Source organism: Aythya ferina (genome assembly GCF_964211825.1).
Source record: "Aythya ferina genome assembly, chromosome: 3".
Classification (NCBI taxonomy): domain Eukaryota; kingdom Metazoa; phylum Chordata; class Aves; order Anseriformes; family Anatidae; genus Aythya; species Aythya ferina.
Genome location: NC_140298.1, coordinates 61,496,775 through 61,568,117, shown reverse-complemented (window position 1 = coordinate 61,568,117; position 71,343 = coordinate 61,496,775). Strand labels below are relative to the sequence as shown.

The 71,343-nt window shown below is 43.6% G+C and overlaps 2 protein-coding genes and 1 long non-coding RNA gene across 5 annotated transcripts; 1 reads left to right on the top strand and 2 right to left on the bottom strand.

Moving 5' to 3' along the window:
- Positions 1–537: 537 nt before the first annotated feature.
- On the bottom strand, positions 538–12,409 carry LOC311435296. Its single transcript, XR_014692041.1, has 3 exons — positions 12,311–12,409; positions 3,788–3,943; positions 538–1,526 (listed from the first exon to the last, which is right to left on the bottom strand). It is a non-coding gene; the product is annotated as an uncharacterized lncRNA (long non-coding RNA).
- Positions 11,229–29,526, top strand: CNR1 (cannabinoid receptor 1). Of its 2 annotated transcripts, none has more exons than XM_084516112.1 (2): positions 11,229–11,769; positions 24,062–29,526. In XM_084516112.1, exons 1-2 carry the CDS (start codon positions 11,342–11,344, stop codon positions 25,542–25,544), a joined length of 1,911 nt encoding a protein of 636 aa, XP_084372238.1. In that variant the 5' UTR covers positions 11,229–11,341; the 3' UTR covers positions 25,545–29,526. The 2 variants fall into 2 exon arrangements, with proteins under 2 accessions (XP_084372238.1, XP_084372239.1); XM_084516113.1 differs by lacking the exon at positions 11,229–11,769 and adding an exon at positions 12,196–12,302.
- A 21,757-nt stretch (positions 29,527–51,283) lies between these two features.
- On the bottom strand, positions 51,284–67,374 carry SPACA1 (sperm acrosome associated 1). Of its 2 annotated transcripts, none has more exons than XM_084513948.1 (7): positions 67,184–67,374; positions 64,020–64,076; positions 60,559–60,660; positions 60,073–60,179; positions 59,456–59,591; positions 52,932–53,076; positions 51,284–52,658 (listed from the first exon to the last, which is right to left on the bottom strand). In XM_084513948.1, the coding sequence occupies exons 1-7, from the start codon at positions 67,314–67,316 to the stop codon at positions 52,568–52,570; spliced, it is 771 nt and encodes a 256-aa protein (XP_084370074.1). In that variant the 5' UTR covers positions 67,317–67,374; the 3' UTR covers positions 51,284–52,567. The 2 variants fall into 2 exon arrangements, with proteins under 2 accessions (XP_084370074.1, XP_084370075.1); XM_084513949.1 differs by lacking the exon at positions 67,184–67,374 and adding an exon at positions 64,970–67,077.
- Between the last annotated feature and the right edge of the window lie 3,969 nt (positions 67,375–71,343).

Here is a 71,343-nt window from a genome sequence, read left to right as displayed (position 1 = left end):
AAGCGGGTAGGGGTGAAAAAGGACGTGAGTAACCAAAAAACACTGATGTAGCAGCTCCGATTAGACATGTCTTTGTCAGTGGGGGTCGGGGGGGAGGGTCAGTTGTTGGTGGCTCATTCTTTCTTTCCTCTCCTAAGTGCGAGATGTCGGTGGCGAGGCAGCTGGTGCTCCGTGACAGCTGCTTGTCACGCTGTTCATAATTGCCCCATTGATACCTTGCACTGCCTCTGGCTGTTTGTTGCACCCACCTGTTGTCTTTGGGCTGAGCTCCTCATCTCAGCATTACTGGGGCTGCTGCTTTCCTGCGTGCCTCCTCCAACCCCACCACGGGCCCCTGTGTGCTACCACAAGGTAAGTGATAGAGCACAAAGCACCCGATTATCCTACTAGCTGTGCTGCAGCAGTTGGTGAAAAGGTTCAAGCTAAGCAAAGCCTGGTGGAAAGATGGGGCGATTTGCTGTCACGGGAGGCAGCACTGATAAATGTGCAAGGGAAAGGAAGGAAGATAAATGCGCAAGGAGAGGAAGGAAGAAAGGATTTTGGCGTGTGCTATCACTGGACATGTTTTATTATGGCCACGTGGCTCATTACTAACATACAATTTCACCATTTCTCACTGCCCTAATGTTCATGGAAGGAAAAATAGAGTAAGAAAAAAATATGTTTATGATGTATGTATGTGTACATATTATCCTTGTGTGTCACTGTATTCCCAACACGGGGCTCTGGAACATTTGGAGGCTTCAGATCTGTAGAGACTTTCATCTACTTCTAAACACTGCCAGCTCAATGGACAGATTGATTGCACTTGGGACAGGCAATCACATTATAAAATGTTGTGCTTCATGAAAATAATACATCTTTCTTTTTTTTTTTTTTTTCCTTGCACTTCAGCCAAGTTTTCCAGAGCATACAACCCGAAATTATGCAGGGAAAGTCAAGATTTTACAAGGTATCTGTTACCTGCAAGAGACACCGACTCTGGGGGGTCTTGTTGCCTACATGGCGTTATCTAGTTTATCAGAGATGGAGGTGGGAAAAGCTGGAGGAATTTGTTATATAGCATGAAATTTCACAGTGACTTTACACACAGCTAACACGAACTGATGATGAAACTAATATTCAGAAAATACTGAAGGCTCAACAGGAGGGCTCTAGTATGTCTCAGTAAAAGTCTGAACTTGCACATGGATGGCTGGTTCACTCCAATGGGCACACATTTTTGGAACAACGTTCTCCTGAAGAATTTGACCTTGACTGTGATTCTTCCTGGGTAACCAAGTCCTGCACAAAATAAATCTAAAGTAGCAAATAACACTGAATCACAGAAACTCCAGATCAGAAGGGATCTCTGGAGGTCATCTGGTACCGTCCTCACTCAAAGCAGAATCACCTTTGAAGTCAGATCCAGCTCTGAAGTCACAGCAGGTAGCTCAGGGCTTTTCCCAGCCAATGTTTGAACATCTCCAAGGCCAGAGACTCCACGCTCTCCCTGGGCAGCCTGCTCCAGAGCTTCATCACCTTCACTGCGCAAAAAATATGAATATTTAACATCAATTTCCCTTGCTGTAACTTTCCTTTTTCAAATTGCTTTTTACAAAAGACTGAAAAGTCTTAATATTATCTCTTACAAAGTAGAGAAGTATTATCCACCTCCTAGCATGAAGAACCAGGGCACAGAAACATTATTACAAGGAAGAAGAAGCCACGCAAAATTTCAGGGTGATTTCCCAAGTAAAAGAGGCTCACAAGATTACACTTTCAATGTGTTTGTGCCTGTCTGTTCCCCTCTAATAATTCCCAAATCTGATAGCGTTTTTTTTTCAACCAGTTCTGATGGAAGTGTAGTGATCTGATGGTAGATTTCTACAAGTTTAATGAAAACTGGCATGTGGGTAGAAGAGGCAGACCCTGTCAGTTCCCTCGTTGACAAAAAGCTGCAATTGAACCCAATTATTGTTGGGTATTCAAGGACCCACATGTCAGGGAGGCACTCTGAATGCCCCAGCTCACAGAACAGATGTGATCAGACAGCCAGCGCTGTATTAGTCACCAGAGAATCCAACCACGGGCCCAAACCCATAGGGAACCAGGCTTCATTAGTTCTGCTGCTCATGAAATGCTCTGTTGTGTAATATTTTTTTTTTCCTACCTTTACTGTTACGCTTCAGCCAAGCGGTCATAAATTTCCAAGAGGGGAAAAAAAAAAAAAAAAAAAAAAAAAAAGCCTTCTTCATATAATCTCCCTTTATATATCATCCTTCTCTCACTGAGAAAGAGAATGGCTAAGAATAGCCAGTCAGATGATTTACTATTACAATTTTCTGCGGGTATATGGGATTTCTGGATGTCACTCAGCTGCCCTTAACAATAGCAAGGACACAATTGTTTCCATAGTAATACCCATTCCAAAGGGGTGAAGGTGTGTGTGTTGGGGGGAGAGTACAAAGCAAGGGGGAGGCACAGGTTGCACAGACTTGCATAAAGGACAAAAATCAGGCACAACAGAGTTGGGTTCTGCGATCCGAGCTATAGAAATTCCTCTTTTAAGGTCATTTCTGTTCCACTGAATCCAGCAGAAAACTTACTTGAGCAAGTATGCAGGCTAAGACTCTTTCACATTTTCGACAACACACATACATGGGTGGGCTTTATGTCTTTTATCACTCCTCTGCCTTGAACAACTAAAGCACTACCGCACCACTTTTAATGAGAGGAGACATCCCTACTTTGTGGCAACTGAACAGTACCCCTCGCCTTACCATTACATTTCTTACTTGGTACAATATAAAAGCATGGTCCAGCAGGCTGGCCTCCCGAATAACCTAAGGGTATAAAATAGATGGTCTTCCTGTGTCGTACTTAAATAGAGTTAACCAGTCAACAGTCTCCTGACAAGCAGGCTAAACGTGTCTTTTCACCCCAAAATACCCTCTGAATGGAGGAGTTCTGATGCTGCAGTATGTGTTATGGCTTTTCTGCTACGTTTTAGTATTCCTGGTCACCCCAAAGAAAACCAGAATTGCAGAAACAAAGGAAAGGCAACGCTGAAGTAAATAAAACCCTTCTGCTTCTTTCTTCTACGACTTAATAGCAAATGCTCCTCATATGGTCTCCTGGCTGCAGCAGGAGAAGTACCCAAGAAGATTTTAATAAAAGTAGCTTTTATAAATGGCTGATGGGGGAAAATTGAAGAATGTATCTGGGATTCCATTTGTCCAAGATGGTTCCTGGGTCTGGTGCTAAAAGCTCTGCTATTGACTCAGACGGTTATATGACCCTTTGAGCCCGAGCCAATATAGATGAAGAGAAGTTAAGCTCAGGCCACTGGAAAAGGAAAAGGGCATTGAAAAGTAGATAATAAAATAATCTACTCCATCTTCTAGTCCTTAAATGGTCCTGTTGTTTTTTAATATTCTGTAATATGAGATGTAAATCTAAATATTGTAGGGAAGTAGCTATGAAAAGACAACATTTTGTTACTGAATCTCCTGCCTTGGTTGGATCTCAGAAGTCAGCTTTCCCTAGCCTAACAGAAAGGTTGCTTCCAACGCAGTGCTCTCACAGGGAGAGGTCAAGTTGTTGATTTTACTGAAGATGAACCACATTTTCTGGCCATCATTTTTTTTAGTGTTTTCTTCATAAAGTGAATTGATTACAGAAGCCAAAAAGCCCTTCCCAACCACAAAATGATATGAGAAAATCTAACTATTCACAACAGGGCTTCGAGATGAGGTCATGCCAAAACAATCACAGCAAGGCTTCTGAAGAAGAACCCCTGTCCCACCTGCTCTCTTCCTTAGTTAATACTTTGTCCTGGAAGGTGAGCTGCATGGGCAGATCCCACGCTGAGCATCACTGCCTTTACGGTGGATTTATTTTCCAGTGGATCCAGTGACAGTGTGGGGCTGCAACGTGATAAGCTTGTGGCATCCATTTCCACCTAAAAAGAAAAGAAAAGGATGAGTGGGCTTGAGCTTTGCCACTTTGGTTTTGTTGTTTAAGCCCACAGTTTGCAAACCTCCCCTCGCCCCCCTCTTTGCAGAGCTGAAGATGCTAGGTGACCTCTCAGTCACACGGGTGCCCCAAGATTTAAATTGAATATTCTGGAATAATAAAACCTGGGCTGACAGTGCTTCCGTGACCAAAGGGTTTTATTAAATGAAAACAAGCACGCAAATGTACATTTTATGCTGAGGCTAGTGACACTATAATGAATAATTTGCAGGGGTGGAAGGGATGGATATCTGTGATAGCATTAGCAAGCGTTGATCATTTGAGCAAATGTAGCCACAATAATTGTAATAACAGTGGAAAAGGCATAGAAAAGCTGGCAGAGATAAAAAAATAAATAAATAAAACAAATAGGCCGTCTCTTGAAGGCTGGACTGTGATACAGCCTGGCACAAAAGAAGAGGGGGAAGTTTGTGTTTCTTACTCCTATAGACTCACTGTGTACTTCTCCTGAAACGCATGGGGAATTGGCTTCTCCAGGCTCCCTGCGCGTCCCTCTGCCAGGCAAACTGGTGGGAAGACCCAGCCTGGGGAGGGAGCACAGGCTGAGGAGAGCCTGAAGCATGCACACCCTGGGTTTCCCAGGAGAACAGCTCTAATGGAGTGCTACGACAGGGAAAAATCCCACTGCAGTCCCCTGCAACCTCCCCAGAGCTGCAGGGGAGGGCGAAGAAAAGGGACGATGAGCTGTCCATCCCTCTTCCTTCTGCAGCAGCGCAGAACAGTGCTCCTTTCCCTGGGACAGCACTTACTCACCGATGCCTTCAGGAGGCATTTCATCATAGCTGGGTTTTATAGATACAAGAGCTCTTTCCCTCACCCTCCAAAAACAGCCTCTTCTTATTAAGCACCGCACAAACGCGCGTATAGAAGCAGTGCCTCCTCCGCACGGCTACATCTCGTAAGGAACTTGAGCTAGAAAATGTGTAGCCCTCATCCAGACTCGTAATTGTTTCTCTTTTCTGGAACTGAGCATGAACGCTACAGACTGGTATATACCGTCCCTATTTAAAAGCTGACATGATGGGTTGTTTTCATATCTAGCAGGAACAAGGAAAATGTGAACAAAAGTCAAGAGTGAAAACAAATCTGTATATTTCCATGAAAGAACCAATCTATTTTAGAGTCATCTTAGGTTGTGTTTTTAGTTAGGTTTTGTTTGTTTATTTGTTGGTTTCTCTTGCCATACTGATGAATGATATTCATTTGCATTGCATAGAAGTTGCAGATACAATCCTACGCCTATTTACATTAAATGCAACATTCAGGCACCCAACATCACTTGGAGACTTTCCTGACTTTGATGCTCCTGTACACCACCAAAGGTAGAGCATCAGGGAAAAGCTTTGTCATCTTGTTTTTCTCAATTTCTTCCCTTCACTACACAGCTATTTTGTTTATTTGTTTATTTTTGGAACCCACTTTTTTTTCTTTTTGTACTTTGCGATGCAGATTTATAATGAAAAGATGATCTGTATCCTCATTACTGTTCTATTGCTCAATGATGAAAAAACATGTTAACAAAGGAAAATGCTTTTCCGTCAGCTCATAATGTTCCCTGCTGTTCATTTGGGACTGTAAAGAGTATGGTTTAATGAAAGAAGGTGAGAAGGTGAAAAAAAAAAACTAATGAGGGTGTTTCTCTGCATTGAAAGATCACTTAGGAGCAGCAGTGATTTCCTTTGTGTCAGAAAAAATATAAAAAATAAGGTTCAAAGGCAGCTTCCCCAAGGTCAAAGAGGCCCATCCTCCCTAATACAGTATACTCACTCTCCTCCCTGGCAACCTCCTTTTTCTACCTAGACCAGCATTTTGTAATTTTCAGATGGTGGAGAGAAAAGAAGTTCATGTGCCATAGCCAGCTGCTAGCTCCTACGGAACAGGCAAAAACACTGTACTAGGTGCTTGAAGCTGCATGCATCGGTAACAGAGCAGCTCATGAACCCTCTGAAGGGCAATCACCATGCCATGGTTTCGCACTGAATACAAAGGCTCCTTTCCAGCATGCTGGGTCTGAGGTTTGGGCATCGAAGAGGGAATGAGCAAGGAAGGAGAAGGGGACTGTGGACTGATGCCCAAACAACCATTTCTAAGAGTCCTTACCCAAGCGTCAGGCAACAGATGTCGGATAAGCAACAACCTGCCCTGGATCTGGGCAAGTCTTTGTTTTTAAACAGAGGATTCTCACTAGTCTTCTGGCTCTTCTCTTCCCTGTCATCTTCTTCAAGGAGCTGGTGGAAGAAATGTGACGGGGCACAGTATCACTGCCATCAGGGCAAAGGAAAGAACCTTATTAGTACCCTGCAGTACTACCCACAACACAGTGGGCAAAACACTACAAAAAATCAATACAGCAGAAGATTAAGCTCCAATGCACTCTGTTTGGTATGGGTATTAACACCTCCATCAGTAGTAGACTGAGATTTCTTAACAAAAGCATACGCGTCCTTAACTGTGTGACATGTCTCTCTCCTTTTCCTAACTCACCAAGTTCATAACCTAAATTACATAGAACAGTGGCTAAATTAGTTCATCATTGCTCAACTCCGATCTGAAAGGACAAAGCAAGAAGCAGAAGAGAATAATATTTGGGGAACTGGATAGCTTCAGGGGATAGTTAATGACAGGATAGAGAGACTTGAATGCCTGCATCACTGGTTTTAATTTGGTTCGGGGCAGTAGTGACACAAAGTCATTACCATATGATAGCTGTTTGTTTTCCTGCCTGAGAGGAGTTGGTGGTCTCAGTCTGTTCCTAGCTGGCAGATATCTGCATTACAAAAACCAGCAGCAAATTTCCCATTCTCACCAGCTGGCCGAGTTAAAAAGCAGGGTCAGATTTGGGAAAGGGGCAGGGCTGATGTGTCACCTGAGCAACAGGCTGAAGCCAGCTGCGGGAACAGCCCAAAATGAGGACATTGCCATGCCTCGCCTGTGACAGGAGCCTGCTGTCACCTCCACCTTGCACAAGGGACCAACATTTGGCTAAATATGGAGCTGGACACTTTGCAAAACCCCTGGGTAAACCATTCACTTTCATGGATTCTGGATTTTTTTTTTTTTCCCTTTATTTGCTTGGTGGCAGTAAAGTTACTCCTGGACAATAACATTTCTGATTGGGTTTTTATTGTTATTGTTTGCAATGTGGCAGTGCCCGCAGGTCATAGCCAGGATTGTGGCTCTGTTGTGATAGATGCTCACAAACTACTAGTAAGAGACAGTCCCTGCCTTGATGGAGTTAAAATTTAAATAGAAAAGTCTGACGGTGGTGAAAGAAGTGAGATGCTATTATCCTCATTTTACAAATTTGGGGGGAGGGGGGGGGGAAGGGGGGCTGAGCTCCTGGTGCTCTTGCTGTGAAAGTTGTGGATGTTTCAGTGCTACTGAAAAAAAGAACGGCAGAATCAGGACTTGAGCTTTTGGGCGCCAGCCTAACCCTGATGGATAGCTTGCAGAGCAAATGTAGAAAAGCTGGAAAATCATGTTCCCTTAAGACACTTCTTCCATCTGCTGCTGCAGTACCTGATCATTTGAGGTTCTCAGGCACGCTGCTCTGTGGGTTGAGAAGGCTGGGGCAAGAAATGCATATTGTTTAAGGTCTTGTTTCACAGCTTCTCCTCCTTGCAAAAAGGAATTTCCATCATGGCCTCTAGGATGAGCAGAATAATATTTATGGTGGAGACCCTCTTCTCTTTTCCAGAGATTTTATGACTGTGAAACTGTGGAAGAGCTTGTGTGCATCCTTGGTTTTCAGTGCTATCCTAGCAGCAAAGTCTCCAAAGCCAGCCAAATAAAGATAGAGCTTTAGGACAAGCAGACAGTCTTTTAAACTAGGAACAGGACCAAATCTTTTCTCTCATTTCAAAATGAGTCAAGAAACTGCCACATAAACCTTGAGAAAAGACGTTCGTCTGTGAGCAGGACACAGGATGTGGTTATTAGAAGACAATGTACCTCCAAGTGCCTCTTTGGAGATCATTTATATCTTCTTTGATTGTTCTATCTACCTACGGATGGTGAGAAAAAAATGAACAAAACATTCAAGCTTATAACACAAGGCAGCAACAGGAAACATGCTTGAGAAGAAGAGATGGGGAAGTCTCGAAAGCAGCCATGGAACTCTAGGGTCTACAAAACCAGGGTGCAAGTGATCTCAGTGAGACTACTGACCAACCTCACCTGATTGTTACATGGATTTTTGCCAAGTAAATCATCAAGCCCACTCATTAGGCACATCTGATCAATGCATACAGATAAATAAAATGCTTCATGGTTGGAATACAACATTCATAAAATGATGGGCAAAGTTTATTTATCATAAAAATATGATATACTAGTATTTGAAAAAAAAATCTGTCTGGTAGAGCAACAATTGGTGATTTGTGGCTTAGAAAGAGCACAGGATCAGCTGGATTATCTCCTGTGTTACCTTGTGTCCTTCTCTTTCTGAAATAGGGAGTGAAGGAAGTTACAGCTGCAGTAGTACTGGGAGTGGCCAGAAGATACCTGACCACTGCACTGCTTTGAAGCACATTAACTGGGAGCAACCAAAAGAAAAGTACGAATGTATGACTTAGGGTCTATATCCACCCCCATCTCTTCCTTCAGACCTCGTCATTGGTATTGGATGGCTTTATTTCCACTGGCAGCAAGGCTCAAAGTGTGAGGAAAGACAAGACTGCAAGTAGCCTGTCACTATTTTAAGTCTTTGACAATCATGTAGCTTAAAAAAGTGGCCATTGACGTATTCTGGAGTTCCATCACATGGTTGGAAGCCCCACAAAATTCTAGTTTTTCTAGATGTTTGGGATTTCAAATTTTGTTCCAAATCAGAATAACGGTGCTCTCTACCTCCAGAAAGTCATGGAGAAAATTAATTATAGCTCAATGGAAACATGATTCAGCTTTTCAAATTTTGTATTATTTTGTAATATATAATATATAATGAAATATTTTGAAACCAAAACTCATTTTGAAAGAAGAAATTGAAACATTTAGCTTGGAAATGTCAAAACGAGATGTTCCCACACTGTTGGAACATCCCTCCACCACTTACTCTTTTTTAAATGACATTTTCAGTGAAACCGACACAAGTTTGCAAAGCGATCTGATTTTGACAGGGTTGCATTTTCCAGTGGAAAGCTGTTCTTTCAGAGGTTTTCCAACCAGCTCCACCAGGAACAGGTGTCACAGGATCGCAACAACCTTCCCCTTGCCAAATCGCTAAATTAAAGGCGAGATCTGGATAAACGTTTGGGGAGCTCAAGGCACGAGGGGTCACAGGACACCCCACCATGAAGAAGGCTGAGAAGCTGGTGCTCGAGTCACCTCTGGCTATTGATACCGAACTGCTGTGCCTGTGGGATGAACTGGCAGTAGCAACTGTGGAGGATTTTTAGGGGGAAAAAAAAGCCACCTCGGTGTGTAGGCATGGCTACATTTGTCAACATCGCAATTTCCCTCTCTGCTCTCCGAGTTTAGAAGTGACAGAAAGAAGGATTACCCCGAGATTGGAGTAAATCCCAGTTCAGGATGGGGATCTTTTATCCAGCCATGAGCGTGGAGGTGGAACAAGCAGTAAGTAACACGTTGCCCTAAATTCACCCCGTGGGCTGACTTGTGTCCAGCGACGTCCTCTGGATGGGACTTGCCTTTGCCGAGGAGCTGCGTTCCTCCATGACTGCGGAAGAGAAGCTTAACCAAGTAGGTTCACATTAAAGGCAAAAGTACCAACCTTTCAGGGAAAAAGAATCAAATGAAAACTCTCAGTCCTCTGAGGAGAAGTCGGTACTTTCTGAAATGTAAAGCCAAAGAGAAATCTGCTCTGATTTTACTGCAGTGTTAAATAAAGTTCTTTTTACACACCAGCACTTTTGAATTACCAAACAGACTGACTAATATCAGAAGCTTGAGTTGGGCACAAATGAGTTAGCCTTTTTTCTTCTCCAATTTTCTCACAGGAATGCCACTTGAAAATGCTTCCTTTCTTGTTAATTTAACGATTATCATCAGGAAGAGCCAGCGGTGGGAAGGAAAAAAAAAATGTAGGCAGTAATTACGATTGAGCAGAATCGGTATGGGACTAAGCACAAGGGAAGACGAGACCGAGGCAGCGGGTCTGGGATCCTCAGCAGATGCACCAGCCCGCTTCCCCAGAGCCCTGAGATGCTGAGTGCCTCAAGCCCTGGGGGCCCAGACGGAGAAACCTTCGAGGGGAAGGCTCACCATCAGATGGCTCACACCTCTCGGGTTGGGCATCCCCGAAAATACTGCCACCCAAAGTCTTTAATCCTCGCTCGTGAAGAGCGTAGCTCCCTGTGGGTTTCTCCTCTGAGGGATGAGGGACCCGGGCTATTCCTCTGCCACGGGTGGATGTGGTAGATGGACCAGTTAATGTCTTTAGACACTATGACAAACGATAAATATTTATCATGTTTCTGTATTAATACATGTGAAGACAAATACATATTTATGACACTGCAGAGGGAGAAGCACACAGAGCAAAGCCAGCTGGATATCACATTCTTTAGGAACCGTCTTTTGAATAAACCCCAGCCTGCCAGTTGTCCTTGCGCCTTCGGAGCCACCTCAGCCCGGGGAGATGAGGGATTCCCCGCGACGTGCCCGCCACCACCACGGCTGTTGCACCAGCACAAGACCACCACAGCCACTCTCTGCCAGCCTCGGGGGTAACGTGGGGAACAAATGCTGGCAAAACTCCAGTGCCCCGCAGCCGGGCACCACCACGCAGAGATGCACCGTGCCTTGAGGCGCACCGCTGATGGGCGAAGCCCCTCGGGGTGCCTCCCCAAACCCACCCTCAAGCCCTCGGGAGCTTCTCCGGCCCCTCAGTGGAAGCCGGGCTCCCTCCTGGGGGCTGCCCCGAGGCCTCAGCCCCTCGTTCTCCGCCGCCACAGCCCGGTGGGGCGGAGAGGGCGGCGGGCGGGTCCCTGCCGGGTCTCTGCCTCCCTCCCTCCATCCTCCTCTCCCTCCCTCCCCTCCGGCGGGGAGGCGCCGGCCGCCCCCGCGGGCCGCAGGCGGCGCTGCCTCGCCCGTCGGCTGCCGGCAGGGCCCCGCGGCACGACGAGGCTAATTATAATTAATAATTTAGAGCCCCTCGGGGAGGGGTAGGGGAAGAGAAGGGAGCGGGAGGCGGCCGCCCGGCGGGGTACGGGGCACGGCCGGGGCAGGGGCAGGGCTGGGGTCCGCCGCCCGCCCGCTGCCCACCCCCGGGGCGAAGTTTGGCCGCCGCCGCCTGGCTTCCCCCGGCGCTGCCAGGGCCAGGACAAAAGGCACATTAACACGTGATGGCAGCCGGGCTTCATAAATGGGACCGGAGAGGGGCGGCAGGCTGCGGGGGGTGACGGGGGACGAGGCGGCGGTGGGTGCCGGAGCCCCAGCCCCATCCCCAGCCCACTGCCTGCCCGCCCCGCTCGCTGCCTGCGGGCGGAGGCGGCGGAGGAGGGCCGGGGGCGGCGGTGCTGGTGCTGGTGGAGGTGGAGGAGCAGCAGCAGCAGCAGCAGCAGCAGCAGCCGCCGCCCGTGGAGCGAGGGCGGCGGTGGTCGGAGAGGAGGCGCCAGGGGGGGAGAAGAAGAAGTCTCCCACCTCCTCCTTCCCCTCGCCGGCACCGCCTCCTCCTCGGCGCTCCCCAGTGCCGGGGTGCCCGGGCGGGGCGGCGCTCCCGCTCCCCGCTCCCTGCCGGGGGTCGGCGCGGCCGGAGCAGGAGGGGGACACGAGGCCGGGGCCGTGCCGAGGGTAAGGAGGGCGAGGGGCTGCGGGGAAGGAGGGAGGGAAGGAAGGAAAAAGGGTCCCGGCGGGGCTGAGCCCCTCGAAGTTTGTCGCCTAGGGGGTGGGGGGCGACGCCGCTTGCCCCGACGGCGGGGCGGCCGCAGCGCGCTGCCCCCTTCTCCATCAGCCCGAGCGGCTTTGGGGTCGGAGACGGGTCCCTCGGGACACCCGAGGGTTGCTGCCCTCGTCCCGGCCCCGTCTCGGTAGTCCCCGTGCGCATCCCGGTCGCCAAACTCCGCAGGGCTGCTCGGCTGGAAGAGGGGGCAGCCCCGCCGCAGGGTGTCCCCGCGGTGGTTTTGGGGCCGGCTGGGGTCTGCCTGAAATTGGGAGGGGTGTGTGTGGGGTGGGGGGAGCTCCGGAAACTTCAGGCGGTGGCTGTCGTGTGAAGCTTTCGGGCGGTCCGGCGCCGATCCGAGGGGCCGGGGGGGGTTTCTCCTAGCCGGGCAGCTTTTTGTTCCCGAGCCGGCTGCGGAGCTCCGCCGGGAGCACCCCTGGAGGAGGTACGTACCCGGCAGCAGGCGGCTCCTTCCCGTGCCTTCGGTTCGCTTGGGGAAAATGGTGTCAGATGATGAAGTCCGGAGTTGTTTGGGTGTTTTTTTTTTTTTTTTGGCTAAAATTATCGTGAGCGGTGCTTTCTGTACGCCGGTAAACGATCGCATGCACAGTTTTGGCGTATGGCTTCTCCCTTCAAGAAGGATAAGGGAGAGGTGCTCCACAGAGCCAGAGAGCAAAATACTCCTTCTGGAGTACCCGCAAGTTTTGCTTTTTTTAAAAAAAATAGCATCGTGTGGCTTTTTTGACCTGTTAAAGGTGTGTGGTGTTTCTTTTTCTCCTTGCATGTATCATCGTGTTTTCATTGTTCACCTTTCCTTAAAGGAATATGGCTTTCTCTGCTGGGGGTGGCATTGCTGCTCACATGTATCGAGATCGTGGGGAGGATCAGAGTGCTCTTTAGTACAGCATATAATAGCAAAATGTGCAACATAGCAAAAAAAAAAAATATCTTGGGAGTACTTAATTCTTCTCAGATTACACCTAGTATCAACTGCTAGCACAGGTTTTCTCCTCTAAAAAAGAAAAAAAAAAAGGTGTGACTCTGCCTGCATAATAAATATCCGTACTAGAGTTTATTAAATCAACTGTAAAAGAAATGAATATAATGTCTTTAAACAGTTTAGAAGATGAATGTGTAATTCCTGCTTTGCTTGAGGTTAAAATTAGTTTTGTAGCAGCCGGGATACATCTTTGCTTTATTATCCATTGGTCTTTGGAATGAGAGGCAAAGCCATTTGAATAAAAGCATTTTAAAACAAAACTGATAAAAGCAATAATTGTTTGACTGAGCCATCAGGCATCTATTGCTGAGGGGGGAAGAAAAAAAAGTTGGCAAGGTAAAGAAATTGATTATTTGCTTTGAATTTATCTCATCAACTGTTTGGTAACACCTGAAACCACAGTAATTAAATAAAAATACCTACAAAACTCTAGGGGAAAGTGGAAGCAGGTTTTAGCATTGCGAGGATGGGCGGGTGGGTGCTTTGATCCAGGCTGTTGTGCTTTGGTGAATTATGTTAGCTCAGTTGCATGAAGAGCACTGTTTAGAGCCTTCATGCTCTGCTGAAGGAATGGCACATCTCAGCCAAGGCATGTCCGTCTGTCTGTTTCTGTGTTCACAGGTTTCTGATTGGGCAACAAAAGTTTAGAAATGGAATAACTTCTTTCCCCCCCCCAGTCATTTCTGACTTCCATCCTTTAACGTGGCCATCCCCAAATGCTTGCAAACTGTGATTCCACTCAGATTTTGGTGCTGGCAGTGTTACGCACTGGGGAAGGAGAGCTCAGGTGGCTTTCCTCTCTGTTGGATAAAAGTAGGTGAGGAGATTAAATGGCAGGGGAGAACCCAAACCCGTGCACTTACTTAGTGTTGCCTGAGCGTTTTGCAAATACATCCCCGCTCCTGGTTCCTCAGGTCTGTCTCATACGCTGTCTTCCACTCCCCCGGTTTCTCTCCTCGTGCCCTTTTTAAGGGGAATTACCTTCACTTCTCACGTGCAAACTTTGCGACCTCTCCCTAGCTGTTCCGTCAGCTCTCGAGGCATCAGCAGCATTCATTTTGTCAACAGTGATTTCTCTTCATTTCTTTGCAGATGTCTATATTGGCTTTATCTCATTCTCCTCATGAAACAGTAAATGGTTTTAGATACATTTTTGCTGCAATTTCCCAGATAGGTTGGGCTATCTACGATGATGAATGTTCCACAGAACCACTCATCAAGCATTTAAGTGAGAATTTGGAGATTTTTCTCCTTGGTAGCAGCAAATTCGCACAGTCTGCTGCTGATTTAAAATATGTACTGCAGACGACCCTAACACTGGGATTTGGCCAAGTTCAAAGCAGCTGTGCAGATGGACATAGAAGACAGAAGGCAGAGGGAAATAGACCCTTTTAATCATAACAAGGCTGCTCTTGTTTTCCTATCTATAGTGGAGATGCATGCCAGCCCCTTGTACTTAAAAGCAAGCTTGCAAATGTGCCAGAATAGACAGCAACAGCATTTGTTATTAATGCAAAGTTAAAAATGTGACAACCTGTCTTCTCAGTATTGCTCTTTATGTCTCCATTTCTAGCCTGACGCTGCGCTGCTGCAAAAAAGCGCACGCCTAATTGCTGCTGGTGGGATAAGGATGCCCCCCAGAACTCAGCCTCGGTGCAAGTGCGTGGCTTTGTTAATGATCACTGCAACCAGCCATGGCCTGTCCTTTTGAAGTGGCCGTAATGACTTATAAATCAATTGCTCGTTAGAAAGAACTTTTTTTTTTTCTTTTTTGCTGAAGGTGCCATTGTTACCCGTGAAAAATGATTTGGCTTGCACCATAAGGGTGGCCCACGTTTTGTTACGACGTTGGTGCCTCATGCAGGGGCATTGTGGTTATGCACACAACGAGCTCAGTTCTGCCTCTCTTGAGTGGGAACATCCTTCTCGTTTCATCTAGCTGCCCACATCCAGATTACAGATAAAATAGATATTTCACTACTGCATTAGTTAATAAGATTTCATTCATTATACCTCAGCTGGGCTGTTGGTGAAGCTGGCTGCTTTGTGCCTTTCAGATGTTGTCTTGTTTGTGTAGATCAAGGCTGGATGGCATCGAATTTTACCTCAACCTGTGTTAACCTCTTTTTATGGCAGTTGTATATTCTCCTTAGCGAAGGCGTGCTCACATACTACAAAGTACTGAGCAGCAGCAGTTCATTAGGGAGTACTGTCAATTCCATTTCAGCCCTCGCTGGGATAATTTTCATATCTGCATTTTAGGAAAGCTTTTAAAGTTTGTACTTGGGGGTTTGGGGGCTCCCACCTTCCCTTTCTGGCGAACATGTGAAATGTGCTTGTTGCTCTGAGAAGTCATTATTTCTACCCGGTTCTGCCTCTGTGGAACACAATGCAGTGCTGGATTCCAGACTGTGCCTGGAAAAGTGTGTGGAATAGGTTTGGAGTCTGTGTCTGTAGATACCCATACGTATATAATCTAGCAAAATAATTTTCACAGGATCTCAGTGATAGATGTGCTAATTTTAGATGCTTGTTTTTCCCCAGGAAGGCTGGGTATGGGGGAATTCAAAATGATACTCAGCAGTTATCTCGCCTGTATGTTTTGTACCTACACTGCTAGCTTGTCTGTCTGTCCTCTGGCACCAGGAATTTGGGTTTACGCATGACAAACACTGCTGCAGCGTTTGTGAGACTTTGCACAGTTGTTCCTCTAGGCATGTGTATGTGTTTGTGTATGTCTATCTGTAAGTTTATACGTGTGTGTATATATATACACACAAATTCATAGCTCATCCCTCAGTATCTTTTAACCACTTCTCCAGATACCATGAAATATCGGTTGGAGTCTCTCTGCATTTTGTTGTTCTGGTTACTTTGATACCAGATTCTACTGTAATTCTTTCTCACTTCTCCTTTTCTCTCCCTCTCTCCTTTTTTTAAAAAAGAAAAGCATCTGCATATTTCAAAGACATGCACCATTGCCAAGCAATCTGGTGTAGTAGCTTAATATGCTGGCAAATAATTTCACAAGTTGTTTGTGTGTGTGAAGGCAGTATATTTGAATATCATTATATTCTGAATGTAGATATGAAGAGAGTTATCTGAGCTTATTTAAATTTTATGAAAGGCCAGACAGCTCCAGAAATGAAAAAAATGTTTTACATTTCTTAATTGGTGTGCATATTTCTGTCCTCTGCTGACGGTGTGGGGGACATCACGTTCACCAGAAGCCTTTCTGTCCCAGCATCTGAGCACTGCCCATGTGTGGTGACCTAATAACAATTTTTGGGAGAAGGAGGCTCCCGAGGGCTGAGCAGAAGGAACGTTGCTTTGCAATGTGCTGCTGACCTTCTCGGCCATTATCTGCGAGCCCCGCATTCCTTTTTCCTTCTTGCTGCGTTTACCCACCGTGTGGGTCATCCAGTGGCCACATTCGAGCATCCTGTCTCCCTTTTTGCTCTGAGGTATGTATCCCATGCTTCATTTTCCTACGGAGTCTGGTGGACTCAGCTGGTCTCCGCTGACTGTCCCCGGCTCAGCGCCATGTGTCGGTCTGTACAGCGCTGTCCTTCTCGGTGACCTTACACAAGACGGCTTCTCGGGGCCCTGTGCGTCTCCTCTCTCACCCTTTGAACACAGATCAAAAATGGGCTTTGAAAAGAGCAAGCTGTTGCCTGCAGAGCAGTGGGTCTATTCTTTCTTTCAGGTGAGATCTGAAAGTCCCACTAGCTACATCCTTCAGCCTGTGGAGGTGTCTCTGAAGTCCTCCTGGCTCAGAAGAGCAGGGAGGTTTTCTCTCATGAGTTTTCTCCTTCACCCAATCTGCTTTCTCCAAGCCAATCACAAAGGCAATTCCTTCCCTAAAATCTGCATCCCCTGCCTACCAGGGTCTCCTTCCACTTGTCTTCCTCTCCTACCTTCCCCTGGTTTGCACAAATCTCACTTGGAGACATCCTATTCCCCGTCTCGGTCATCAGTTATCTTCCCCTTCTCTTTGCACTCTCATTCACACCGCTTAACCCCCATTACTTTGCCTTTCATCATCTCTTTGCAATCTAGCAGGGACTTCAATTAAAACTTGTTTCAGACACGGTTTCTTGCGGGGGGAAGGAGGAGAGCAGTCATGCACTGTGTGGTTTATTAAGATTTCTCCCTGGAGCCCAATGTTTTTCCTGCCTTTCTGGTTCTAATCTGTACTCTTTTAATAAAGTTCACTAATATTTTCTGCTGCTACAAATTCTTGACCTTTTTTTCTTCTGCTCTGGCTGCTATGTGGAAGCTGTTTTCTTGGAGTGGTTAACTCTTTGCTCATAAGTGTGTTTCTCCCACAGCTTCATGCTCTAGATGTCAGATTCTTCTGGGGACCTCTAGCATTCAGCATCCAGTGGAGTCTGAGCCCTTTATGTCCTGCGCTGCTCTTTGCAGTTACTTCTCTCTCTTCAGACACATCTTGTGTGCCAAGCTGCTGTCTCTTCCAGGAAATCGAGTGTTCACTCCCCATCTCTTTTGCACCTTGCTAAGTTTCTCTTTCTCCATTTCACATTTATGTCGATTCTGCCCAGCAGTGGTAAGCATCTGCACCTCTTGGCATTAGAGAATAGTCAGAAAAGGTGCAGGGAAAAAATATTTATTCTTTGAGTATCGAAATCCAAGATAAGTCCTCTTCTAAAAAAAGTTTGAGTTCCACACTGACCAATTTAATGAGTCCTCATCTGTTTTTCTTACTGTAAATTAAGGAAAATGTATCAAACTACTCTTACTGTATCCTTTCTGTTGTATTGGGAAGTCAGTCCCGAAATGGGAGCTGTTTTTCAGCAAATACCAGGTTACTCCAGTGTTTCCATTTCATCTGAACTTGTCATACTTCAGCAAGCCTCTTCATTGCCTCCCAAAACTGTCTTTCAATGATATTAAGATGCAAAACGAACTGTGAAAGCTTGCCAAATCCCATGTTTGCACCATGTTTTTGTTATAAGAAAGCCACCTCTGTGTCCCCACCTTTCTCCCAGAGGACAGGCAGGCTGGGTGGCTGTGCTTTCCCTGTCAGGACTTTGTCTTGCCCAGAACTGGGTAGGAAATGTGGGGGTTTCACAAGCAACACAAGGGGGTTTTGAGCAACATCAGGAGCTTTGGAGAGTTTTCATGGCCAGGTGGGGCAGTTGTCCCTGCTCTTTCCCCTGCAGCTACGTGATCCAAGTGTTTCTCTGGATATGGGAGTTGTAATCCTTGGTTGGCTTGGTGAGAGAAAGAGCTTCAAACCAAGCTTCTCCTGCACAGCGTGCTGGAATATCCATCAGCATCTTTATTTCTGGCTGTTTAACTCATGATACGACGCAGAACAACTCCAATAGTGGATCAGAGGTTGCCATCACACTCACCTGGGATGCAGGAGAGCAAAGTTCAGGTCCTTCTCCTGCACCAGATGGAACAGGACTTCAGCATCACCTCTGCAGGACTCCGGCCTCTCCGATCTGAGGTACCTGGCCATGTGGGAGGGAGGCACGGCCTCTCCTTCCCTGTGCCTGCAGGCCCTGCCTGTGCTACAACGGGTGCACGCACACCTCACTGACAGAACTTGGGAGGGAGGGAGGAAATAATAGCATTTCTTTGAGAAACGTTGTCAGTCACCAGATAGCACCCCCTACACCCCCCAGTTGTTTGGCTTTTGTCATTCTGACTGTCAGCTGCTGGGGGCTGTCATTTAGGGACAGTTTGCCCCAAAATTAGAGCAAGCCAGCTCCCGTCCCGTTTGTGTGCAAATGGTGTATTAGCATAAATAACCAGGTAGCTGTGGCTTCTGGCTAATTCATATTCAACTTGAGACTGATACCAATCAGCATGTTGCATAAGAACCAAATTTGGTTCAGTGCTTGCACGCAGTAGCTTACCCCATAGCTGGCAGTGCCTTGCTGTAAGAAGATATCATCCCTAATTTGCTCCTGTCCTAGCTTCGGTGCTCTGTCCTCACAGATAAAATCCCCGCTGAAGTGAATGCAAGTTTTCCTGAATCAGGAGTGACAGTGTATTTGCCATTCATAGCCTAGGAGTTATGCAGTGTTGGAGTGGTAAAACAGTAAATAGGAAAGGGATAACATGGCTTTCATGCTCCCCTCAACATTTTTTTTTCTTTCTTGATGTAACCGAGTCTTTGAGTGCCATTTCTCAGGCTCTGTATTTATTTCTCTGAGGCGTAGAAACCTTGTTCTGTCCTCGAAGCAGTATTGTTCATCCTTATATGGGATAAGGTAATTATTAACCATATAAATTTTCATTTTATAGGACAGTTCTGATTCCTGGAGGCCAGCAGTTACTATAGTGGCTCCCATTTCTCTCACCATGTTTTCAGCCGACTCCATATGAGTATAAATTATTCTATTTCTCATGTGGCAGAATTTGTGGACCTCGTTTGGCTGGAGTCTGAGTGTACTGGGTGCTATGCAGACATATTAGCAGATAAAAGACCTTCTCTGAAGGACTCACAAGCTTTATAATACATGAGCAAGAAGAATGAATTTATGTATCTTTGTGCAATCAAAACTATGTTTCAATTATACCTACTTGTCCTTTAGCCTGTTCTTAATTAGCTGTAGATATCATAGAAGGAATGTATAAACATGAAGATCAAAATATTTTAAAATAGAAACTGGGAAGGTTTGATTGTGGATTTCCCTTGTTTTGATTTCTTTCCACATCAACATTTTTTGCAGTTATCAGTAGCATCATTGTATTGCTGATAATTACTTTCTGAGGAAGAGCGTCAAATGTTCAGTGTTTCTATCCAATTAAAATTGCTCTATCATTCATCCTGTTTGGAAAATTATAATAAATTCTGCCTTTTTTTTTTTAAGTAACTATAAGAACTTCGCAGCTCTCCCTCTCCCCCAGAACAGCAGGAGAAGCATTTTAAGGAGTCACCTTCTTGTTCCTCATGTGAACTGGTGCCGTGGACCATCTAGAAGTCCAGGGCAAGTGTAATTCTCCCTGTTGTCTGAGGTGGGTTCCCAGCCTTTTGCATATTATCTCACTTAGAATTTATCTAAGGGGTCTTGATACTCTGATAGCACCCCAGCTTCTTGTTAGGCTGTGTATAACCACACAGCAGAGGGCAGCAGAAAGATGTGCCCCTGCCTTCACCAATTCGTTCACTTTGAGGGTGAGAACTTGCCAATTGGGGGTGTCTTCAACACTCAGTTGATGTTTAACACCTCGCATGTTTGGACCCCGGTAAGACAGGCTGGAATAGGCTAGATGAAGTTAAATCCAGGTCTCTGAAGACGCTAACCAACGTGCTTGTAAGAGCCACTCCATCTAGTGGCAGTCCCTTTGCACAGCTAGTCCGGCAGTGCCAGCCGGCAGCAGCGGGCTAATGGGAGAAGTGGCACAGTCTAAGATGGTGTGCAGCTATGGGCCTGCTGTTTTTATCCTTCAGGATAAAAAAAGACACTCGAATTTTTTATTTTTTTTTTTTTTTAATCCTTATCCATCATCAAAATTCATTGCTTACTGTGAGTTGCTGCATGCACTCACATAAACACACTGAAAATGTTGAGTGCCGGCATCGGCGCAGGCTCTTACTCATCTCTAATCAATATTTCTGCTCTTTTTAAAGCCGTTTTTAAAATGAGAAAAGTTGTAGAGCTCATTTAAGGAAGGGACCAAGCTGAGAGCTCGGGAGTCTCAAACCCTGTGTCGAAGAGTGGCTCCTGGCTAGGCAGGAGGGCTCATCCTCTCCAGCTGCTGGTCTGGAGGGACACCTTGGATGTGAAGTTGAGCCCCCACCTGCAGCCTCCATCCAGAGAGGAGGAGGGATCAATGCAGAGGACCCTTGTCTGCCAGGGAGGCTGGAAGAAGCAGCAGAGGCTCCCAAGAGGGATGTTAGTGGGTCTCGGGCAGTGTTGGATTGTGCTGGATGGAAGCCACCTGGGAAGAGCAGTGCCGGCCGCAGGTGTCTGGCTGCACATGGGGACAGAAGAGCTCAGAGCCAAAACTCGTGTGACGCTGATGCTTCCACCTCCCCAAACAAAAAGATCAGCTTTTCAGTCAATCCAAATCGTGCAGCGCCTCAGACTGTGACCTGGACAGACAGTGCCAAAATCCTGGTCTTGTTTTCACTACGTGGCCATGAAAAACCTCCCTGACTGCTTGACTGCATTTCAGTATTGTAGTTTACAGTAGGACAAGCTATATCTGAATTAAAATAAACTAAATTCCAGTAAAGTACAATTCCAGATCACAGGAATGGCTGTTTTACTGCAACTTTAATAAAAATCAACTGCTACTTGAATAGGTGCACGCACACATACTGCTAGAAATTTCCAATTATGATTTTCCCAGCAGCAAACAAAAACAAAATTAATGTCAGCTGCATCCCCCAAAGCCTAAACTACACCACTAATGAACTCCCAAGTACTCTCAAAGAAAACTCTTTACAGAGACAATAAGGTGGAAATTACTGTAATAATCTCAAAGTAAAAATACAGAGGAAAAAAAGTCATTGAAATTCAGAGTAAGGCTTGCCTCTCCTGATCCCATTAACCACGTTGTTAGCATAGCATATGCATGCATAGCGATGTTGTCACATAACTCACTGACACCTTTAAAAGAGCACACAGGAATTCGTGTTCTTTCATTTGTATTTCAGACAAAGGTAGGGGTTGTAGCACGGCTGGCACCTTGTTATGAGGATGTATACACTTAACGTGACTCCAGCGGGGACTAGCTACCTCATAACAATTTGTTTGTCTGTCTGGCAGAAGTGCTCGGTCGCATACAATTTTTGAAGCTTTACTCAAACATAATCTTCTCAACATGGGGCTGTGGCTGTGGCTTTAATCATTAAAATGGTTGTCTTTCTTCTGACAGAAATAAACTGGAGTAACTGAGTACCACAGACATCTTCACGTGTTTATAAAACTAGTTTTTCAATAACAATTTCTTCACTTCTGGTTTTAAACTGGTGTTGTAACTCCGAGTTTAAAGTTGCCAGGTTTTACCAAAAGCAGACTTGTCAGCAAGGTCATTTTTGCAACACGTAAAATCTGCAAAAACTACTAAGAACAGCTGTAAGGCACCTTCTGGAAGAAAGGTACCTTGCCTGCAATTAGATTATTGCAGTTCTTTTTTAATGTGCCCTTCAGTGACATTTCCCTCCCTCACTAATCAAACCCTCAAAATTTAATTCCTTAACGTATTTTACGATCGTCTAATAATTCTTTTTTTACTTGCTGAGCAGCGGTGTCTGCAAAAGCTGACACAGCGAGTATCCGTGTTACGTATTTGACTGTCCTGTGCACCCTGGGTTTTCTGTAGTCCTCCTCATCTTCAGCACCAACGTGGCAGTGTCTTCTGGAGGTTGAGGGTCTTATGCTTCCTTTACTTGTCAATGTCCAGGCCTGCTGAATTAAATGGAAATCATTATATTAATGAGCTATGGATGAAGTCTCAGGTGTCTAGATACCCAGTGAAGGCACAGTATAAATATAAATCTCGCCAGAATCTCAGCTTCTTTTGGAGATGATCATGGCTTCTTCACTTTTTAATATTGGTATTGCTGTAAAGAGGAATCCTTTTCCTCTTTCTTTCAGCTTTAATGGAAATGTTGTGGTACTTAAGAGTGCGAGTCTCCTCTTTCAGAGTTGCAGTTCTCTGGATTTTGGCAGCTAACCTCTGGTGGCCTTTCAGGCCATTTATTGTCAGGTGTGTAAAGTTAAGAGATCAGGTCAGCACAAGCCTGTATATGGCATCGGGGATTTCTTGGGTGTCTCGGGCAATTTCCTCCATTCTAAAAGCATGAAAAAGATAGCTTTTGTTACTGATGCTGACGCAGTTGTCTAGATGTCCCATAGCAGATGCAGAATAGCTGTAACACACCAAACCAATGATTCCAACTCTTCTTTGCATTCAGGCCACTCACTGCCACTCTGGCAATAGAAGGGGACCCTAAAGCAGATGTTTAATGCATATTCAAGGAGTGTTACATGGGCAAAGTTAAATAAAGGAGCACAGCATAAAAAGAGCTGTAAGACCTGTCTTACATGTTGATGACTATGTGAGGCTCAGACACTGATGAGCGTGCTCTCCCAGGGGTACCCTGACCAGGAATTACATCCTGACAAATCACCACCCATGAGCACAGGCTGGGCATGACAGGACTCAGAGACCAATGGCTACCTGGGCACCTTCTGCTAGGTTCCCAGTTTCTGGGGGGACCAAATGTCCCCACAGAAACTGAATTAAGTGGAAAGTCTCCAGTGGGAAGAGCTACCTTTCAATGTTTCTCATGGGAGCAGTGGCTCCCGGTCCCTCTTGCCTGGAGTATTGGCAAGAGTGGCACCCTGACCCAAACTCTGCACTGTGTTTTTCTACACAAGTATCAACTCTCCTGATTGAGGCTTCTGACCCAAACTGAATGGGTCACTGCTACACTCACTGATTTAGCAGCCATCTTCATTTTTGCTGAAATCGTGGAGAGAACTGGGTAAACAACCCCCTCCCTCCTGTAGTCCGGGCATCCCAATTACCTTTGTTTGCTTAGCAAAAAGAAGGAACTGAGCACTGAAAATATATCCAGGTCCCCATATTTATAGATGAAACACCTTGCTAATATACTTGCACTAACAAATTCAGGATCTTAGAAGACCCCAGATTACTGGAACAGGTTAATATGAATATGCAGGGTGAAGCAGGAAACTTGGAGTGCATGGTTCCTTCCCTGTTCTCTCTGTGTTGTCAGGTTTTCAAAGCCCTTGGTGCCTTTTGAAAGAAAAGCAATGAAGGTGATGATTCAGTTTAATGCTGTTCCTGCAGTGGCACTTGGTATTATCTAAATGAAGCAAGCCCAAGGAATATTAGTCTGCAAGGTACTTTGCAATCAGAAGCTAAGTTCAGATCTAGAGAAAAATATCTTTATGGTGGAGCGGCTTGGAACGTTTTGATGAGAAATGAAAATTGCTTTTCTGTGGAATACTCAGTTCTCTGCACCTCCAATTTTCTTTTGCTCCACTGGTAAGGTAATTCAGTTTTAGTGAAATCCAGGTGATTTCTTTCTGAGTGCGCAACTCATCGTGACTTCAGCGGGTGGCAAAGGCTAGACCTGCAGTGAATACAAGAGAAAGGTTGATTTTGTTTGACACAGTTCAACTAAGTTGTTTGTGGAGTTTGTCTCCCTGTTTATCCTAATGAATTTTGATCTTTTCCCCTTCTAGGGCTTCCTCAGATGTGTTTTTCCCTCCTCCAAGTCTCTTTGAAACCAGCAAGACTGGGGTTATGAAGTCAATCCTAGATGGCCTCGCAGATACAACTTTCCGAACAATTACGACAGATCTCCTTTACGTGGGCTCCAACGATATCCAGTACGAAGACATGAAAGGCGACATGGCATCCAAGCTGGGATACTACCCCCAGAAGTTCCCCCTCTCCTCCTTCAGGGGTGATCCTTTCCAAGAAAAAATGACTGCGGGAGATGATCCCCTGCTGAGCATTATTCCCTCAGACCAGATCAATATCACAGAGTTTTACAACAAGTCCTTGTCTACGTTTAAGGATAATGAGGAGAACATACAGTGTGGGGAGAACTTCATGGATATGGAGTGCTTTATGATCCTGAACCCCAGCCAGCAGCTGGCCATCGCCGTTCTGTCGCTCACCCTGGGCACCTTCACGGTCCTCGAGAACCTCCTGGTCCTATGTGTCATCCTCCACTCCCGAAGCCTCCGGTGTAGGCCCTCCTACCACTTCATCGGCAGCCTGGCTGTGGCCGACCTCCTGGGCAGTGTGATTTTTGTCTACAGTTTTGTTGATTTCCATGTTTTCCACCGGAAGGACAGCCCGAACGTCTTCTTGTTCAAGCTGGGTGGAGTTACAGCCTCCTTCACCGCCTCCGTAGGTAGCCTTTTCCTCACGGCAATAGACCGGTACATCTCTATTCACAGGCCGCTCGCTTACAAAAGGATTGTTACCCGACCAAAGGCTGTCGTAGCGTTTTGTGTGATGTGGACCATCGCCATCGTAATAGCCGTTCTTCCCCTGCTCGGCTGGAACTGCAAAAAGCTCAACTCCGTGTGTTCAGACATATTCCCCCTCATCGACGAGACGTACCTGATGTTCTGGATTGGGGTCACCAGCGTCCTCTTGCTGTTCATTGTCTATGCCTACATGTACATACTGTGGAAGGCGCACAGCCACGCTGTTCGCATGATTCAGCGTGGCACGCAGAAAAGCATAATCATTCAGACTACGGAGGATGGTAAAGTACAGATCACTAGGCCTGATCAAACTCGTATGGACATCAGGTTAGCCAAAACCTTGGTCCTTATTCTAGTCGTTTTAATCATATGCTGGGGCCCTCTCCTTGCCATAATGGTGTACGATGTCTTTGGGAAAATGAACAAGCTCATCAAGACTGTCTTTGCCTTCTGTAGCATGCTCTGTCTGCTGAATTCGACAGTGAATCCCATCATCTACGCTCTGAGGAGCAAGGACTTACGACATGCCTTCCGCAGCATGTTCCCCACCTGCGAAGGGACTGCACAGCCTCTGGATAACAGCATGGAGTCTGACTGCCAGCACAAACACGCCAACAACACGGGGAACGTGCACAGGGCCGCCGAGAGCTGCATTAAGAGCACAGTTAAGATTGCCAAAGTGACCATGTCTGTCTCCACAGACACGACTGCTGAAGCATTGTAAGCCAGAGACTTCTCAGCATTGTGAGAAAAGGAGTTAGTTTAAAAAAAAAAATCAACAACAGAGAAAACCAAACCCATGGCTTAATGTGTTTGTACCCTCCTGTAATAATTTTATTTTTTGGTTTGTCATTGTAAGCTAAGCAATGGTTGTGTTAAGAGCATTACCATCAGCCAGTTCTTCGAGTTTTACAATTAGGGATTCGAGCTAAATTTTCAAAAGTTGTTTTTGTTTTTCTCAAAAAGGGTTTACTGAATAATAGTGAGTTTCCTGAAAGAGCACAGAGAAAAATATCAAGCTAGCAAAAGTTCCTTAAGGGTGTGTGAAGAAAAATTGTGAAACCTAATTGAAAACTAATGCATCCTAAAACAATACCATCAAATAAGAAAAAAGCCTTGTAATCATGCTGTTCATTTCAATGTGAAATGTATTTCATGTCTGTAAGTAATAGGAGTTTTTGATTTTTTCCAAAAGCGGCAGTGCTGAGTTTTAGAGGTTTTGTAAAAATGTGTTGTCCCGTGAATTGTATGCTGTTTTATTATGTGTTATTGATATTTGTCCGATTAAACAAAGTGATAAGGTAGATTTACGTGGAAATAATGTGAAACGTGATATGTAAACCCCATTGAAAACACTTACTGTATTTGAAGAATTCCTATGAGCTATTTTGGAAATTTTACACTTTTAGTGGTCTTCTGTGGACTTAGAGGAGAGGCTTTGTGTTCTTCTACTAAAATTATTTCCCCACTACCTTTTACTTTCACATGCATATGAGAATAACAGCAACAAAGGAATAGAGGAGGAATATAAGAGAGGAATGCACTGGTTCAGACTTTTAAATACCACTGCGTTTATACAGAAGGACGTTCACTGTTGTACAGACTATCGCCCTTCCCGTGGGCGTTGTGTGAATACGAACACTGAAAGCAAAGGTCCCGGATTTTGGCTCCTAGAGTCACATGCTGGTGCTGGACCACTGAAGACAGCATGTGTCTGACTCCATGTGTGATGTTATCACTGTGCCGTCGATGTATACTTGAAGTGTGTTGCATTCCTGTATCCCAGGTTTAAGCAGATCCAGAGCCTGAGATGCCAAACTCCAGCCTTCACTAAAAGAGGAGGAAATATTGTCAGGTTTAGGCATTTTCTTACTGTGTGAGCGTGTATATAAATAAATATCTATGTGTGTGTATGTGTGTGTATGTATGCGTGTGTGTAAGTATACTAAGTGTGAGTCATGGTAGCATAACTAAGATAGGACACTATGACCAAATGTAAGCTGTATTTCTTGTTGCACGCTTTGCACACAAATTCTGTTTCTAAAATAGAGTTCTTCCAACTGATTACCGATGAAAGTACCGTGTCGCAAACATATAGATCCACGCTGAGGGGGGTATCTGTGTGCTAGAGAAAGCAGCCTTCCAGTTGTGTTTGAGAATAAGGTGAAGCAGGAGGCAGAGCATGGCGTGAGCCAGCCCTGGCCACTGCAGTGGCTGTTGAGGGTGTTCCTGAAAACAGAGAACACCAGGAATAAGGAACCGTTCACATCCTTCAGTACTCAAATCCGATTGCTTGATGCAAGGTGAGCCTCACTGTGAAACCAGGATACAGATGTCAAGTTTTGACACCTTGATCTTCGAGGAAGAAGTTGCTGATGAAAGTGGCGACTGTGCTCTGTGGTGGGATTGTTCCTGCAACCTGGGACTTGCACAAGGTGTGCATTGCTAGATAGTCTTTGGGGCACAGACGTTGTGTAACATCAAGGGTACTGGGTCCTGTTCTCTACTGCCTTGCTTTTCTGGACCTTTTCCTCACCCTTCTTCAGCTGATTTCTGCCAGAATAGCTGCAAAGGAGGCTTAGCCAGCTAGCTGCCTGACACGTGCCTGAGGTTGGCTTCCTCAGGGACAGTGGGTCAGCAGAGCCAAATCCGTGCCATCCTGCAGTGGGATTACATAGGGAAGGAGAGCAGGGTGGTGGTCCTGGGGTTGCTGGCCCAGGGGTTGATGTCCCCATGGCGTTTTGGATATGGTAGCACAGGTCAGAGCAGCTGGTAGCACAAACATCCAAGCTGAGTTCAGCTGGTGGCTCTTCAGTGGCTTAAGAGGCTTTGAGTTCAGGGCATGAAGACCTTGCGTGGGGTGGCACCTTCTGAAGATCTCCCTGGGCAAGGTGCTGGGCAGCAGAAGATGCAAGGGTATTCTCCTCCTCTGCCTCCCTCCCTGAAGCTAACCTGGGTGGTGGGATGGGGCACCCCGCTCCCCAAGGGGCCAAGGCTAATCCTTCTCCTATCTAGACGTAGTCCATCCTAAAGCAATCCTCTTGGAGGGGAGGGGGGAAGCCCGTTTCAAATGTAAAGGTATTTTAAGAGCCATTTTTTAAACCGTCTTCTTGTGAATTAAATGCAAACTTTGTGGACTTTTCATCGTGCATTCAAGTTCTAAATTTTACGTGATAAATCATGGGACAATGGGGCTGTCTTGGCACTTAACTTGGTGCTTATTGATATAATAAGAAATAGCATCCTGTGAAACGTTACCGTCTATCATCAGTACCTTCATTTGCATAATGAGTTTTTCTAAAGCTCTGGGAACTGTGTCGGTTCACTTTGAACCATTTATTCAAGGGGTGGCAACCATTCCCCTACAAGTTGCAAACGGAGTAGGATGACTGCTTCATTAGGAAAATACGCTGCCGTCCCCAGATAAGCTGTGCTCCACCTTCAGCTCTAGGTATTCCCCGTTTGCAGCTGCCTACCTTCACCTGGTGGTAGCACAGCCACCCTGTGTTCCCCGGCCACCCACATCATCACCATCTGACCAGTGATAGTCGCCGTTCCGTGTCCCTGCCCACTCCACGTCTCGTGTAGCTAGACGAAGCCCATCCGTGTCACGTTGCGTGCAGAGTTAGATTTCTCAAACAGTCTTGATTGTATATTTGTATAATATAATTTCCTCGATGCTGTGCAATCACTATCCACGTTTTTCTTGCACTGGCCTTTGGATGAAAATTTTTGTGTGTCTATTGTGAGGTAGACAGCGCATTTTACCTGCTGTTACTGGGCTGAATGTATGTAAATAAGTGGGGGGAAAAAAAAAGAAAAAGTCATCTGTACAAGCAGTGGCCTAAAAAGTCTGTAATTGTAGACTAGGACAATTGTTGAAGTTGCTGTGACATCTCAAATACTACCTTTGAATAAACTGTTTACAGGGTCTCTTGGGATGCTGTTTGATAGTGAAAGGAGAAAAAAAAATCCTCGTGATACTATAAGGTAAAGAAATTGGGTTACCTGAGCTTTTTATTTCCAGTGTTTCAAAGTGGAGAACATAACTCTTTATTGTCTGTAAATCTAACATTATTACTTCCTCTTAGAAGAATATTGTATCATTAGATGTTTGTTTGAGCTGGTAACATCCTTGCAACTGCTGCAATATTTTTCATTAGCAACCTGTATAATAGTTTGTACACAAGTACTGTTCAGATTGTCATGAAAAGTAGCTTTGACCATTTACCTACCAGTAGCAGAATAGTATTTCTGTAAGATTTCCAGTGTATTACTACCATATCATATTTTATTTCTATAATGTAATTAAACTGTTATTTATTCAAGGAAAAAAGAAAAAGCATTCCTCTATTTTTTTTTTTGTTTTGTTTTCCAAATTTTGAGATAACTGAGGAAGCCACGTGATGATGCTGCCTCATCCCACAATCTGGTGCTCTACGTTTTGTTTATAAGTTTGTCTGTCAGATTCTGAAACAACTGCTTAAACAACTTGACAACAGGTTGTCAAGCCTTGTGGGGTTTAATTGTACGCTGATATCTTTGAAGGAGGAGGTAGATTGTGTATTTCATATTTGTGTATTCGGTACTGTGGAGACAAGAGAGAAATGACATAGTTAAAGCTGAATCTCCTGCTCCATTATGTAGGCAATTTCCCCTTTCCTCTGTATTAGCCAAAATGCAATAAATCTCTTTTGCCTTCCTCAGATGCATATGTTTGCACAGAGACGTCACGTTAGGAAAAACCCATACACTTTAGAAAAACAAAACACAAAAGAGCAGAAGGAAGGAATACAAATAAAACAGTGCTGCCAATACCAACGGCAACCTAAATTACTTATCGCTGTTTGCAAAAGTAGTAAAAGACAAGAGACAAAAGAAAGTTGGTCTGGCTTTGGCCAGTGACAGTGGGGACAGAGCTGTGGGGGTGAAATGAGCATGTCCCGTGCCCTTGGATCATGGTTTTGCCACAGGGTATGTGCTGGGGACGATGGAGTGGTCAGTGATGCACAAAAGCTGTGCAAGAAGAACAAGCTCAGCCATTGCACTGCCTACTGGGCACACGATCGGACTCCCACCACTGCCCATCCACAGCTGAAAAGAAGGGTTGAAAAAACACTTCTATGTGCTTTGCAGTCTCACACACCCAATCCAAAGCCCACTAAATGCCACAGGAAGATTGCTGCTCATCCAGAGGGTCAGTTCTCCATATGACTTAATCTTGGATTCATGTTACTTGGGCGTTTTTCCTTCTCAACATGCACAGTTTCAAACTAGTGGGTGTCCTTAGGGGACGGGGGTGACACGAGCATGTCCCGTGGCCTTCGATTGTGGTTTTGCCACAGTATTTGCATTTTTAAAAATCAGATGACTGATAAATTGAGATAGCCTTGACAAAACAAAAGCAACTAGAAATGAAAGATTAGGTCTTAATCTTTAACCGTGTAGTACATTTTAATGAAGAAGTGAGAATACTTCTGCTGAAAGCTCTCTTCCAAGACAGCCAGGACAATTCCCTCTGTATTCACATGTTCACTAGAAAATAAAGGCTGTACTGCTGCAAACTGACAGTTCCTCTTGACAGTGACACCTCACCGCATCTGTAAGTCTATTCTGCACAACACAAGAGGAAATGTTGACAACTTTGCAAGCAACTGTTTTCCCAGCCTAAACCATCTCTGGAAGTGTGCAGGCAAATACACTGTCATCATTTCAGCCTTTCACAGTGACATCCATTACTATTTCTGCTCTTCTGATAGTTTTAAGGAGTCACAGGATCGTCATGCACACACAAAACAATAGTTTTTGTCAGTAAAATATCTGTTTGTTTATTTGTTTGTCTTTTGAATATGATTTTCCCTTGGTGAAAGACTGGCTCTGGCTTGATTTAGAAATCTTAATATCTGGGAACAGATTAGAAAAGAAGAGAGAAAAAGCATTACTATAATTTCTGCCCGTGTTTAAGAGGACATCAGCGTGGGGAGTATTATTTGATAGTTTGGAGTAGACATCCTCCTCCCTACTGCCTTTATTCATTTGTCTTTTTAGGTAATGAATATAAAGAATATCACCATAGTTTTCCTTAAATAGCAGCAGAACATATGAAGAACATGATTGCCTTTAACAGGTCTCCTTAATGTGAATGGCCATCTATTATTAATCTTTAAAATTCAGTTAGCAGAAGGAGTGATAATAAGTCCAAGGTAATCTTAATGACTAGATATGACATGTCCTGGTATTGCTTTTCAATAAATCATCCTTGCTATTCAGAACAGCACTCAGTTTCACATTAAAGCATATTAAGGGATGGGATCCTGCCTCAGTGAAGTCACTAAGAATTGTACATTGACTTCAGCAAAAATGATAGCTTACCCCAGGTTTTCAAACTATGTCTGCATTTGGAAAGTGCAATGCTATATTCCATTGTACTTGCATCTTCACTGACATTAAAATAAAGCTGAGACAGAATAAGCAACAGCCTCTAAATTCCTTTTATTTTTTTCTTCTTTACTTCCAGGATAATCCATGTTGAATTCTGGTGGGTCAGCGCAGAATCATAAAGCCTTGTGGGAGTTCAGTGGACTTGCCATGGGAGTGTAGCAATTTATTTACCCATGTGTGTGCAGATGGGTAGAGTACATCATGAACAAAACATCTCTGACTGTGCTGCTGCTGACAGAATCACTCGTGACCATGCGCAGCGATGCTGTTTTGGCACTGTTTTCTCTCTCTCTCCCCATATATATGCTTATATGTGTAAGCATGGTGAAAACAGGATACACAAGCATTCAAAGTTTCCCCCTGAATCAAGGTCTTTCCACATGTATTGTAATAATAATAACAATAAAGTAATGCAAGTTCATGGGCACTGATTCCACAAAAGGAAAACCTCTTCTGCCATTTACAGCCATAATGGGGTGCATGGATCCCTGCCATTGCTCTATGAACCATTTTTTCTTCTTCCCCCTTGATCTTACTAAAAGTCCCTGCAAGGATCAGCACCACTGGGATGCCCAGCTCTCCTTCAAGCTGAAGAGAAGGAGAAACATCCCGCTTATCGGTGGTGGCCTGTTCCCAGACCCGCTGTGTGTTTAATGCTGTGAGTGTCTCTGGGACACCCCCATGGTGCCCTGTCCCCCAGGGCAGGGCTCGGTGGTTGCTGCAACCTGGCCCAGAGCAGAAACCTCATCAGGAGGGGTGAAGAGCAATATTTGCTGGGTGAGACTCCAAAAAGGAAGGATTTAAGGAGTGAATTAGCAGAATGCAGAGGTGGGAACTCCAGTAAGCATCATTTCTTAGTTAAGAAATAAGGATTAGGGGTATTATTTTAATAGAAGAACATGAGGAATTATACAGAGTATGGATCCATCCAACAAACACTCCTCCCAAACCTTCACAAGAGTAAAAATAAATCCAGTAAGGCCTTTCATCAGCAGCCTGGGAAAAAATATAATCATTGTCTCTGCAACGCTTAACTTGTAACCTAATTCAAAGTCATTTTTAAATTATACACCTACCTGCTACCAATGCAGCCTGAGTAGGCAAAATTAATAACGGGCATGCTCAGTAAATCCGAGGTTTAGAGCTTTAGCTCAAATGTGAATGTCTAAATGGAGTAATACCATCAGTCATGAGAATTACAGTTTTCTGCCTCCTTATCTTCTCCTATTTATTTCAGGGCTTTTATTTATTCCTATTATAGTGCTGGCAAAACCTGGCTGGCTGGCGGTGCTGGCAGGGGGACTGCTTCCCAGCATGTGTGGTCTGCATGGCCAGGGATGGGGAGGGATGGTGGGAGAGGAGAAGGGAGATGAGACACAAGCAGAGCTCTCCAGGACTTCTACTGCATCACCAATGGGTGTGGGTCATGCATAGTTTGCTTCTTTTTTTTTTCCATATTGTTAAGGAAAGCTTCCACTTTTGTATATACATAGATTATTACTATTTCCCCTTCATTTTCTGTCCTATTAGACTGTCTTTATCTCAAACCATGAGTTTCGCCTTTTTCCAATTCTCTCCCCCATCCCACTTGGCAAGGAGGGAGCGAATGGCTGTGTGGTGCTGAGCTGCCTGCTGGGTTAAACCACAGCACAGGAGGAGCAGCGTAACAGCAAAATGTCACAAAGGACTCAAAAAGGACCGCACTATCCACCTAGGAATTTGGCATTTAACCCAGTTTTCTTTGCACCTGATACCTGCAGGTAAATTGTTTAACCTCGTTAGCCCCGAAGGCCTGGCTGAGCTTCGCTAAAGGGCTGAGTTGTCTCCTGATGGCAATGCAGGCAGCAGGACTTCTCTAGTGACTGGCAGCTGACCTCCTAAACAGATGTACAAGCTGAGACCTTTTGGGTTCCTTCATTCAAGAAACTCAGCCCTGATCTGACGTGAAAGTGCCCATCATTTCATTTCCTTTTAACCCCATCCGAAATACCGCTGGGCCCTGCAGACGCTGTACTTCATTACCGCAGACACGACGAAGCTACCGGCTAGCATACGAAAGGACAGACGGAGCTTTCAAGCTCAGCGCTGCTCTATTCTTACGTTTTTGCTCTTTGCCCTTTCTTGCTGATTACACGGGGTTTTTAAATAGTTGTTTGTGATCTAATCTTAGCTGGTGTGTCAGCTGGCCCCTGCTGAGGCTTAAATCCTTCTGCCGACTGTGAAAGAGTAGACTGAAGTCTCAAAATGGAGCAGGGCACTCGCCTTCAAGAGAGCAGCGTGTGGAGGTGGGGATGAATGGAAAGTGTTTCTTGTAGGAAAGTGAACTATGGTGAAACATGAGAATATGGGCTGATGTACATTTTCCGTGGCCCCTTGCCCTCCAGCACTTTGCTTCATCTCCTCCCTCATGCCAACGCAAGTGCTTGCAGGGCTGTCCAGTAAGCTGTACTGATCCAGCTAAAAACTAACTTTTTTTTTTCTTTTTTGGACACGCTACGTCTGCCAGATTTTTTCCAGGCTTGTGACCATAGCCCAGGTTTCAGAGCTGGGGAATAGTGCTGGATTTGTCACATGGGTAACTCAACAGCTCCACCAAACCAGGTTCCTGCTGTGCCAAGCGTGTAATGGGACTTTGGGGTCTTGGAGTTCATTACCAGAGCAATCTAAAAGTGTTCTTCTCTTCCACACAGGCAGCTCTGAGGGAAACCTGAGTTTCAGAGCCCATTTAAGCACCAGAACTGCAGGGCTATTTTAGGGCTGCAATCTATGACCTTCAAAGACAAAGTCCTCACCAGAGCTAAGAAAACTCTTCCCATTCTCAGTGCCAGTGACTTCGCAGGTGTGAAAACGTAATTTTTTAACAACGGTGACTGTTGTCGTTTCTTTTTCTCGAAAGATACCTCTGCTTCTGGTGAGTCCTTGGAAGTTCCTGTGCTCAAGGGGATGGGCAGAACACGCGAGCCATCCAGGTGGCCAGCCTTGCGCTGGGCATGCCATGATCAATGCCTCTTTCTCATTGCTACACCAAATCCCAGAGCAGGCAAGGCGAGCTCAGTGCTGCAGCAGCCCTCATATGGCAATGGGAGCACCCCTGGGTGCAGATGCCCATCGCCACCTGCACAAACCCACAGTATTGCCTGCATCATGAAATCCCTCTCTCTGCTGCTGTGCCTACTTCTGCACTGTTGCTACTGGGAATAAAGGTGGTAAGCTACTGGGAATCAAAGCAGTCAGTTGGTCATTGCTGCAGAAAGGCACAGAGATGCTTTGCAGCAGGAGCTGCTGGCCTGTTGGTGGGTGCAACCTTCTCAGGTGCCTCCACAACAACTACAACCACTACGTCCTTTCTGGTACCGTGAGCCCTTGGTGCCTTCTTGCTCCTCTAATTTTATTTGAATCCCTACCAAGTACAACATGAGTGCATGGGAAATGCTCACTCTTAGAAAACAACAACAACAACAATAACAACAACCAAAAAAAAAAAAAAAAGAAAAAAAAAAAACACAGGTCAAACGTTGATTTTACAGGAAATGTTTGCAGACCTGGATTGTTAAAAAAAGAAACTATTTAGTTCTGTATCAAACAAAAAAATAAAAATAAATAAATAAATAAAATAAAAAAATCAATCTTCTCTAGAGGCCAGGTAGGGAAATAAATCAGGAGGAGAAGCTGCTGTGAATTAGAGGAGCTTTACCACATTCCCAAGGAGTGCAAGACGCCAGCCGTACATCAGTCAGTCACGCTGCTGAGCTGTGGATGTGTTTGCTGTACAGAAGTCATTGCAACCACATCCTTTCACAGGAGGGCAAAGCACCCCACTTGTGCCCTGGGGTGCAAAGATGCACATGGGGAGCTGTGTGGGTTGGCTTCATCCCTGGCTTCAACCTGAACTGGGGACCCAGAAAGACAGACATTAGCAGTAACATGTAGGTTCTTTGGCCAAAGAGGACTAGACTCATAATACTCTCCTTTGCAGTCGCTGAGTTAATGGCCTGCTTTTACATATATTGCTGTTATACCTGGCAATTCACAGTAATAGGGGCTTGGGGTAATAGCAATAGCACAAAAAAATAAACAGCCTTTATCAAGCCATTCCTGTGAGAAGAAAAAAACAGCACTGCATATGTCAAAGGCTGCATTATTAGAGTGGTATTTAGTCTGTAGCTAAAAGGCCACACAAGCCTTTACTTTTAACTGCTAACTCAGGTCTCCTCAAGAGACTTGACTAGGATTTAAAGGGTAAGTATTGTGGAATGGTCTGCAGAGGAGAGAGCAGTCCCCTTAATGCTGTCTTTTCAGGACATTATTCTTTCCATTTGTATAGAGACAATTGCTCCAGCTAACCTGCCTGTCCTGTACCCTAGGCAACCTGACAAATTAAAACCAACTGCCTAATCCATCAAACAAATGGTTTTCACAGGGTCCATCAAAAGTAAATAAATAGCTATCCCCCCTCCCTGGAAAATAAAATGTTTCAACAGCAAGGAAAGCTTCTTCCCTGCCTCATCTTTCCCTTCTGCAGGTGCCCAAGGGGAAGGCCTTGCACCATGGCCTTGAGGTTTGCAGAAGAACAAGATCCAGAGAGTACACCCATTAGCACAGATATTTTCTTTCCAGTGTGTCTGTGAGCTCAGTGATCCAGGGAGGACTTGTGTGAGACAGATAATCACACCTTAACCCCTCTTGCAGGGCTCTAAGACAAACACAAAACCCAAAGCTGAAGGCTGGTCAGGGCAGGCCTGGTGGAGCACCCAGCCTCTCCTCCTCCTTCCTTGCTGCCTTCAGCAGCCTACAGTCTCTCCCAGTGCCCCCACAGTATCCAAATCTGCTTTGCGAGGCTGAATTTATCCTCTGCCCTTGATTTCCTGGCTGGGAACGTATACTTAGAGCCTGCTAATGAAGCTCAAAGGGCTTCCACTGGGAAGGCTAGCATGCACAGAAGGAAGCTGCCTGGCACCAGTTGCCATCCTTACATGCATGCTAGAAGACAGCACTGTCTTTCTCAGGCATCTACCCATTGCCTGCGACCCCATCCACATCTAACCTCTTTCCTCCAGCAGTAGAGCCAGTTTTGGCGGCAGGCACAATGATGGGTATTGGTAGCTGGCCGGGATTTAATTGAACACAGATGGAGCTGAGGCAGCCCGAGCCTGATGCAAAGTGCTTCCAGTCCCCGCTTCCCTTGGGGTCCTCAAACCGCAAAAACAACAGTGTGTCCCAGTTCAGCCATAAAACTTCCTTAAAGCTATTTGTCTTCTTGTTGTTGTTGTTGTTGTTGTTTTTTGTTGTTGTTGTTGTTTTTGTTTTGTTTGTTTTGAAGTGGAGGTTTCATAATCTAGAAGAGACATTCAGAGACACACAGCTATTTATTGTTAATGAAAATAAGCATTAGCCCTGTACATGCTAGGAATATCAGTGCACTTGTTCAATAACTGCCTTTTCCTCACCCAAGTACTGGATGGGAATGGCCACACAAGAGCTTCTTCTCTGGCAGTACCAGAATTTGCAGAGAACTTGCCAATACCTGAGGGAGCAGAGGACAATACAACAAAACAGATTCTCCATGGTAGATCCCCAGCAGACCATGTCCAAGAAGCCTATCTACCACACCACCCTGCAGTTATGCACCACCCCTCATTGCACACTTTGCACCTCAACACACATCTTGCTATGGGAGGTTTGCTTCAGAGGGAGAGCAGTGAAGGCCAGGAGACCAGCCCTGGAGAGGCACACCACCAGCTGCTGAAGGTTTTCCAGCCAGCTTGGCCAAGGGAACTCACAGCCCCATGGGCCTTCTCGTCAATCTCACGACAAGTTGGGAAAGTCGGAGGAAGGAGGCACATCTGGATAATGACGTAGTTTTCAGGCTGTGTTGAGCTGCTTGAGAAAGCTCACCAGCTACTGGGACTGGACCCTGAGTTTTGCATTTATGAGTGACCATGTCTTAATAGTGTTTGGGTTGTATCTTAACTGGATGGAGAAGAAGGCAGCCAGGCTTCCTTCTGCACATCCTTCTGCACAAGGAGGTGACTTCAGATATATGGATGTCATTTCTCGTGAGGGAAAATTGAAGAGGGTGCCAAAAAAGCCATAGAAATTATTTAATAGCTTGAGAAACAATTTTTCTGTGAGAGACCTTGTTCATAATTTATTTATTTATTTTTAATCAAAGAGAAGACTGAAAGACGACACTTTGGTAGCACGTGAAGCATTTCCATGGGAGAAAATACCGGCTACTGAAAGGCTCCTTAACCAGCAGAAAAATGCATAACAAGAGCCAGTGACTGGAAGCTGAAGCCAGACAAATTAAAATGGGAAATAAGGCATATGTTTTTAAGAGTGACGGTAATTAACCACTGGAACAAATCCTCAAGGGAGGCTGTGGATTCTTATCTCTAGAGAGTTTTGAATCATGGCTGGATGCCTTTCTAGGAGATGTACTTTAGCCAAAGAATCTATTAGGTTCAATAGATGGGTAATTGTGTGAAATGTAATGGCCTGTGATGCACAGGAAGTAAGAACAGATGATCTAATGGTTCTTTCTGGCCTTAAACCTAAGAACCTATTCATCTAGATGGGAGACCTGCACCTATAGCTGAGAATTTGATCCCAGGACCCCACTGCAACATTTATAAACCTGTGAAAAATGAGTGTATAAATGCGCCAAAGAGAATAGAATCAAACGATGGATGGGGAGCTAAGGAAGAAGAAACACGCCCATAAAATCACCTATTCCTATTTTTTATGAATTATGTTGGAATGTAATGAGCACCTATAGAATCCAGGACTGCGAGGCAATAATTTACACTGGAGAAATTCAAATGAAACGGGAAGATATGAGGCTATGTTTGGAGACTGTCAGGTTTCTGCGATAAAATTGCGTTAGTAATTAATAATCTCCCAGTAAAGAGAGAGAGAGAGATCATCTGCTGCCGTGTGTCTATTAGCAGATAAATCCAAAGTGAAAGATATCCCCTCTGGGACTACTTGATGGATTATATTAAATTTAATGGTAATGGAAGGCATACTGTAATTGGAAGATGCTGGAGGGGAAAGATATGGTGGGAGCAAGAGCACTACTGATATGGAAGACCCCATCTTATAGAAATGGGCTCAGTTCCTGCCAAACTGCACCTAAAAAAAAGCAGAAGAGGCTCCATTCCTCATAGGCAAGGACCAGAAAATGTACAGGATGATCTTAGCTGATATGGAAGCCAACGTATAGCATCCCCAAGGGAGATACATTTGGCAACTGCTATGTGGAAAATAAATACTAGAAATGCCAGGATTTTTTGAATCTATGACTACATTTCAGAGGAATAAAATGACAAGTTCAATTAGGTTCCTCGAAGCAGAGGAGAGAAACTGATTAATCAGGCATGGAAGTTCCTAAGTAACCAAAACAACTGTGTGGGCTTTCTCCTCTTGACTCATGTTACAGGAGGAGGGTGTATCTATTTGGAAACGGAATACATTTCCACATGCTCTATAAAGGAATGTCCAAACACATCTAGATAGAAAATGGTCCCTGTTATCCAGGTCTCTCCAGAACATCTTGTACATCGTGTGACGCTCTGGAGCATGTACAGGAATTTTAGGGTATTTGAAGATAAAACATCTTTTTAAATAATGCATAGGCTCGGTGCCAGCATCCCAAAGGGGCTACAGAAACTTCACAAGTAAACTTGTGTTGAGCAGAGAGATACCTGCAACAAATGGGAATCAAGATTAAAATAAAACAGCAAGGCATTTATAATGTCTCGAGTTCAAAGACGTCTTGGAAAAATAACACTGCCTGTCAGAATGGCAGGATGCAGAGAACCATATCCCTGCAAATTGCCAGCAGAACAGCAAGAGTTACCATCCTCGGCCAGTGAAACATCAAATGATTATTGCATCTGAGCTGGCTCTTTCCCAGAGCATTGGATTCCGTCTCTACCAGCTTCAGAAAGCTGCCTTCCGCAGATGGGCTTTTTCAGAGGTGTCGTACACCTCACCGCTCAGGGGGAGAGACAAACAAAAGCCAACGCATGTGACACAGTGCTGAACCATGCAGATAATATCATGCAAGAGGACACATCCTGATCATAACGCCACGGGAGGCCTGCAGAAAAGTTCAGCTTCCTGGCAGCACTCTGCTCACTTCGGCTGAAGGCTGAGGCAGGGGGAAGTGAACCCCCTCCTAGTCTCAAAACCCTCATGTTTTAAAAGGGATTTTTCTTCGGGTCATTTTTTTATGTCATTTTTGATAACAGCTGATTGAATTTAATCATGACAGGGAGTAGGAGGGTGACCACGGAAGGGCTGTACTCTTTGGTCATGAGCCTGGAAGAGCAGAAAGCCATGACAGGGCTGCCGTGCTCGCCTTGTTTTTGTTTTTCTCCGCCACCCAGCACCCTACCCTGCCCACCGCTGGAGCACGGGGGTGCGTGGCCGTGTGGGCGCCAGCATCACAAGCAGCATCACCGATCTGCCTGGCGTCGCCTCTCCTCGACAGCCCCAGCCCCTCCAACCCGGGGATGGCGAGTCTATTTTTGTGGGATATGTTGTTGATGTGGACTTGTAGCTGCTTCCCACAGGAGCACGCCTTGGAGTAGGAAGCGTTCCAAAAAACATACGAGCTGCTATGTACATCCACCGCAGAGCAGGGAGAGAGAATAAATGAAGCACAAAGCTCGGTGCCCAGCACTCACAGCGCTTAACCCTAAATCCGCCGGTGACACACTGCAGGAGCAGGGATGAGTTATTCAGCTAACGCCTCTCCCCACTGCCTCCAGGGCTTATTATCAGGATGAATTATTTAATGTGTGTGCACAGCTTTGATGCTGTACGCACCATTTCATATGTACATAAGTGCTAAAGATTACTGGGCGGCTCTGTCATCGCTAGAACACCAAACACACATTTCTGGGTTTAATTAGGTGTGTAAAAGCGGCTGTACAAGGCCACACTCGAAAATGTGAGTCCTGATGTATTAGTAATTATGGGGCTGAGGCAAAATGGATGTCAGCAAGAGGATTCATCCCATCTGGGTATAGCCCTGGCCAAAGCCTGCTCAAGTGCTTCTAATGGCCTCCAGGCTCTTAAGTCACCCAGAGAAGTTCCCATCACGGTCTGCCCAGTGTGGGTTTGAGCAGAACAGGGTGAGCCTTTCATTGTAAAAATGAAATCAAACAGAAACCTGGCCAGAAGTCACAAAAGGTCTGCTACAAGCCCAATTCTTGGGCAGGGGCTTATCAGAGGTATTGCAGAAGCTCTTGGGCACTCTGGGAGGAGGCTGGTGGGATGCAAGCTGCCTGCCTCACATTTGTGTCAAGCTGTCCCTTGTTTTGGATGATGTTTGGATGATGTACCCTGTTTTTTTGATATCCAAACACCTGGCTAGCAGCCCTGGAGAGATGCTTCACTTGCAGGCCCATCATAGTGACACGGGAGAAACCCTTCCTGCAGGACAGCAAGGTGCAGCAAGCTGCGATTTGCATTTGTGAAATTTACTGATTCTTGGGGGCCTGGTAATCTCCACCAGCACAAATAGCAGCTTTGCCTCTATGCGCTTGGGGACAATGCAGACAAAGCCCCGTCGGCACTGTCACCAGTGGATATAATATGGCCAAATCCCCAAACCAAACAAGACCTTAATTTCTCATTGAGTTTTGAGTTTCCTGAAATCTAAACTTGAAAGAGGTTTCATCCCTTGCTCAAGGGGTAAAATCCTCTGGCGAGGAAGAGCAAATAAAGGTTCACAATGCACAGGCTTTCTGCAAATAAATGGCTGAGTATCTCACCAATGGGACCACCGTGATCTTACAGCTACAGCATCTCACCCTCATCTGTGGTGCAGGAACTTGGGAAATGCAAGTTCAGCTTCTTCTGCTGATCCTGTGCTAACATGGGAATGTTTTCAGAGTATATTCTTCATACATTAATAGTTTTGCACGTTGTTGAACTAAATATAATTATATTGGGTTTTCTATGAGCAGCAAATCATATTCACAATTGTGTTTTCATTAAAGAAATTATTCTATATAAAGGTTTCATTAAAATGGTAATTGCTACCGGAATTATATGCACATAAATAATAAACAAGAATATCTACTCATTATTGGAAAATAATTTCCACATCTCCCAAACCATTTGCTGTAATTTGTTTTAGGTTTTAGTGGGAAGTAGTGTGCTTGGCTAGAATTAACAGAAGACCCTCTGTTATAAGATGTGGCCTTATTGCTTTCTGTGTGGAGAGCAACTTGCTAGGGCATGCTTGGCCATACAACTTGCTAGGCCTTGCAACTTGCTAGGCCATAGGAGATGTGGCATTATCATGGCTAAAAAGAATAGCTCATGTGAAAATACCAGTGATGGGAAACATTGAGCAGGTTTAAATCACTGAACATGTCGACACAAAGACCAAGCATGGGCTAGTTCACACCATGTGAGGCAGCAGGCACTCTTCTGTCTGCAGGCCCTCTGTTTTCATCAGTCAAGGGCAAACTCTCAGCCTTCAAAGAGCCTTACATGTGGCATCCACATCCCTTGCTGGAATCCTTCTTAATTTACTGGGCCTCATGTGTGGAGGATTCATGCTGAGATGGGAAGGGAGCTCCCTAGCCCATGGGTGACCACCAGACCCACACAAGGCAGCAAGGACAACAACAGAGGACAAAATCCTGGCCGTGCTCCCTCCTCCGCTGATGTGGTAGCTGCTGGAAATGACACCGGTGAGCTCAGTCACATCACTCTGCAGGAAACCATCTGTGTTTCTGCCGGTTGTCTCAAGGCATAATGATGCTTATTTCTGGCCTCCAGAAAGAGTATTTCTCACTCTTGCAGAGCATCTTGGACAGTGAGATCAAATATGCTGTATGTAAGCTCTGCAGACATGCCCTGTTGGGCAGCAGCCATCTTCAGTGGCACAGAGAGGAGAACGAAAAGGAAAATACAAAAGGCCTGGCAGTATCAACAAATTCTCCTTTCTGTGTCTTCCCTCTAGCTGACTCTGTGTGGGGGAACAGAGAGCTTTCACTCATAAGGAAGGTGGAAAGGAACAAGAGGAATGTAAATGCAGCGTGAATCAGAAGGCACGCGCAGAATTACAAGAAGTCTCCGCTTCGAGAGGAGCCACAATAGAAGCCTGAAAGCCTGAGCAATAGGAACTAGGAAATAGCAAAAGGAAATTAAATTTTTAAGACCCTGTATGTTTAGCTGGTGTTATCTTCAAGACAACAAACAGCAAGGGACCAGGAAATTCAAAATTAAATCCAACACTCTCCTTATTTCCTGATTTTCTCTTGTTAAGCATAAAAAGCACATCCAGGATCAAGTTAACATTATATTTCCTGCCATGTGATTCTGTTGGCATCATTTTTGTTGCTGTGTATATGTAGACTGACCCACACTGAAATTAAAATAAAAATACATTACATGCATTGACTTACAGAGAGATGCAAGCCAAGAATCTCAGAGCTGTATTTCACGAGAAATGTAACAAGGCCAAGCGGTGGTCCTACAACGCTTTCTGTACATCCAAGGTGCATGTCTTGTGAATTGAGTTCACACCTGACGGCAGAGTCTGTTGTTATGGGATGGCATTTATTGATTAGTGTGAGCTGTCTGTCAAGAGTTTATCACACCGAAGTTAAGTCACATAGCTCTCTGGTGGTGCTCCAATACAGATGCCACCTTCTGGGTGGGTCTTCGAGCAACCTGGTCTGGTGGGAGGTGTCCCTACCCATGGCAGGGAATCATTAAGGTCCCTTCCAACCCTGGCATTCTTTAATTCTGTGATTCTGTGTTTGATTCCACAGAGCATTAACTGCTGGGCTTTGATCATGAAAGGCAGGAGAACTTCATCAGCTCAATCAGGAAATCCTGGTGTGAGGAGGCAATACCCACAATCCCAGACAGCGATGCGAGGAAACCTGTGCCTTCCCCAGGCTCAACCTCAGCCTTCCAATAGCTTCACAATTATGAGGAAAAAAATTGGACTCCAATCTCATTAACAACATTTTGCTTCCATGAGCTCTAGGGCTCAGTGGCATCAAGCTCAAGGGCTTGCTTTCCTCTGTGGTTTCCCCTGCTTCGATGGTGACTTTGATGTAAGCCTAAAAACATAAAATGACTTTTACTTTCTCGAGTGAAGTCTGTCACCTGCCCTGACGGTAAACTGCAGCCAGGAGGTGTTGCAGACCCCATGAGAAGAGCAGTTGCTGCCTGGTCCCCCCACCTGTGCCCCAAGTCCCCCCAAAATGCAGCCCAGGAGCTTGGCCATGGGCTTCAAAGCAAAGCATTGGACTTTGATTATTACCTTGAAATTATTGTTCCTGAGCAGTTTTAGTCATCATGACCTAACTTTTCACTGATTTCTGTGAGAGTTGACCCAGACTCCTGAGCTAATTCTGTGCTTTCAAAAATTATTTTTGGACAATCCTGGAATCCTGAGAATGGGGGATGAGAAGTGGCAGTACATTGTACTTTTCCCCATGCCAATTTTAATTTTAAAAACTGTCTCCTTTTACCCAGAGTTGATAGTTTTTGAAAGGAAGGAGAGGGAGCACACAGGAAGGAGGAAAGTAGGGAAGGGGAAAGAGGAAGGAGGGAAAATACGGAGGGAGAAAAAAGGAAGGGAAAGATGGAAAGAAAAGAAGAGAAAACATCGAAAGAATGAGAGAAGAGGGGAGGGAAGGAAGGAAGGAAGGAAGGAAGGAAGGAAGGAAGGAAGGAAGGAAGGAAGGAAGGAAGGAAGGAAGGAAGGAAGGAAGGAAGGAAGGAAGGAAGGAAGGAAGGAAGGAAGGAAGGAAGGAATCTGCTCTGGAGCCAGAAAGATAAGGTTAAATTATACCTGCATTTACAAGTGACACTTGAAAAGGATTCTACACTGCATTCTGATCCTTCCATTTTGCTTCCTAATTTAATGTGTTTTCATTCACATTTGAAAAGTCTAGCAATACAGTTCATATGTCAAACACCACTGTGAATCAGTCTGCCAGAGACAGACATCTCTTGTGAGAGGCAGTGATAGATACAATTCTTTATCTCAGGTCTGACTTGTCACTGCCTGATGAACCAATCTTGCCCAACACCAGCTGAAATGTTAAGACATCACTGAAGGGTATGGCAGGTCCTTTCCAGGATTTTCAAGGCAGTTTTATTGAAGAGTTAAAAGTTAGACATAAAACCCATCAGAGCTGTTGGTCTGGAGATGATATAAGTGATGCCTGGATACAGCTTAACCGTGACATGATTTATAGAAACTATGAGCAAGAAAATTTGTGAAAATGCAAGACTAAATTTGCCATTTTATCTTCTGAAACTTTAAAGGTTTACAGACTTTCTTTTTTTTTTTTTTTTTACCACTCTGTCTGCTCTCCAGTTAAAAGAGCTTGAGCAAAAATCCTAGAATAATGGAATAGTTTGTGTCAGAATAGACCTTAAAGGTCATCTAATTCCAACCCCCCTGACATGGGCAGGAAAGAAAGAAAAGTAAAGATGAGAAGACCACAGTCATGGATCATTATTCACTTTATTGGTCCTGATGGGGGGGGGGGGGGGGGAAGAGAGAGAGAGAGAGAGAAATGGAGCTACAACTTTTTAGAAAAATCTGGATTTTTCATTATTAAAGATGCTGAAACATGTATTTCATACCCAGAATGAAAGACAACATGAAGAATCTATCCAGTCTACCCAAGACTAGCCCCAGGCAGAGGCAAGGAGAGCTTCACCAGATGCATGTCTCATGTGGCAATTTGTACAAGTCAGGAGGCAATGGAGCAAGAAAGGTTTCCTACAAAGAGCAGAGGCAATGCCTGCCTGACAAAGCACCCAAAAGCACTTCTGAGTGCAGTTTCGTGGACTGTTCTCTTTATTACCTAACCTGCTGTGCTGCTCACTGGCACAGCGACCCCAGAACCATTCTCTCAGCCAAAGAAAAGGGTTGTGTCTTCCAGGAAAGTACCTCAGCTACCAGGCTGGGGACTAACATGCAGGGTTTCTCCCTGCATCCCATGTCCTACCTGTCTATTCAAGTTGCACCAGTGTGTAGAAACATGAGAAATTCCTGGGGTATGGCAGGAGGGGAATCAGGGACCTGTCCTTATTCAGCCTTTCTGCTAAGAGGCTATGTGTGGTGAAATGGTGACCTGTGCTTTTCCTGTAATTTTAGTATACAACCATGTAATGCAAAATGCAGACACAGGCATACTCTTCAGACTGAACAGGATTCAGGGTTGTGTTCTTATTAGCATCTTTTCACATCCAGGCCAAGGAGTTTTGAATTCTTCTCTGAATAGTGGTTGTGCTCCAATAGCCACCACTGCTGAAATGGGTGGAGGACATGAAGATGGAAGAAGACGTAAACAAAGATGGGACAGATATGTGGCACAGCCAGGAACATATAGGAACAACTCATCCCCGTGTGATTTACCGGGGCCAAATGAGAAGTTGGTCCAGGAACACAGAATGTAGGGTGTATCAATGTAATGAGGAACTGTGTTTTATGAATATATGACTCTGCAAAGAGTTTAGGATGTGGATACAGCAAGCTGTTGAACATGGCTATCTGTGTCATAGGGCATATATTGTTCTTGGCTGAAGAGAGGATGCTGAAAAAAACAGAAGCTGTAAAAAATGGAGTCAGAAGAAATGCCTAAGTACATGAGAGAAAGGCTTCTGAGATGACTTTTAAGAAGCTTCGTCATAAAAGAAGACCGAGAATTGATTGATTAGAGTGTGTTAGTGAAGAAAAAATTTCCCATGAAAAAAAAAAAGAAGCGCTAAATGACTGCTGAATTTAGCAGAACCAAAAACCAGTGGCTGTGAGATGAGACCAGATGTATTCGTATTTTGAAAGTAGATCGGTTCTTGTTTAGGATAGAAGGCAATAAACCTCTGGAACAAATTGCCAAGTGCTGGGCTTCCATTCTTTCTGTGTTCCCCAAGCAAGGCTGGGTGCTTTTCTGGCGGATATCACTTAAACACAAACTTCAGTTGAGCTACCAGGCTCAGCATGGGAGTAATAGAGAGATGGGGAAGAGCCTCTTGCAGACACAAGATCAGAGTAGATGATCCAGTGGGTCCTTCCGGATGTGTGCTCTGTGAACGCACAAACTCAAGGTCTTTTAAGCTTTTTGAGAAGATTGCAAACGTTTTCCCCCAAGAGCAGCAAGTGCAGCACGTGAGCAGCCTGGATAAAATCAGTGCTGCAACAATAAAAATAAAGAGATTCAATTATACATGACCTGCCTCTATGCTGTTCAAAGGGAGCTGTCATTTTGACTTCCACTGGCTGAGAACCTGCTGTGAATATCACTCAGACCAGGAAGACCGATGACATTTTGAAAGAACCACATCATTCACCCGCTGAACATTTTATAAGACAAAGAATTTACCTTTATCTATTTATCTATAAAGATAAAAATTTGCAGGCTTTAAAAGGTTAAAAGTTTTTTTTGTTTTGTTTTGTTTTGTTTTGTTTTGTTTTGTTTTTAGGACCATTTACACTGAGGTAAATAATACATACGAATCTACCAGATTATGAGGTTTGTCTCTCGGTGTTCTACCACATTAAATGCTCCAGTGTCCTTTCTTACACGTATCCATTCAGTCCCGGTCTTCCCCTCCAACCTTGCTTTGTCCATCCCAGTCTCATCCCTCCACTCCCCATCCCTCCTGTCCTAGCCCTCAGACATGGTCTCCCCAGTGTCAATGTCTTCACCCTGTCTTTCTGCTCTGCATATTTTTGTTCAATGTACCCAGCTCTCTCTCTCAATCTCTCTCTGCCACCCAAGATCTCACAATCCCAGCCTCCCTCCCCATATTCCTCACGATTCCCATCTGGCTTTCTAGCCAGTTCTTCCACTCCGTGAAGGTCCTGCTCACAGGAATCTCCTGTTTCAAAGCATCTGTCCCTTCTCCCCACTTCCATCAGGTTTCTAGGCACAGCCTCTTTGTATCACCAATTTTATGATGCTGTTCCTCCTAGTTTATTTTTACCTCAGCCCTCCTTCCACAGCCACTTCTCCAGCACTCTCTGTCTCTGTCACCTTCCCAGTTTGGGAACTAGGAAGGAAGCAGAAACTAGGAATGCTAGAGAAATGGCCAGGATGGGATTAGCAGCCTATTTTTGCATAAAGTGAGTACCCAGAAAAGTAAAACATTTGGCTGCACTTTCTGTGTTCTCAGAAAGAAAGATAGTAGCCTGAGGACCACAGATTCAGCATGGAAAATTTCTGCCTAAAGACTAAAATTTGGCAGTTCTAAGCAACGGAAAATTAGATCATTGCAAATATCAAGGGATTTAATTAACAATTTGCCATTATTCTAGGTGTAATACAACATAATGTTAGATGAAAATAGTAACTGATTCATCTGCAAGACAACTTCATACCATTATTTAATTCTTATGTCGTTATAATGTGATACCCTCAAAAAGGATCAAGACACCATGTTATAAGACTTTGTAGGCACATGCAACCCAAAATCATCTCTTTGGGTAAGGGTTTGCAGTCCAAAATGAAAATTTAAAAGGCTAAAATCTTCTCATTTTGCCCTGTAACTTTCTCATTGTAAGAACACGAGGACAGAGTGCAAAACACATGCAGGTTAAATAATTTTAAACAACCAATTATCCACAACCAGCCATGCTGGATTTGGGGCTTAATTGCTTCAGACATGCAAGCTTTTCCTCCAGTTATCTTTTCACAGCCCACAAACACAATTTCCTGTTAAAGTAGCGTTGTCCTGAAAATTTGCCATAATGAATTTTCCAGTCTGAGCACTCTGACCTAGTTCTAAGTAAAAAAAAGTTTTCTATACAGCTAAGTAAAAACTTAGGAAATCAAAAGTGAACAATACTGGCTTAATATAACGAGTTTCTCATAATAAAGTAGCAGCTGAATGCCCAGCTCTCCTGAAAAACCCATCTCTAGACTTTACAGAAACAACTGGAAACTGCAGAGCTCTATTTCCAAAACCCAAATAAAGTGCTGTACGTTTGACTTACCAGTTAGCTGTGGATTTCTGGTTCACAGATCAAATTATTTGCTTATATATTCCCTGTAATATCTGCATGATGCTTACATTTTGCCACCAACCATGGAGCACTATATCTGTTTTGAACTACCATTTCTTTATTTTATGCTATAGAGCATCAGGTTAAAAATGACCCATATTTCTGCAGCGATTTCTGTCCTGTATTCATAGCAGCAAAGAAAGAAAAAACATTAGTACTTATTATTTTAAGTGTGTTTTACTAAATTAAATTATAGAGAAATAATGAAAATCTCTGCGACTCACCATAAAAAAAAATCATTTCCAAAAAGAGACAATAAAGCTGTCAAAGAAAAAAAAAGATCATTTCTGTGGCATATACTATTAGACCATACATAAATGAAACTGCACATACATCAAGACCTAAATAACTATACAAATGCATCCTAAATTTCCTGAGACAGATGGTGGATCATATACGGACAAGCTATGCATTCCAAAAAGATTTTTTCCTTAAGAAGAAAAAGAAAAGGAAGATGAGAGAACAGTGGGGAAATGTTTAAAACACTACTAAATTAAAGCAAAACCCACAAGCTTATGCAGAGATATTAAACTACGCAAAGCAAGTGAAAACAAGGGTTGGCAGTTCATTTTGGCCCTGATTTAGGAAATCATTTAAACACATGTGTGAGGACATCTGAATTCAGGAAAGGACATGAGTACCAGCTTGAATGTAAGCATGATGAGATTTTCACCTTCGCTCTGGCCCATGCACGCTGGATCCAGCAGCTGGAGCAGCGGGGGCGATGCTGCAAGCCCTGGGTGCAGCTGAGGCAGGCGAAAAGGTCCCCTGGAAGATGTGTTGTAGCTGACAGCCCTCCAAGGGGTGCTGTGGGAGGATGTCAGAAGGAGGGCAAAGCTACAAGCTCCCAAGGCACTGGGATTTCTGTACGGACCACACTTTACAGAGCAGACTAGAGAGGCTGCCTACACTGCATCGACCAAAAGCTCTTGCAGGCAGCACAAACTGCCGAGATCATGCCGATATTTTTATGTGACCTCTGCCCCTTCTCCTTCTGGTTCCTCAGTGCCTCTCCCTTACAAGTGCAGCAGATCTCACTTCAAGGGCTGAAGTGACACAGGCTTTAACAGGAGCCGGGCACATGCTTCAGGCCTGAGAATAAGAAAACTTCATCGCTTGGGGTGAGCAGCAGACGTAAGGTTCCCAGTTCAGTCAGCAAGCTGGAGGAGGTGGAAATACTGTGCTTAAACCTATGGCAAAGGAGAAACTCTGGTCGGTTCTCTTAATTAATCCACTACCAGAAAATAATGAAAACAATCTTTGCATTTCTTAGGCATTGCAGATAAAAGGAGTTGCATCAAGAACAGTAGATGGTGAATACTTTTTTGTCAGAAGTGCTTGAGCAGATTGTAGCATGTTCTTCATCTCTTTAAAAATACTTAAAACATTTATTTCTGGATGTCCTTTATCTGTCATAGCTGTTTGCTCTGTTGCCAAACTATTAAGTCTATTTTTCAGATTACGGGATCAAAAGTCAGAGAAGGTTGATAGGGGTTACATTAAGACAATTATTTTGCACTTTCTGTGTGCTTTATAGTGCATGCAGTACAAAGAGCGACCCATTCAGGTTCACATTTAGGGCGAGAGAATGATAACACGGTGGTTGTGTGATGGCTGCTTGGCCAGAGTAACCTTCAGGAATTTCCCCCACTTCTTGGAGTTTCTGATTGCAGCTTCGGCAGCAGAACAAGCAGTGTGTTTACCCTATCTGTTGAACAGCAAGCCATTCTTCCATGTTTTATGCTACAGTTTCTGCATCAACTATTCTAGAGATTTTTTTTTTCTATTTTGTAGAAAGCTCTAAGGAGTTATGAGAGAGTGAAAAAAGGCAGAAGGTAATCATATTTTATAAAATACGAGCCAATAAAGAGCAAAAGCTGCTTGATCTACCCTGAGGCCCCCCACGCTCCAGTGTGGATTAGTTCAGCCTTTCCTGAATTTCATTTTCTGAATGCTCAGACTATGTATCTATTACTTTTCGGTGGACTTGCCAGCAAACCATGGAAATCTAAAACCTTCAAAATATCAACCCAAGTAAGTCTGGAGGCTCACTGCTAATGCCATTAAAATACAAAAAGTTTGTATCCTTTGCATCTTTATGAAAAAGAATAGTCTAGTTCCCTCTCTTTCAGTTACGCCCCACCTAAATTACAGCATGAAAACAAGAGTTCAGAAGTCACAGAGCTGCTTCATATTTCCCATAACTTCAGTGGGAACAATTCCCTGAGTAACAACCACTGGTTTGGGTCTATTTTTGAGATCTGCATTTGAGACCTGATCTCAGACTCGCCACAATGGTCTGTCTTTGAGTGCATGGAATCAAAAACTCACCTGGAATGCATAATCTAGTTTTGCAAACTGCAGAAGTGTTATTGTCTGCTCTTTCCTTCTCTATATATTTTCTACTTAACATTGCAAGACTTTTAGGTTTGTCTTCCAAATGATATAAAATGACATAGCTAATGACAGTGTTACCAAAAATATCATTTCCCTTTAAAAAAGATATTTTTATAGAATTAAGTGCACGTCATTTTTGAATATGATGTTTTATTGCAAAAATGTAAATGATCTTTTCACTAAACAGAAAACAAAATGATGTATCTCTGAAAAATATGATAATGCTTTTTAAGGATGTGCAGATGGTGCAGTTAAACATCTGCAGCAATAGAGGAACTGAAGAGAACAGGAATTCTTTGAGAGGATGAGTTACTACCTCCAATCTATTTTTTTTTTCAATGTTCTTTACTGTGAAGTATTCTTTAACCTGGAGTTCTCAATATTTGGCCTCTTTTCAGAGTTTCTACCAAAGAAAAAAATCAATCATAAAATCTATTAAATATTTTAATCACTCTGCAGTCCATTTTTCAATATGTTATCTGCTCCTTTTTTTTTTTTTTTTTTTTTTTTACTTGCATCAAACAATGTTTTACACAAATAGAAAGCACCTTCATAAACACGACAATCACATAATTGAGGATAGTTAAAGAAGGTCAGCAAGGATGGTCAGAGGAATGGCACAGCTTCAGGATGAAGGATCACTTAGAAAACTTACACTATTCAGCTAGAACGAAAATAACCAGGGAATATGTTAGAGACCTAGAGAACAGTCCCCTTCAGGGAGAGGATAGTACCAGTTGACAGTTCACTGCCCTTTCAAGAAGTCAGGAGCAACAAATGAAGCTATCAGGAAGTGGGTTCAAAATGGACAAAAGACGTTTCTATGCTCTGGATCTCCTCATCAGAGGATGTTCGATGCGACAGAAGCTTACGTAAGTACAAGGGGACACTGAACAAAGTAATGGAAAAGAAGGCCACTCAAGATTTCTACCTGCTTACAAATTGAGTCTGATTTAGAAAAAACGTAAGTGGCTGGAGGCTGGAAGAATACATGGAGAAAACACCACACAACCTTGTCTTGTTTTTGTACTCTTCCCTTCACATCCTTTTTTGTCCATTGATTTGATTGAGGTAGACGAACCCTTGGTCTGAACCCAGGGGACTACTCTTCTGTTCACACACTTTGGTGCCCTTGATGGCAGAAATGGTTACATGTGCAAATGTGAAGGTAAAAAATTAATGAAGCTTATGCAACACCTTTCATGCATCTTCCCTAACAAAACACACTATCCTATTATGTCTAGAAGACACTGGATTACAGTGACTGCATACTTGAGCACCACCAGGGAGATAAGGAGCATTTTACAAAAAAATAGTCCTTGCCTAGACTATGTGCCCCATTTCATGCAGTGTAGATTAACATCACCACCAATTTCAGAGGTGTTAAATAAACTGGTTTCAATATCTGCACAAAAATTTGGGTTTGGTTTTCCAGTTCAGAGGTGCTCACACTATTATATCACCTGGAAGTGATGTCCACCTTAAAATAGGAGTATTTTTGCACATTTTATTTAAAGTTCAGTAATCCAAAACAGTGAATGAACTATAAAAAGTATTTTATTTGTTTATATTATTTTATTTATTTATTATACTGGTTTTAAACCAGTATTCCAAGCATCTATTAATCTTTCTTATATCCTGTTCCTGCGTAATCTGATTGTTCTTTTTTTCTCTAATTCTGTTCCTTATGCCACTGCTGGAAGGACTTCTGTACTTCATTCTCCGTGAGTGATGGCTCTGGCACTTCTTGTATTTTGGCTAATGCAGATGGTGAGAACACTGTAGTTGCAGGTGCGGACCCCAATTCCTCCAAAAAGAAATGCTGACCCTGAGCGGGATGCTACTTACTACATGTCACTCTGTGAACTTTTGTTGGTCAGCCTTTCGAACGTGTCATCTTGCCCATTTTTTGATCCCAAAACAGCTTTTACAATTGCCCTGAAATGGAAAAAAAGAATCAAACAAAACCGCACATTTAAGTAGGTTTACAAAAATTGCTCTAAACATTTCCCTCCCATTAACAGTCACTGTAACTGCTTTGTAAAGTACTTCTGCCTGATCTCCAGAAGCTTGTTCATGTTTTCTTTACTGGCAACACAAATATTAAACTATAGAGAAACTTAAATAGTTCACCCCAGGTCATGTTTGTCATCGGTAATACCGTATTTTGATCAAGTAACACATAAATCATATTGTGTGCTGTCCACCTACCAGTGAAGAATTATAAAGATGATGGCAAAGATCACGCCGAGGGTGAAAATGATTCCAGTTACCAGGCAAAACACCAGAATGGCATCTGCCTTTTTTTTCCTTGATTGTCCTGTTTCTATTCTCCCTGATTGTTTTGTTTGGTGCTCTGAAGAAAAAAAAAAAAAGATGGTCATTATTATGTTCAAATTTTCAGATGAATCAGGCTTTTAATGTCATGAACAGAAATGAGAAGGAACAGGATTTTATTCTTTACCTTTCTGACATCTTTTACAGCCTTCATGCCTTTATGAAATCAGAAGTCAAAATAGTAACATTTTATACCTTCTTTGCATCTAACCAAAAAAGATGCAAAGAAATGGACATCAAGGCATGTGGAGCGGAACACATCTCACTTAAGATAGTTCACTATGTAGATGCTTGTGATAGCTGTCTTAGGTTTTCTCTATAGACTTTGGAGAGGAACTGGCACTTCCAAGCTACCTTTCATTGACTTGATTTAGGCATCCAGCACAAGACAAAATACTTTGTGATTCATCAGTAACATTCCACTAACTGTAAAGGAGTCTGGATACAGAGCTCAGATGCAAACATCTATATCTGGCTGGAAGAATCCCTCTCTTTCCACTCTTAACATCCAAGAAGACCTACTGTTTTAAGTGACAGACCTAAAGATCAGACCTTGGAAAGCCATATTTTGTCAGGAAATAACTAGCCAAAACATTGACAGTACGCAAGGGCTTTCACTACACACATATACACAAGCTAATCTCAGTGTTAGTCACAGTGGGACAGCTCTCAGAATACTACCTATAGCTGTGTAACACAAGGGACTGCAGTTCCTAAAGACCAACAAGGAAAAAAAATCAAGGAGAGGAAAATTTATCTATTTAGTACTTGTTAAGAATGACTGATACAACAATGCTTTTGCTTTGGGAGATGCTTTAATGTAAGATTTCAAGACATGTTCAAGTAAGATAAATGAATGACAGAGAGACAAGAATTAGCACAGACCGTCTGCGGCCCAAGGCAGGCTGACTTCTTTGTTCTGCGCCGGGTACCAGGTGCTCTGTCATCCACAACTGAGGCACCAAGGCACCACTGTGGTACAGGAGAATGCTAACAACATTAATTGCTGCAATACTAACAATAATAATGAAGCAGAAAGAGATTATGCTAACAAAGAAATGGATTCAATAACTTAAACGCTGCTTTTCAGCTCCCTGTCTCTATCTAGGTCTGCGCTGCCTTTATTTAAAGCAAATAGCCACTGAGCACGGAAAGGAGTTGTTCTGCATGGCCCAGAAACACATAGCGAGGAGCAGCTGCATGAAGATGAGAAGTGAAAAATGTAGCAAGGATTTCAAGTAGAAATGCATTCTGCAATGCTACAACCTGTTAGACCTTGGAATATTTTGAAGGAAACCAATGGCCCTATCATTAGTTTAGCTGTTTACCTAGGACCAAAGATAGCAGTTAGGAGATGACTCTAACAAATCCAGGAAGAGTGGAAAATGCTGAATGATGAAGACAGTCAACCAATTTCTCCCATCTGTTTTTTGACCCTGGATAAAGAAATGCCTGGAAACCAAACCCAGTCACCTTGGTCTGAGATTTAATTGAACTTGTTCAACAACCTTCAGCCAAAACAATGAACTATAGTGCATATTTCCAGATCCCTCCAGGTTTGACAACTCTACACAGGCCAACCTTAATTTTCTTTCATTTTCCCTGATAGGAGTTTCTAGAACTATAATGTGGCATCTCATTGCTCCCTGGTACACTAAATTCTTCTTACACTGGTCGGTATTCTCTGTAGCAGAATGACTGCAGGAAAACCATTTCTATTTCCATTGCGTTGCTATTCCTATAGAAGCTCTTGTGCCACTGTCATCACTGTAGTATCTAAGCAACTCTTCCATCACACCATTTGAGTTTTGTTTCTCCTGCATCACAGAATTTGTTGACATTCTTAAACCGCAGCTTGCCTATAGGATTCTCCTGATCTTTCTGCAGGATACAAGACATATAAGAATGGTGAACCAGCTTAGAATATCATGCATGGTAAGTCTAAATACTGGGGTTTTCACACAGTGCAGAGCTCATTGCTCTTAGGCTAATTTATTTCAATGACTGGATGGTCTTTTTAGAATTACATGCAGTTGTGTGGAATGGACATTAATGAAAACTATCTTTGATTTTGCAATTTCATTAATGTAATGTATTTTTCCCCTTGACAAAATGTGAATTTAGACCTCTAAGAATACCTCTTTTTACAGGCTGTAACAAGAGCCCACTGAAGAGGAAAACAAACTTTCTCTTATCCACTGCTGATCTACTCATTTTCTTCCTAGGCAGGAAATTCTTCCAGTAGTCAAGATCTAGAACTGCCCAAGAGACAAACTGATAATACAGAGGGAGTTCCTTCCAAGTAAACACACATTTAAAATGCAAACAGGAAACAGACCAAAAAGCAGCTTCCCGATAAGCTGTTTTACAATGAGCAAAAACTGATTCACATCAGGAGCACTTTTAAGCCCCTGACTGCACTCCTAAAGTCCAGGCAACATTCCCAATTGGGCAGTGAGAATTTTGCTGCAGCCAGAATATGCCTTAGAAACATCTTCAGCTAACAGAAAAGGTTAAAAAGACATATTTACATCAGCTTTCTTAAAAGAAAAAATCCTCTTGCTTAATACAAGTAGGAAGAACAACTATTTTTTAAACATGTGAGGTTTAGTTCAGTGACATTCAACTTGAAGTCTATAGCTCGCTGCAGGTCTGCGGACTACTTTGCCCTTAAGAATGATGAAGAAAAACACTATTATATATTCCACAATTGCATTGTAAAGAGATTCATAAAGTTGTATGTACCTCCACTGGAAATTTTCTAGGGTTTTACAGAACAAGAAGAGATTGATAGCATACCCACTTGTTTCAAGCAGATTGTCTCCTGCTACAACATGTCTTCTGCACCATTCCTATCAAAAGGAAACACCACTAGCTCTGCCAGCAGCACCATTCCTCTTCATCCTCTTCTTCCCCCAGGTTTTTCAGTGAGCTGGGGTTCCTCCTAGATCATGATGTCAACTGTATAGCAGTGTTCCATCTATAAGCAGCTGCTCAACCAATTGTGTATATGGTCCAGCAGCCAACATGAGTTCTTTCCACCAGTTTTTGGATCCAGAAAGCATGTATCAGTTTGGCAGAGGGCAGTGAGATTCTGCCTCTGCAGACTATGTTTTCCCCTTAATATAATGATGATGCATAGCTTTTTCTGTTTCCCTTCCAGATTATCTCTAAGACTTCTCCTACATATTAAAAATGCATGGATGCATGAACAGGACTGCACACAGAAACACATACAGAGAGGATCCACACTGTTACACTCGGGCACTGGGATTCCCCATGTCATTTCTGTGCAAATGCAAGGACAACACAGTAATGCTGGTCATGCGTTTGTACAGTAACCCATCACAGCGATGTGGCTTCTGCCTCTAAAGGAAGCTCTGGCATTGAAGCCATTATCAGGAAACAAACAAAAGAGAAGTGGGGCCTGGAATGGCCTCTGAAACAGTTAACACCATTGCCTGCATCTTCTCCACAGAAGCAGCACACACACACAGACCAACTCTCTCCTCCGCCCATGGGAAGCATGGAGCTGGGGGCACAGCTGGGATCGCAGAAGGCTGACACCCTTCACACAGCGTGGTGATAAGGATCGTTCTCTGCTCTCACATTCCTCCCTTGCAAAGTCCTTCCTCCCTCCTCACAGCACTATTATTAGTAAATATGAACAAACCACCTTCCAGCTCCAAAGTCTTCGCAAAACACCCAACAACGTAATGGGTGGGAGTGTGAAACAAGACCCTCTACTGTACTCCAGGGTCGTGATTTAGTAAGAAGGATGTAAAGAAATGTCAGTTATTAAAGATGGGATTTTCCTTGCACAGATCTCAATAATTTTTGAAGATAAAGCACATCTTTGTTACCTTTCTCTTGGTGTAAAAGACAAAAAGGCATCAGTCTGAACAGTTTTGCAAACAAAGGGAAGAGGCAAATTACTAAAGACCACTCACTCAAACAAAAAGGTCATTACTGTTTTTCAACAAAAGGTCACTGAGAAGAGCAGTGATCATCAGTAAAGGACACATGGAAGTTCTCCGTGCATGGTATGAAAATCAATTCATAAGAAGTTTTGCCACGTGGCAAATATAGCCACATTCATTTAAGGCTTTGCCTGTCTTTTTGCAACACATCCTCCCCACTTCACATGCATCAAAATCTGAAGCAGAGTGTCATGCTATGTATTTTCAAGTGTTGTCTTTGGGGTCAGGTTCTCGGATATTTTTCTCAATCTGACTACTGCTGTTCACACAAGTAAAACAACAGAGCACTAGAGAGAGGACGAAGGATGAGACCAAAGGAAATACATTTACTCCTTATCAGCTGTCTTGATTATTTTTAGCTCTGCTGACCACCTCAAGTCTTTCTCTCTAGCAAAGTGTCAAGAAGAAATAACAGCCACTAAGCAAGCATAGTTCCACTTCCTTGGCCCCATTCTGCAGTTCTGGCGCTATCACAACGAAATCTGTGGGACAGAATAGGCAGGGTTCGAGGTGATGAGAAAGACAAAATACAGACTTAAGCTTATTCATCTGAGTGACCCTGAGAAGTGATCAGAATCATCTCAGTTGGTGGCAAAAAAATTGAAAATAAAAAATTAGGAGGTAAAAATACACAGGGCACCAAGCTCAGGGAAGAAGGAGGTGAGGAGGTGCTCCAGGCAACAGAGTAGATTCCCCTGCAGCCCATGGAAGACCATACTGTAGCAGATATCTACACAGCAGCCTGTGTAGCATCCCATGTCAGAGCAGGTGGAGATTCCCTGAAGGAAATACAACCCTTGAAGAGCCCATGCTGGGCCAGGTTTACCCTGAAGGACTGTGGCCTATGGTAGACCCATAGGGGAAAAGTGGGAGGAGGAAAGAGTAGCACAGAGGAACTGTTACGGACTGACCACAACCTCCCATTCCCCATCCTCCTGTGGTGCTCAGGGAGTACAAGAGCCAGGAATGAGCAGTGAAGTTGAGCTTGGGAAAAAAGAGGCAGGAGGTAAGGTGTCCTAGTTTTTGTCTTTGTTTCCTACCATCCAGCTCTATTTTAGTTTGCCAACTTTAATTGACAGTATTCTGAACTCACTAGATTTCTGACCATCTACAGACAACAAAACTAGACCTACATGATGAAAGCCTTAGTACATTCTCAATCAAAACTTCTGCTGATAACTCTTTCCATGTACCTGATTAAGAGCTAATAACATCAGAAGTCCAAACAGTAGCACTCTTGGGGAAGTAAAGCCCAGAAACTCTTGGATATCTAAATACCTCTACAAACCTAAAGGAAGCTAATCTGTCACTAATCATGACAATCCACTCCTAAATTACTAAACATGCCTAAATTACTCCTAATAAACCTTAGATTTTGTCTTCTCCATATTTCTGTCTAGTCATAAATAGTTTCTGAACCAACAGCCTCAAACCTTGTAAGAAGTTCTCAGTAGATCATCTGTTGGATGGGTTTCATCTGACCACTTTTCACCAAAAGGACTTAATCACAGTTTAAATTCAAGAGCGTGAGTCGTCCTATTGATGACTCACCAACTCAAGTCAATGGGACTATTTGCATGTTTAAAACTAAAACAGATTATGTGTTCTGCTAATTCAGGTCTCAAAAAGGAAACTTCCTCTTTGTACAAAAAGAAATGTAGAAACTGAATAGTGGGAGAAGAAAATAATAAAAAGAAAACGAAAGCAAATGGATATAATCAAAGATTTGGGTGTTTTGTGACTAGCAGATGGATTTAGAAAATAAATTCCTCATTACTGTACAATGGCAGAAAGAACCTCAGGAGACACGCAGGAAATAAATAACCCATCGTACTGAAGAGAAAGGAAAAAAGCTTTCCTGATGGAGTCAGCAAATATCCCATTAGCAGAGGAGGGGAGAAAGATGTTACTGGGGAACTGTTTCACCAGGTATTCTTTTCAATGTCAAGCTTCCCGAAATATATTGTGCATAAGCAAATTCCAGATGGCAGCTAAAAGTGAAAACACAAAAGGTTGTTTTCCAGCTTCAGTACTGAAGTGGAAAGGAGACTTACCTGCAGAACTGCCCAGCGTGCTGCTGGTTTTACGTGGCTCAGTGAGACAAGAATAAGTCTGTGTTAACCAAGTTGGTTGCTGCAACAAATGAGTAGGTAATAGGAGAACCTCCTTATTTAGCTTGAGATTTTACCAAGGTAAAGAAAATACTCATTTTTACCACAAACAACCTCTTCACTCCCAATCTGTCATCTCCTTTTTTATGTCTCTTTTATTGGCCTGCATTTCATGACAGTCATTACCACAGCACACAAGCTCCTGCCTATACGCTACCGGTGACGTGCAATCCTATGATGATTGAATGCCACATAACAAACACAAGGCCATAACACTAGAGGTCTGTAAGTGTCTCTACAAGCTTACCAGTTGTTGCGTGCACTGTGTATTTTACGGAGGCAATTACACTTTCATTTCCTTGAGTTTCACACTGGTAAGTAATTGGATGCGTATCTCTGCGCACTTCCATAACAGCTGAATCATTGGGAAGAATGTGTGCTGTCTATCCATATGCAAAAGAAAATTTAAAAAAAAATGGTTTGTCTCTTTTCAAATATACTCACAGAAAAGTGCTCATTCTACTCCATCAGTTTTCAGCCTGTCAGGACCTCTCAGACCCTGGGAAAATTCCTCCCACCTCTACAGCACCTCCTTGAACAACTGGGAAGGGCAATGTGGTTGTGACTTGCTAACATGTAATCACTCACCAGTCACTGGGCCCAATTTCTCTAAAATAAGAGTAAAGAAACAGTATTCTCTAAAATTATTGTCTCCCTTACATAAAGAGGAAATTGATGCTGCATAAAGGTGCAAAGCCAATTAAGCCCTTGTATTACCAACTCGCCAGTGAGAAATCAGGGCTTATTTGCATTGTGACAGCAAAGGAAGTAATCAGCACAGGCATCTGGCCATTTCATATGGTGTATGTAATAAACACATCCAGCATGCCATTTTTCTGCACAAAGTGGGGTGCAATTACTCACCTTGTTTGGAGCTAAGATCTTCCAAACATATTTAAATCGATTTTCAGGAGGTATATAAATACAAGTCATCACCACGCTTTTCGAGTTCTCAGAAATTGGTCTTCCCACTAGAGGAGGAATTTTAATAGGTATATTCAACTATACGAAACATCTTGGTACAGACCATCAAGCTCGTAATTCTTCAAACCACAAAATGTTACTTCGAAATTATCTTCTCCCTTAAAATTACTTCAAATTCTGTTTTTGCTTGGTGAAATATCTGGAACTAAGCTAATAGCAGAAAAATGGTATTTTACAGGGGCTGGAAACCAAATGCACATCGGTTGAGAAATGAGATCTTAAACATTACCAGACTGCTTAGCAGGGTAATTGGAGGGTGGGATACAATCAATTCATTCCACTTCCTCCACACTCACAAAGAATAAGGATGTTTTCTTTGAATCAACTTATTTGCTTTTGATTGCTGTATCACAGTGTTCTACTTACATCCACAGTCCACCGGCCCGTGGCATTCCTCCACACCAACAATACATTTTGTTTCACCCCCAGGGCATCCACTCATTAACAGAACTTCTCGGATGCCAATCCCTTTGGGGAAAAAAAATAAAAATAAATAAAAATCTTATTCTCTGCACTTCTTCATCTTCTCCATACAGTTTTTGCTTTCTCTTTCTTCATCCTGGATGTTACTATGATGTATCTACCAAACACCAGGAAAAACAGATCTTCTCAGAGTGCCTGCTACAGCCATCCCATGTGGGTATCTAAGATTTTGAGACAACATCTACGTCTGTCAGGCTCTGCACCACAGGGAGCCAGATCCTTAGCATCATCACGTCCCTATGTGTCAGAAAAAGAATTCAATATGAATTCAGAACTTTCCTTACAGAGAAAGAATTTGAAAGGAAGCTAATGTATGTTCTGCAAAACAGTTAATTCACTTTAAATATCAAAGCTTTCGGGCTCCTGGCCTTTACATGCTCAAATCAGATGGCACAGAGAACACTGTACAGCTTGCCAACTCAGTCTGCCTCCAGTCTTGTGACTGTCTGAGTGTCTCCAGCTCCCACCAAGGTCAACAGAAACCAATGGCTCTAAAACCTCCTGGGATTGGGACTGGGACTGGGGAGCCTTAATGGTAAGCGCCAGCCCGTGATACTGGAGTTCCTCCAAGAGACACTGGAATTAAGCCTCCAAGATCCCAGTGGTCCATAACACAGGGCTTCGTATGAGGAATAGGTGACAACAAGGGTTGACCAGGACTCCACCTGCAACGTGGAGGTTCCTAATGAAGACAAAGATCAGGAGACAACCCGTCACAAACGTGTATAGGAAAATTCCGACACCGTGTTCAGGTAGGCAGAAAATGTTCGGTCTCGTTATCAGGATTTCAATGGGAACATCCTCATTTTAACAATTACGAACAAATTCAAAACAAGTGCTCTAATTGTTTTTGCCAAACTGTGTGTACACAGTTCACTGGAATGACATAGCTTGTGGGGGAGGCAGGAATAATATGTTTAGGCCCAGTAAACAGAAGAAGGCTTTGCCATTTTTTCCAGAAGTATTTTGTTTACTAACAGGCATGGAAAGAGGAGAGTTAACCCCCCTCCCTCCTTGCAGTATAATAATAAACGGGAAATTGGTTTGAATATTGCATTTACGAAGCCTATGCCTTCCTTAAGTGTGTATTATATAAACCGATGGATTTCAGAGCGTTTCAGAGATGTCATGTTCCTCGTGAAACAGTACTTCAAGTGACAGAGGGAGACAACACCACTTACTGAAAATGACACAAAACGAGGATCGTTCTCCACTCCAGAGAATGTCTCATCTCATGGATGCGGAGACAGAGGTGTAAATGGCAATGAACTGACACTTTTATTAAAGGCATTCCTCTTTCTTCAGGGCCATGTAGGTTTTTTTTAGCTAACGAAAACGACAGGGAACCTATGAAAATCCAAAAGGATGGCTTGATAAAATCTGGGTGCTGGGCTAACTGTAATCACATTCATCAGGAAAAAACCTCCCCGTGTCTTATCTACTGCAATATTAAAATTGGGGAAGTATATCACACTCAAAAGGTTGATGAAAAAAGCTCTTTTAATGAGATCTGGAAGTTCTCTTAGCACTCCTCTGCTTCTTCCTTTTGGACAGCTTCTTTTCTTTCACTCCCATGTTTCCTTTCTCTACCTTTTCTTTGTAGCTTCCAATGCTGATGAAATTAATCTACTGAGATGCTCTAACAAATGAAGTCTTAACTTCACCAAGTCACCCAAGTTAACCTAGCAGAAAAAGTGATCTGGATGCAGGAAAAATATGTGATCTAAATGAAGTTCACCTTGGAAAAATGTAAATTAACAGATTGGGGGGCAGGGAGAGTGACCCACAGAGAACTGAAAAACAGCAGCTATGAGAGAAATCTAGAGGCAACAGTGGCCAAAACAGCAAGACCACGGAGAGAGTAATGCAGAACCAAGGCAGATATGACAAGACATCATTAACATGTTTTAATTATGCTTCAACATCTCTGTAAACCTGGACTATGAACAGAGAAGCAATGGATCTGAGCCACAGTGGTACTGGGGAAAATTAAGACAGTGGTGCCAGTTCAGAAAGCAACAAATATAAAAGGCTAGAAAGATGAACCTAAGGGGTAAGAAAGAAGTTGATGGAGACAAAGGGCTCACAGTTTTACTGGAAGAACTAATAAGGTACCTTTCAGCCGTTCAACATACCAACACTCTGTGCATTGAACAGCCCAGACTAGAATAAGGGCTACAAACATGGGTTGAAGTCCAGATATGAGATGATGCCTTTTCTTATTTTCTTTTTGTCAGAGCTTTCATTTCCTGCTTTCTCAGTAAGAGTATATAATTTTCAACAGTAAAGGGGTTAAACGTTAACTCTGAGGGACCCAAGATCTGAGGCAAAACTCACTGAAATTCTCAAAGAACATTTGAGAGGTCTTCTAGAGGTGTGGGACATAAAGAGCAGTTTCTCAGTATCCAAAAAATGTGTACCTCAAAGCATGGGGTATGGGGCTACATATTCAGTATGGGTATGCCAAACATATAACCAACTTTGAAATTATGAGGAAAGGGAAATATTAAAGGATATAGAAGCAATATATATATATATATTTTTTTTCTAAAACCATATTATCCTATGTGAAATAGGTTCCCTGAAGCACTCAAGGCAATTATGTCACTGGAAATATCAAAAGTGGCTGAAGAAAAAATATGAAGGCATACTCTAGAAAACTTCAGACTGATGGGGGCAAAACCTCTTCTTTCTCTTTCCCATGGCCTTACAAGAAGCAGAAATTGTTCAGAAAAAAAAAAAAAAGAAAAAAAAAAGTATCATTTCTGATTCAAGACTGCTTCCTAAGTGCTATAATTACTACCTCACAGCAGATTCTATCACCACCCTAAACAGAGATGTCTTCCTAAGGCTCAACTCATTTTTCCTCTCTCCCCTCCTACTCCAGAATGATACCTCTCCTCTCCGTTGCACGATTTATAAATTGTATAAATGTGGAATACAGAACAGGCTACTGCAGGCAAGCAATTTTTTGGCAATATTGTATGTGGGAAGACATCTGTGAGAAGCATCAGAAGATCTTTCATCTTCTGAACATCTCACAGATGTTCACAAATAGCGAAAATTGTTACTTTGGGGAAGGCAGCTCATGTGCCAATAAACGTAGGGAACTGGTTTAAAATAGGAGCTTGCAGGCTGTGAATTTAATAAAACAACAGATCTGACCTAAACTTCTAATGACAATCAGCCTGATTGTTTTTGTTAATTATAGTTATTGGCAATTGAAACCAATGAGAGGTGAACGAGGGCAAGCAAATTACAACTGCTAAATTGCTACAGTTAGCACTTTTTTTCCCCCAAAAAACAAAGGACAATATGTTTTATTCATCTGCTTTGCTACTTACCACATGTAACTGTGCATACTCCAAATTCTAGGTCCATGGACTCAAGGGCATTCAGACCTGAACACAAAGTCTAAAGTTACATCTTTAATACAATGACAGGGGTAGAGATGCCTAATTAACAGGAAACTCATTCCTTGAAATCTTTACTACTTTTTAGCTGAAATGTGAAATTTGCCAACGTTTTTGCTTTCATGAACTAAACCAGAAAAACAAGACATTTATGAAAAATTTATCATAAAATCCAGTGTGAATAGCATTCATACTTAAACCTTAAGATGATTCTTTAGGAGGAAAAAATGTATTTTTCTTATAAATGAGCATATGATGTTAAATTGTCTTCCTCAGGAAAATGCCATGTCTAGGTCCTATGCAAATTACAGGTCTTCTTTGAAAAGAGTTAAGAAAAAATTTCATTAAACAATATTCAGTCAACTCACTTCCTTGTGTTTTTTTTTTTTTTTTTATTCTTGCTAACATAAGCCTTGCCACATGATTTTTTCCCCATCACACTTCAAGGTCAGGTTTAGACAGCTAGCACGAAGATGAGTCAACCAGGTACAGTATTTTAATTAGGTGCTGGGCTTTTAATCACTGTGATTGGGTTCCTTCCATTTTTTTATGGTACTTTGAGGTTACAGAATGGATTTCACAGAATGTATAGAAGCAAAAGGTTCTCGTCTCCATCTGGGATTCAAATCTGGATTATATATTTTATTCCTAACAGCATGCAATTTGAATGTTTGTTTATAAGGATACTGAGATGCAGTAATTGTTCCACAGAGGAACTTGGTGAAGCACCTTTGGAAATTATTCATTAAATAAGCAATAGGTCTTTTCAGTTCTTCCAAATGTGAGGAGAACAGACAAGTCACTATGACTGTTTTTACAAGTCTGCATTGCCAGTCCTGCCTACTCAGATTATTATTTTTTTTCTGTTAACAAATACTTACTAATGTAAAGTTTGCTTCGCTGTCTCTCAGTTTTTTATATTCAGGATTTATGTTTACAAAACGTTATTTCTGTGCAGCAATGTAAGTTTATATATCACTTCTTGCCATTAAATCTTTGGGCAACATTTACATTTTTCACACACTACCCAAAACTTTAAATATCTCAGGTCGAACAGAATGGTTCCATTTCTCTTCCAGTCAGTGATGTGCAAACATAGAAGCTTTATTCCCCCATTGTAAAGGATTTACACTACAGCAGCACACTGAATTCTCCACAGTGATAAACTGATACTGAACTCTTTTTCCCCGACATTATAAATGAGCCATCAAAACCTTATTCTTCTGTTATCTCTAACTGTCTCTATGGTTCTGACATTTATTTCAGCATATAAGTCGTGCTCGTCAGAACAGCCTTCTAGCGTATGAACAATCCTTAAGCAATAACTTAACTATCCAGTTGAATGCTAAACTAAGACTCCAGCCTTGGTCAAAGCATGAGGAAAAATGCTAAGATTTAGAAACCTATGAAAACAGAACCAACTCATAAAACAGTTTGTGTGGCCTCAAACGCCATTATCTAATGAGCCTTGCAAAATAATCACTTTAGAAGACAGTCCCCACCCATGATAGGAAGTCCTATCACGTTTCCCTTTGCTTCTTTAAATCAATGGGACAGTCATTCAACAGTCCTGTCTCATATCAACAATCACAGCACCCCAAAGAAGGAGGGTAATGTAAGGATCCTGTCTACAGTCTAAATACCGTCCTGTTTTAAAATGCCTGTTTTCAACTTGGTGCAACATTACATATGCTTGTTTGTGTGTGCACAGTAAATATAAGTGCGCAAAAATGCAGGAGGGAGGGCTAGGACAGCTTCAGATGGTGCAAATTCTCAGCTCAGCAGATTTCTGACAATTTGTATCCGGTTATGATAAACCCCAAACCTCCACCCTGAAAGTAGGTGTTAATTCAATTTGGATGTGGCAATTTAAGTGTAGCCATGGCAGGGTGTTGTATCTGAAAGGAGAAGCTGTCATTTCCCATCCAGACACAAGCTAAAAACAAACAAACAAACAAACAAAAAACTTTGTAAACAAGCAGAGATAGTAAACTTCAGATATTACTAATAGAAAGCTGAGGGACTTTGATGCCAGTGAAAGCAAACTTCTCCCAGTTATAGAGTAGGACACCAACCATGGTGCCCTTTAAAGATGCTTCTGGCTGCAGGAGCATCACAACATATAACATGACATTTTTGCCAGAGAATCAGAATGATGAACTGATGCACAAGAGCTCTAAATAAAATAGATACTGTACTGTCTAAGTAAAAATACTCTGATAAACTTTAGTAGAAGCTGATTAGTTCTAAATTAACAAGTCCGTCATGAATCAGTGCTCCTGATTTCTGATCAAATTTCTGATTTAGTGAAATTTTAAAAACAACATAAAGAAACTTAAAGAGAAACCGATTCACTGATAATTCTCTGGACAACACAGTATTTTTTATATGAATGTTATGGCACTACACATGCCATGAACGTTATGAACCATCCATCCACATTGCCATGCAAAGCTTGTATTCCTCCCTTTGCTTGTATTTCCTGCCCACATTTAAAATGAGGCAACATTTTAAGTAAGTTTCTCATAAGAAACTACAGATCTTCCCACTTATATAAGATGGCTGTTTCCAGTTGCATCAGGTTCAGATAAAAATACAGTGTCAGCCCCATGCAAAGAGAATTCTGTACGTCGCTGCCATTAGCATTAATAGGAGTTATGTATGTAAATCCCACACATGCTGAGATAAGAATGTGCTAAGGAACTGCATTTGCATTCCTGTCAGGGGGCTGCAATTAGTACCAGCGCAGCAAAGGCAGCCTGTGCTCCTCTCTACATTTGGGCGCCTTGTAAAACCCCGTGTAGAACAGAAGTCCTTCCCGTTATATATGGCGTTTTAATTGCAAGCCACATCCCGCAAGACGTGCGGAATAACCCAATAAATGCTTAAAAATCCCACAGAAGCCCTCCTAAAGATGCCAGCAGCCTGCATGCTATGCCCTGTTGCTCTCGCCGGGTGCTGGTGGAGCCCCAAGGCGAAGATCAATAGGGGCGTGGGGGAAGAAACCCCAATCCCCTTTGCCCAGCGCTCCCAGCCTGTCTCGGGCAGCCCTGGCAGCTCCTGCCCCGCCGCCCCAAGCCCTCTCCCCGCCTCACCCGGCAGCACCCGCCCGCCCCGGGGCTCGGCCACCGCCTCCTCCTCCCAGTCGCCATCGTCCCCGGCCCCCGGGGGCTCGGCGGCGGCCATGGGCAGGAGCAGGAGCAGGAGCAAGGCCGCGCCGCCCGCCATGGCCGCCCCCCACAGCACAGCCCCGGCCACCGCCCAGGCGTCACAAGGGGCTCGGAACGGCTCGGATCGGCCTTTAGGGCCGGGAGCCGACCCCAAAAGACATCCCCGGAGCTGTCAGCTGCCCGGCTCGGTACCCCAGTGGGGTGTTGAAGGAGTCTGGGGTGGTGTGTGGATGCTTGGCTTTGCTGTCACGCCTGACAGAAACACTGAGCTCCTGAGTCCCAGCTGCAGCAGGGTTTTCTCATAAAATAAACAGTGGGCTGCGTAGTGCCCCGTTGTCTCCTTGTTGGAGGTGGTCCTGAGTAATAACATTTTCATTTGCTCCAGAAGCTTCTTGTTCTTCAGTGAGGTTCAACTCTTTGTGGCTGGCTCCTGTTTCATAAAATACTGCCTTGGGTTCATCACAGTGCCTTTCAACGCCCAATACACCAGATCCCAACACAAGGAGGGCTGTACAAGCCTAAGAAAACCCCCCACATGCAAAGGTGCAAGTGGCAATTGAGCACATATTTGCCACATAGGACGTCATTTTGCACCCCTAGACCAGGCTGTGCGAGCCATGTTCCCATGTTGTACATCGACCCTGTGTTGTCACCTCCCTTCTCCCTGGACAGAGGTGTCCCGAGCTATCGGGGGAGTGTCCCCATCAGTGAGCACAGCCTCCATCAGCAGTCACATTTCCCTAGCATAAAGAAATGCGGACTTGTGAGTGCAGGGCTGGACCTGAGCAGTGTGAAACCCACTCCTGCAGGAGCCGAACATGAGCAGAGGCTTCACTGCATTTGAAATTGCCCGTGTGTCTTATCTCTTTCACTTATGGCCAGAAAACTTATTTTCCTTAATAACTTCTTCCCAGCACACCTGCTCACAGGTGTGCAACAGCAAACATGGAAGAAAATTCCCACAACTGATCAAGCTGCTTTTCTAAAGGGAAGAAGGGGAAGATTATTACTTTTATTGAATACTTGGTACATCCTCAGATATTGCACCACGGAAGGCAGAGGAAGTTGGAGAAGTGTGAAAATACTATCTGACGGGTAGTGAAACACTGCTTATTCAATAAAGTTCATGAAGCTGTCAAAGTCAGTGTTGTCAAAATAATAATGATATCCTTAATAACAGCCCTGGTTACTGTATCTTCAGAACCCAAAGTCATCTAGAACCAGAAAAAAAAGTCAATATTGAACAGAGGATCTATCTCTAGGGACAGGAAAATGAGTGAGGAAATAGGTTAAATCCAAGTGTGCATTGTAGTTTTCCTTTCATCAAGACACTTTCAACGTGCTTTCTTATGTATGCGTATGTGTGTATAATATGTACCTATACATACACATTGATGCACGCATGTCCTGTGCCACTGTGGCTGCTACCATAAAGAAAAGAGGAATAATTTCCAGGACTAGCAGGGATACATACTTCTCTGGAAGAGATAGATCTTTATTATCTCTACAGAATAATCAGGAACTCAGCCTTTTAGGCAGGGACCTAGTAAATGGCTGGCTGACATTTTGTGTATTTTCTCTATTAGTACAAATGTCTTTTCCATTCCTCCTTTGTAGTTCACATACTTACTCTTAGTCTCGGTCTCTTTCTACAGTCTATCCTCTGCCCAGGTTCTCCCTCATGTTTCCTAACCCTCCTTGTTTTTCTGTTCTGAAAAATAAAGAGATAACATTAGCAACAGCGATGGGCAAGATGCACTTGGCTCCTGCTGTGAAGTGGCTCTGGAGCAGCAGCGAGCTACCGAGTGGGCAGAGCTGTTACACCTACTTGTGTTGCTCTCACAGCTGGCTGTGCCACAGGCTGCCCAGAGAGAAGCCTGGCAGACAAACAGCTTGGAAAGAGCTTGCAGCTGCTTGTTCTTCTCCCCAGCCTCAGGACAGCCATAAAGTGTTTCTGCAGTGGGAGTGTGTATTTGGAAGCTTTCTTCCAGGCTGCTCCTTTTCTCTCCTCGCTTGGCACCATCTCCCACACAATCGCTTTCCTCAGCCATTTACAGGAAGAGCAGTCTGCCTGGACTTGTAGCCAGGATCACTCCCATCCTCAGGGTCAGCAACAGTGGGCAGAGTCACAGTCCTCCTTTAGAAGTACCCCTATGTGAAGCAGGGAATGGGAGATGCAGCTAGGAGCCGCAGACGGCTTCTTAAGTGTTACAAACACCTGGAATACGATTAGCTTTTGATTCCGCCTTCAGGCTACATGGGATGTGGACCTTCAATTTAGCCATATAATGCAAAATGGTTTCTTGCTGACTCTATTATTCTAGTTGCTAATTAATAGACCAAATAATGGCAGCAGCACAACACCAGCAGATTTGTACTTTAGCGTGAACTCATTCTCAGTAAGAACATGGCAAGATTAGATGCTCATTAGTTTCTTGAGTTAATAACTGTACTTGTGAAAGGTTCAAGTGGCATCGAACCACATGGCATAAACAACACTCACAGTGAGCCAGAGCACCCTTATCTCTTGTATTCACAACGAGAACCCAGCTTGTTAACGATGTAAGGAAGATGTTTGATACTCTTAGAAAACAGGAGTTCCATGCAGTGCTGTTTTCTGTGGCAGGCCTCTATTGCTCAATACAATTTCTTTATTCTCTGTGCATGGGCCAATAAATAATTCTGCAGGTCATAGCTCACTGAAAGCTCCTGCAGCAGGAGCTCATGCCTGAAGGTCAGCACATCTATAGTGGTCGAGGGGAGGTGGGCAACAGCTCTGAAAAAAACGCCTCCTCTCGTTTTATTCCTATGCACAGATAATGGCATGCTTCTTCCACTGGGTAAGAATTGTTGCCATAGTAATGTTTCCAGCACTCCTTTGGATCAATAGCAGAACAGAGGGTTTTTCAGGTACTCCTGTTGTTTGCAAGCCTGCAGTCTTACCCTACATATATTTCTATTCCTTTCTTTAAAGTAAGTTTGTTCAAAGGTCTTTCAGTGCTGTACAATTATGCAAAGAAAACAACAAAAACATGTTGTACACAGATCTTAGGTCAGAATCCGACTTTGAATGGGCAAATGCAGTTCTGACTAGTGAGAAGAGTTGTTTTTGCTTAATCAAAGCCTTGGACTTAGCCCTTGTATTCCTATCACACCTCACCAAACGCAGGAATGACACGAAGCTGCAGAACTGATTGCATTTTTACTGATGGTCCAGATCTACTTCTATTCACAGATCAGGGGTGTTATTTTAGCCAATTTAAAGTTCATCACTCATTTCATGGACACTTTCTGTAGGAATGTGACACTGTCACAACATACACAGAAGCTGGTTAGGTGCTACTAAGTCTAGGATGGGAATGAAATGGGAGCTTTCCATAAGTTAAGGGCTGAATCTACAAAAGCATGGATTTAGACACTGCACTGGCACTTTCAGCAGCTACCTTCAACACATAGATCATCAGAAGGCCTACCCATCTGCTCTCTGGCTATACACATGCCAAATGATTGTGTATATGATGAGTAGAGGCCCCTGAATTTCCCCTATGTAACCTAGCAGCTCGGGCACATCTCAACACCGGCAGTTTAGATGTTTACTGGGAATGGTCCCATTGTCAGTAAACGGGTTGCTACAGCTGTGCTGTTTGGGCTTTTTTAAGAGTCAATGTGGTGTGTTTGAGCCAGTCATCCTCAGTGTTGGAGAATGGCTTCAAGTGTGGGTGTTGTACAAAGTCAGGCATTGGTTGAAGGTGAAGTGTTGCCACATCTAAATATTTTGCAATGAAGAGTTGGGGACAAACTCTTTTCAGGTAGAAAAGACAAACTTTTCTCAGGTTCTGCTTGCCTTCCTGATATACAAGGAATTAAGGAGAGCACAATTTGCTAGCAATGTATTTTGCATCTCTTTAGAAAAAAACATCTCAAGCCCTGCTTAGATTTCTGCGTGGAATAGTGATTCTCTTACTTCAATAGTTTGCATCTAAACCTTACCATTCACAAATCTATTATGCATTTTTCTATGCGTAGATTCCTTTACAAAGAGCAGTATTTACCTACAGATGCTGCACAAGGCTTCTTCAGGTATT

Bases quoted from the DNA above. Each gene is read 5' to 3' on its own strand.
- CNR1 (XM_084516112.1), top strand. From the start codon at position 11,342: ATGGGACCGGAGAGGGGCGGCAGGCTGCGGGGGGTGACGGGGGACGAG. The intron at 11,770-24,061 runs GTAAGGAGGGCG...TTCCCCTTCTAG, and splicing joins AGGCCGGGGCCGTGCCGAGG to GGCTTCCTCAGATGTGTTTT.
- SPACA1 (XM_084513948.1), bottom strand. From the start codon at position 67,316: ATGGCGGGCGGCGCGGCCTTGCTCCTGCTCCTGCTCCTGCCCATGGCC. The intron at 60,180-60,558 runs GTAAGTAGAACA...TTCCTCCTCTAG, and splicing joins CGGGCCGGTGGACTGTGGAT to TGGGAAGACCAATTTCTGAG. The intron at 59,592-60,072 runs GTGAGTAATTGC...GCATATGGATAG, and splicing joins AGATCTTAGCTCCAAACAAG to ACAGCACACATTCTTCCCAA.